At 36.6% G+C, this 72,089-nt stretch overlaps 5 protein-coding genes, 1 long non-coding RNA gene, 1 other non-coding gene and 1 pseudogene across 8 annotated transcripts in view; 6 read left to right on the forward strand and 2 right to left on the reverse strand.

The window, feature by feature from the left end:
* Positions 1-3,281: 3,281 nt before the first annotated feature.
* LOC146886327 (uncharacterized) lies at positions 3,282-5,493 on the reverse strand. Its single transcript, XM_085673396.1, has 6 exons — positions 5,310-5,493; positions 4,887-5,134; positions 4,271-4,375; positions 3,717-4,114; positions 3,485-3,600; positions 3,282-3,421 (listed from the first exon to the last, which is right to left on the reverse strand). Exons 1-6 carry the CDS (start codon positions 5,491-5,493, stop codon positions 3,282-3,284), a joined length of 1,191 nt encoding a protein of 396 aa, XP_085529522.1.
* Positions 5,494-9,495: 4,002 nt separating this feature from the next.
* LOC114186432 (small nucleolar RNA R71) lies at positions 9,496-9,602 on the forward strand. Its single transcript, XR_003605090.1, has one exon. It is a non-coding gene; the product is annotated as a small nucleolar RNA R71 (small nucleolar RNA).
* A 12,254-nt stretch (positions 9,603-21,856) lies between these two features.
* Positions 21,857-22,882, forward strand: LOC114184535 (uncharacterized). The gene is made up of 2 exons (XM_028071844.2): positions 21,857-22,318; positions 22,526-22,882. The coding sequence occupies exons 1-2, from the start codon at positions 21,857-21,859 to the stop codon at positions 22,880-22,882; spliced, it is 819 nt and encodes a 272-aa protein (XP_027927645.2).
* A 70-nt stretch (positions 22,883-22,952) lies between these two features.
* Positions 22,953-23,423, forward strand: LOC114184534 (uncharacterized). The gene has a single exon (XM_028071843.1). It carries the CDS (start codon positions 22,953-22,955, stop codon positions 23,421-23,423), a length of 471 nt encoding a protein of 156 aa, XP_027927644.1.
* Positions 23,424-24,177: 754 nt separating this feature from the next.
* Positions 24,178-24,806, forward strand: LOC146886328 (uncharacterized). Its single transcript, XM_085673397.1, has 3 exons — positions 24,178-24,328; positions 24,439-24,548; positions 24,621-24,806. The coding sequence occupies exons 1-3, from the start codon at positions 24,178-24,180 to the stop codon at positions 24,804-24,806; spliced, it is 447 nt and encodes a 148-aa protein (XP_085529523.1).
* Positions 24,807-25,498: 692 nt separating this feature from the next.
* LOC114184533 (uncharacterized) lies at positions 25,499-26,367 on the forward strand. Its single transcript, XM_028071842.1, has 3 exons — positions 25,499-25,741; positions 25,794-25,983; positions 26,189-26,367. The coding sequence occupies exons 1-3, from the start codon at positions 25,499-25,501 to the stop codon at positions 26,365-26,367; spliced, it is 612 nt and encodes a 203-aa protein (XP_027927643.1).
* Positions 26,368-39,190: 12,823 nt separating this feature from the next.
* Positions 39,191-40,502, reverse strand: LOC114183783 (cyclin-U2-2-like; annotated as a pseudogene). The gene is made up of 2 exons (XR_014995032.1): positions 39,947-40,502; positions 39,191-39,731 (listed from the first exon to the last, which is right to left on the reverse strand). The product of XR_014995032.1 is annotated as a cyclin-U2-2-like (transcript).
* Positions 40,503-67,837: 27,335 nt separating this feature from the next.
* The window catches only part of LOC146886329 (uncharacterized), a 5,371-nt gene continuing 1,119 nt past the window's right edge, over positions 67,838-72,089 (forward strand). Inside the window, exon 1 of the long non-coding RNA XR_014995235.1 lies at positions 67,838-72,089. This exon is cut by the window's right edge and continues 436 nt beyond it. This is a non-coding gene — a long non-coding RNA (uncharacterized LOC146886329).

The raw sequence follows: 72,089 nt of genomic DNA on the forward strand, positions 1-72,089 counted from the left end.
TGGAACAGACTACCGACAAGGTGACAATGGTGAGCGATAGGATGCAAGCCTCTTAGAGTAAGCAAAAGGCTTATGTAGACCGTAGGAGGAGACCCTTGGAATTCACAGTTGGAGATCACGTGTTCTTGAAGGTGACCCGAACCACTGGTATGGGAAGGGCTCTCCGCTCAAGGAAGCTTGCTCCTAAGTTCCTTAGCCCTTATCAGATCTCGAGAAGGATAGGTGATAGAGGTTGTACCCCACCAAATTAAAACACTTAAAATGCAGTATGTGACAGTTGAACCAAGTCATCTCCCAACGACCAATGTTCTTCTTCAAAGCCTTAATTTCCAAATGAATATAACACAATAACACAGGGAGGGTTTGGCAGATTCAGTATGCTAATCAACAGACTAAATTAAATGCTACAAAGATTAAAAACGTATTGACATCCTTGATTCAAACACAATTTCACTTATCATAGGCCACCAAATTAACACAAAATTTGCCTTCTCTCAATCCACTAGATAATAATTCAGTAAGTGAAAATTACAATCAAGCTTCATTATGCAACTAAGCAATGCACACACCCTTAAATTCGTGACAGCCAAGCTATAGACATTAAGCATGAACATATCTTAACCCAAACGTATGCAATTACTCTGTAAATTAAGCATTAAATGATTCACCACATGCATTCCACGAATTCAGAACAAAGACATGGCAGATTTCACAAAACAAGCACAACCTCAAAGCTTCATTGCATTTTTCATCAAGGAGTCAATACACGAATTTAGCTAGACATGGAAATGGAGCAATTAAACACTTCAAATCTGAATTCAATAAAATAGAACATCATAAACCCTAGTTTGCAAATTCTTCAACGAAAACTCAAGAACAAAACAGATTTTGAAAGCCTTAAGTGAACCAAAATCGTTGTTATCATATAAAAACCGAAAATCCCATCAATGGGTGTGGTTCCAAGTCAATAAAATCTACAAAACGAGATGCCTAATCCACCAAATGCATTCAACACGTAAATCCCGCATTGGGTGCCATCAAATGTGTATACAAATGGCAAAAACTAGTGCAAAAACATCAACAACGAGTGGAAAAACTCCATGCACATCCACCAAAGCTTGAGAGCAAAAAAATGGAGGTTTTAGAGAGTGGAAAAGAGAAGAATGCGGCTGTTGCATGAAGGAGAAGACCTAATTTCGTGGTCACATCAAATCTACCACTCATATTTACAAAATTGTCACTCTGCCACTCAAAATTATAAAAATGCCACTCTTGAGCCTCTAATGTTGGCCCATCACTGAGATGACGTGGAAATGATGTGGCGATGATGTGGTGACTCTCTTCAACTGAATATTGATGTCCAAGCTCCCAAATTGCTTCACCCAAATACCTAAAAATAATTAAAAAACAAAAAATTAGGCCAAATAATGTGAAATTAGTCCAAATTTGGAATAGTGGCCCAATAAAGCCCAGTAGATGAAAATACACTAAAGATGAACAATTAAGCACTGAACAACTATCAAATGGGTACACAAAGGCTAGTGGAATGAAGGAAAATAATGACTCATTAAAATCGACCACACTTACCCTTTTGCATTCTTGGGCAAAATTAAAGAGTAAAGCAAAGCAAGGACATCACAAACATAACAAGAGAGAAGAGACACAAGACAAACAGACTCAACACAGACAAATGGAAACACATCCAACACAGAAGGATTAAAAGCTGTTAGGTATCCATGAACATCATCCAAGCAGTTCAAAACATGTCAAGTACTCAATTCAGCTCAAAGAGAGAATTGAAATCAACATAACCTCACAAAATATGCATTGTATCACTCAAATCTCTAGGCTACTGTTTACTCTCAAAGCACCCCTGAAAAACAAACATCAAACAGACTTGGCAAGCCTCTAGAACCAACAACCAAACCAAAACACATGCAGGTTGTAACACCCCCGGATCCTCTTGGGCTTACCAGGCATCCCACCTGCCACCCCCAAACCGGTTGTGTTAGGTCTGCAGCCCAATACACCCCAACCCATTACCCTTCTCCATCCATTCATACTGGGTGGGTTGTTGCCAGTGGGAATCGAACCCCCAACCTGACCTTTAACACCTCTGGCTCACCAGCAAATGCTACTAGTTGCGCTGCAGCACAATTGGTAGCATCTGCTGGTGAGCCAGAGGTGTTAAAGGTCAGGTTGGGGGTTCGATTCCCACTGGCAACAACCCACCCAGTATGAATGGACGGAGAAGGGTGATGGGTTGGGGTGTATTGAGCTGCAGACCTAACACAACCGGTTTGAGGGTGGTAGGTGGGATGCCTGGTAAGCCCAAGAGGATCCGGGGGTGTTACACAGGTCAAGATCAGAAGGGCTTTTCAAGGTTGTAATGGGGTTGAGGACAAGGTGTGGAACATATGGATAAGTAGCTAAGAAAAAAAGGAAATAGAAGAGTTGTGGGGAATAAGTCTCAATCAAGCATGAAAGTACTCCCAAACACCAACACTTCCAAATTTGGTTCTCACACAATGCTCAAATCCAAACTCCTTTTATTTTTATTCTTTGTTTTATTTTCTTTTCTTCTTTTTTTTGTTTTCTCTCTTCTTATTTTTTTTAAACACAAAGAACATGTAGAGAAACAAAAATTTTGAAATCCCACCTAGGTATACAAATGAGCAATTCCAAGAACCAACAACAAGTGCGCGCACAACCACACTTGTTGTGCTCGACCACACTTAATTGAGCACCCATTCCCAAAACAATTCCAAAGCTCTAAAATTTTCTAAGGTAGAAATAATCATGGTTTTTCAGGCTAAGGGCTTGAAATGAGTTGTAGAACAATGAAAGGGTATGTAGGCTCAAAAAGGGGTATCAACGGAAAAAATTCAAGGTAGGCTCATCAGGCTATAGGCTCACAGAACAAAATTGCCTCAATCATATCCCAACATGCATGTGAATCAGAAAAACATTGGAAAGAGTCAAGCCAAGGCCACTGTGCAAGCATTCAAGAGGCATATATCATACAACAAAGAACAGAGAGTGGCTCAAATTCTCACACAGGGTAAAACAATTCCAAATGCAACTTGACATGCAAAGAGAAAGCAAGGATATCAATCCACAGACTAACCAACAACTCATCCTCCAAAGTGAAGTGAGTGTCCCAAACAGAAAATAAAAACATAACACAAATTAACAAAAAGGAAACAAATAAAAGGAAACAACAACAGACAGACTTGTACAAGTGCAATAAAAGTAAAGAAGGGGAAATAAAACTCCCTGAATCATGGTGAAACAAAAGTACGGTCAAGCAGGGAAGTTTCCTCCACAACAGTATCCACCAAGGCAGGGTTACTGAGGAATGGCTTCAAACGATACCCATTCACTTTGAAGCTCTTATCGGTGGACAGGCTTTTGATTTCAACTGCACCATAATGATAAACATTAGTAAAAACAAAAGGGCCAATCCACTTTGACCGTAACTTACCCCCCGTGAGTCCAAGTCTAGAGTTATACAGTAACACTTGCTGACCAACAACGAACTCCTTTCTACCTATGAAGCTATCATGGAATCGCTTGGTCTTCTCTTTGTAGAACAAAGTTCTGATATACCTCCAAACGGATCTCATCTAACTTGTTCAACTGCATCTTCCTTTCCTCACCAGCTTGATCAAGTGAGAAGGTGGCATGGCTTACCAAAGACAACCTGATAAGGAGACATCCCTATAGGTGCCTTGTAAGCAATCCTGTGAGCCCAAATAGCGTCCTCAAGTTTATTGCTCCAATCCTTCCTGTTGGGCTGCACAATCTTCTCCAAGATCCTCTTGATTTCTCTGTTTGAGATCTCGGCTTGCCCATTAGAAAGTTTGTGCACAACCCTATACTTTTGAAGCAAAACCCCCATGGATCTATTGCAAAAATAGGTGCCCTGGTCACTAACGATAGCTCTAGGAACTCCAAACCTGCAAAATATCTGAGACCTAACAAAGTCTACAACAACTCGAGCATGATTAGTTCTAGTGGCTTTGGCTTCCACCCATTTTGCAACATAATCATTAGCAAGCAAGATGTAAGTAAAACCAAAGGAAACAGGAAAAGGGCCCATGAAATCTATACCCTAAACATCAAAGACCTCACAAAACAACATGGGTTGTTGAGGCATCTGTTGTTTCCAAGAAATGGCTCCTCCTTCTCATTGGCATTCCTCACACGTGCTACAAATCCTCCACGCATCCTTGAAGATGGTAGGCCAATAAAATCCACAATCTAGCACCTTGCGAGCTGTCCTTTGTGTGTCATGATGACCACCAGGTGTAGATGAATGACTAAGTTTAAGGACCGAGTCAATCTCATGGTCCGGAATGCATCTCCTGATAACCTGATCAATGCACATTTTCCACAGATAGGGGTCATCCCAGATGTAATACCTAGCATCGCTCTTGAGTTTATCACATTGAGCTTTGGATGCTAGGGGAGGAAAAATAGAAGCAGCAAGATAATTCACGATGTTAGCAAACCAAGGTGAGGGAGAAGTAGAGAGTGTCAACAAACTTTCATCGGGAAAGTCATCCCAGATTGGGGAAGCACCATTAGTAGACCTCTCAATCCTGCTCAGGTGGTCTACAACCAAGTTTTATGCCCCGCTCCTATCACGGATCTCCAAATCGAATTCTTGGAGCCAGAGCATCCATCTTATCATTCGAGGCTTTGATTCTGCCTTCTTCAATAGGTACTTAAGAGCTGCATGGTTAGTAAACACAATAATAGGAGAACCAAGCAGATAAGATCTAAACTTTTCAAGTGCAAAAACTACCATAAGAAGCTCCTTTTTCTATTGTGGTGTAGTTTGCTTGGGCAGCATCTAATGTCCTGGAGGCGTAGTAGATTACCCTCGGTTGTTTGTCAATTCTTTGAGCTAGAACAGCCCCTAATGCATAGTTGGATGCATCACACATCAGCTTGAACGGGACTGTCCAATCGGGCGCCTGAATGATTGGAGTGGTGGTCAGGGCCTTCTTAAGGCAATCAAAAGCCTCTTTGCATCCTTCATTAAAGATGAAGTCAACGTCCTTTTGCAGTAAGTTAGACAATGGAAGGGCCTTTTTACTGAAGTCCTGAATGAAACACCTATAGAACCCTGCATGGCCAAGAAAAGAACGAACCTCTCGCACAAAAGAGGGGTAAGGCAATTGTGAAATAATTGAAATCTTGGCAGGGTCAACTTCAATGCCCTAACTCGAAATTATGTGCCCCAATATTATGCCTTGTTCTACCCTGAAATGGCTTTTCTCAAAATTGAGGAACAGATTTACCTATCAATGCTGACACATTTCTCCCCATGTTGATCTTCTCGTTTCCCTTTAGCCTCTTCTTGTGTGTGCACAACTCCTTCAAGAACTTTGCATATCTGGGAATCTGTTTGATGGCATCCAACAAAGGTATGTTCACCTCCACCTTCCTGAATGTTTCTAGGATCTCCTTGTCAACCTCTTCCATCTTCTTACTTGGAATGGCTCTTGGAGGGAAAGGAAGAGGTATGGAAGGTGTAATAGTAGAGGTGGAAGGCGTAGAAGTCACACCAGATGTGGAAGGACCAGCTGCATGAGCATCATGCTTTCTCTAAAGTGTGGCAAGGTCGACTTCCTTTTGAGGTGTAGGCTCACGAGTGTCAAAGTCTGGATTGAGGCCCTAGTCTCCTGCTAGAATTGCATATTTTGAAGTGTCATCACTCTAACCAACTCTTCTAATGAAGTAGAAGAAGAAGGTACAGGTGCTGCAGTAGGAGCTGGTGTGGGTATAAGTGGAACCGGAGCAGCTTGTGCAGGTGCAGCTCTTTGTTGTGGAGGTGGCTGCACATTTTGAAATTGTTGGTTTTGCTGGTGTTGGTTGCCTTGGCTTCCCCATCTCAAATTAGGATGATTCCTCCATCCTGGGTTGTATCTGTTTGTTAACAAATCATGGTTTTGTTATTGTTGTTGGTGGGGCCTATTGTTGTTGAAAATATTAGCTGCATAGGCGTGAAGAGTATCCACTAGTGTAGAAGAAGTAGCAGCTTGTTGTTGCAATGCTGTGTAAGAGTCTGTAAAATGATCAATAGATGTACAAAGGCCACAAACTCTTGCAACTAGAGCTCCCTAATTGGAAGCAAGGTGATTGACCAGTGTGGTAAGAGCATCAATCTTACTCTCCAACTTCTTGGTATATTTGGTTGCCCTTACATCATGTACTCCTCTAATAGTTATAGCATCACTCCTTGTTCCAAATTGTTGAGAATTGGAAGCCATGTTCTCGATTAGTTGCCTGGCTGCAAGTGGGATCATGTTACCAAGAGCACCAATGTAAAACCCATAGAATTTAATTAATTAATAAATGCAGAAGGGGAAATAATTATGACGTTAAATTATGGTTGGTATGATGTGGAAAAGTACTAGCTCAAATGGTTGAGAGTACTTTGATTGTGTCAGAGGACTTGGGTTTGAGTCCTATGTATGCTAACTTTTGTGCTATTGTTTTATTATTTAAACTATGAAATTATGTTCTGGTATGATATGATGTCTGAATTGGATTTGTTAAGCATGAAACATGAATTAGCATGATGGTGTGATATTGATTTGGTAATTGCATGGTTATGAGTTCAACCCTTAGAGAACTTACATTAAACTTTATTTTTGGCATTTTTGGATTTGATTTGAATATGAAAAGGTGGAAAGGAAAACCCTAGTGGTATGGCAGCTGAGGGGTGGCTGGAAAATGGCCTTAAGGAGGGGGTGAATGACATTAAAATACCACCTAATAATTAATTTTCATTCTAGGGCATTTAGTTAAGTTTTAGGCACACTTTAAAAGGTAAAACTAGGTTAATAGTGAAGGTTTTGCAAGCTGGAAAACATACCCAGGGAGAGAGCACGAAAATCTGAGAGCTTGTGAGATTGAGAGGGATTTTAGGGACTGAATTGTGAGAAGGCTAAGGGAACCATTGGCGTAGGGAGGAATTTTGATCATCAAGCTTAAACGAAGGAAAAACCAGGTTAGGGGAGCTGGACTCTACTGTTTTTGCTTCAACCAATATTATGATGTGATGTATGCTAATTGGGGTGCCTATGAACTGTTGAAATCTTGAAATACTGTGTTTCTGGGAAATTTCAAGAAACCGCCTAGCGGGTGATGAACCACTACTAGGCGACTCATCTGTTCTGCACTGTTTTGGGGTTCTGAGAAGGGAACCGCCTGGTGGCACACTCCCGGCCGCCAGGCGACGCTTAGGATTTATACTAATTTTTGGGTTTGCGGATGAAGCGCCTGGCGGGGCTGGTTGAACCGCCAGGCGACGCGGGGCCATTTCTCCCGTTTTGGGTTTTCTGGGGTTCTAGGCTAAATCTAATCGGGGCAAAAGTCAATGGGGAACCGTAAAAGGGGATAATGTTAACCAACAGTAGGTATGGACACCTAATTAAGGGCTTAATTGAATGGAACAGTGTGTAAGTTTAGGGTTGAAGGTATGTTATCTTGGATTGCTATTTGAATTGAATTACTGTGAACTCGATATAGGAATAAGGATCAGTATAATTAAAATATGGAGTCGTTGTGATTGTACTTGAACTGGATTACGTGTAGTGAAAATTCACAGAGGTGGAGAAATGGTGGGGTTTTGGATGCGAGAAAAATCTGGAAAAAACCCAGATGGCAAGCACCACCTGCGGCACATGGGCTGGCCGCCAGGCGCCCGCGCAGTGGCAGAAATACTCCAGGCTGAGGTGTTGTGCGCTGAGGAGGGATTCTGTTCTGTTGGATTGGGGTCAATAGGTGGAAATTTTCGTGGTATTTGGGAAGGTTGATGAGGGAGTCGTGCATGCGTCTCAAGGGGGAGAATTGCCTTAGGAAGTAGTGATATTAAATAATAGGGGTCTTCCTTTATTGTGAGGTAATACTGATTCTGAATAGTAAAATAGTTGGGTGCGAGGGGGTTTAAAGAATTAACCAATTATCGGGAATGAGAGCTCAAACATGCGTAGTGGACTTGGCAACAACTTAAGTGTAAAGAATCTAGGAGTATTAATGAGTTAAGAAGGGAGGAGTTTAATGTTTTGATTGAATGGGTGCTGCTACCAAGATAAGAAGTTGAGGATTGGACCTCACTAATGATAGTAATCTCGTAAGTATATGATACAGGGGATTGAATAGGTAGAAATGAGGTAAGAAATTGTATAAGACATGGGCAGAAAAACCAGAAAGTGTTGTACTGTCACGGCGCCTGGCGGTGGGATGTGAACCGCCAGGCGGTAGCGAGACAACAGTGGGGTCTCGAGGTGGTGTGCGCCTGGTGGCAGAAATGGTTCCGCCCGGCGGTCGCGATGGCGAGAGGAAAATTAAGGCGTTGTGTGCCTAGCGGTACGCGAGACCCGCCAGGCGGTCTGGGAGCTGGCAGCGCCTGGCGACACGTGTCCCCCGCCAGGCGATTTGTACTGCTGCAGCTTGGAATTTTGATTTCGTATTTGTGGTCTACAAGGCTTCCAGTGGTGCTTTAAAGGTGGGATTGCTGGTGTTCCTTGAGTTGTGGCTCGGAACGTATCCCTGGAGTTGTGGCTTGGGATAAGGGTTAAGCACGTGGTATTCCTTGAGCTGTGGCTCAGAATAGCATCTCTTGAGTTGTGGCTCGGGATGGCGGATGAACATGAGGAACCTTTGAGTTATGGCCCGGGTTGGCAAGTGTTGCCGGTGTGAGTGTGCTGGTTGTGGCCAGTACGGATGGGTCCAGATAGATTGCCATCCTAAGTTGTTGGCTGACGAGTTTGGCAGTCTTGGGACGATACGGACTATGTTCGTATATGGGAACTCTACCTGGCGTTGCGGTGTATGATCCGTAGCATGTTTTCCCGCACGTGCTCTATCGGTTGTGACCGATAGGTATGGCAGCAAGTCACCTTGAAGTAATCCTTAGACATTGTAGAACACGAATACTCTGATTGGGGGTCAGATGGTAGGAATTAAGGAATGAGACAATGTGAGATGTTTATGTTATGTACAGTCACATGAGTTTATATGCTTATATTTTTGTAACTTTATATATGTGGTTTATTTGTTAAGCTCACCCTATCTTCGTGTGTGTGGCGATGATCGTGTACGCGCTACACGGGAGCAGATGTTGTTGATGCAGGTGGCTCAAGTGATGCTTAGACGTGGAGAGGGGTTAGACTTGGGGAATTCTTACGTTTTCTTTATTACTTTTGGAAACTGATGTAAACCCTGATGGGTAATTTTATAACATTATGATTTTGGTACTTATAAACTTTATTCGATCGTTTAATAAAGTTTTAAATTTTCCCGCGTTTTGGGAAAATGAGGTATTATTAAATGCGCTGATAATTTATTTTCTTTATTTTATTTATAAATCCGTAATATCCTGACGGGATGTTACAACCAATACTTGCGGCATCAATCATGTTTCTATCCATGTGGTGCAGGCCTTCATAAAAATACTGCAGAAGGAGATGTTCAGAGATTTGATGTTGAAGGCAACTTGAATAGAGATTCTTGAACCTCTCCCAAAACTCATAAAGGGTCTCCCTAGATTGTTGCTTGATGCCAGAAATTTCCTTCCTTATGGTTGTTGTCCTTGAAGCTACGAAGAACTTGGCAAAGAACAATCTCTTCAGGTCATCCCAACTCGTGATAGACCTGGGTGCAAGGTAGTACAACCAGTCTTTCGCATTACCCTCCAACGAATGAGGAAAAGCCTTCAAGTACACATGGTCCTCCTGAACATCTGCAGACTTCATGGTGGAACACACGACATGAAACTGCTTCAAGTGTTTGCATGGGTCCTCACCTGCAAGGCCATGAAACTTTGGCAACAAGTGTATTAATCTAGTTTTTAACACATATGGAACTTCCTCCTCGGGACATAAACTATCATAGGTGAACTCTGGTGCAGTGAGCTCACTCATGGTCCTTTCATGAGGTGGAGGAGGTTGAGCCATGTTATGAGTATGAAAATCACAATGCTCAGAATAAACAATATGCTTAGAATGCAAAGAATAAGGAGTGTGAGGAGTATGATGAGAATCAGAAGAGTCAAGAAAAGTCACTGAATATTCAGCATGCAAAGATGGATTCCTAAGATGCCTACGTCCTCTATGGAATGTCCTATCAATCTCAGGGTGAAATGGTCATAATTCACTTGTGTTTCCCCTAGTCATACACCAAAATACATTAATTCTAGTGATATTGGCATAACATAAGATATAACTACAAGTATACTCAAACGAACTCCAAATGACTTGAAAATTGGTAGGATTGTCCTTTGAGTGCTCAAACAGAACCACAAAAAAAATCAGATCAAAACCCAAAGTGCAAGTATTTATAAAATTTTTTCAAAAGTGGGAAAAATGAAGAAAAATCACAAAACACATTGCTGAAATATAGAAAATGGCATTTTCTGGAGAATCTGAGTTTGCAAACCGACAAAGCGGGTCCGATAAGGTAGGAATTAAATTCCACCCCAAATGCATATAAAATAATGTTGATTCTGATAACCAAAGCAAAAGTTATGGTCCTTTGAAGTTTCACTAAAAATCAGTCCACAATTTTTTTGAATCTGTCAACTCAGACCATACCAACTGCTCCAGCTATTTTTCCCATCAAGTTCAATGTCTTAGAAGTGGGGGGGGGGGGAATTTTCAAGTCAAAACAAGCATCATAGCTACCAGAACAAAAATCCACAAGTTAAATGCCAGAATCGGACACTATTCATGCACTATTCACTACACTAGAATTGACACTATTCATGCGCCGCGGCACTATTCACTCTACTACAACACAAACAAGGCGCACACTACACAAAACACACTAGAACGGAAACAAGCACTAAACAAAAAAATAACATCACAATGAACATATACCAACTCAACCACACTTGAACTACACACACACTAAAACACCAACACACCAACAAACACACTGAAAATTTTACTTTGAACAAAACGATTGGTCCCCAGCAACAACGCCAAATTTGATAGAGGTCGTACCCCACCAAATTAAAACACTTAAAATGTAGTATGTGATAGTTGAACCAAGTCATCTCCCAACGATCAATGTTCTTGTTCAAAGCCTCAATTTCCAGATGAACACAAAAACAATAACACAAGGGGGGTTTGGCAGATTCAGTATGTTACTCAACAGATTAAATTAAATGCTACAGTGGTTAAAAACGTATTGACATCCTTGATTCAAACACAATTTCACTTATCATAGGCCACCAAATTAACACCAACTCTGCCTTCTCTCAATCCACTAGATAATAATTCACTAAGCGAAAATTACAATCCAGCTTCATTATGCAATTAAGCAATCCACACATCCTTAAATTCATGACAGCCAAGCTACATACATTAAGCATGAACATATCTTAACCCAAACGTATGCAATTACTCTGTAAATTAAGCATTAACAGATTCACCACATGCATTCCACGAATTCAAAACAAAGACATGGCAAATTTCATAAAACAAGCACAACCTCAAAGCTTCATTGCATTTTTGATCAAGGAGTCAATACAAGAATTTAGCAAGACATGGAAATGGAGCAATTAAACACTTCAAATCTGAATTCGATAAAATAGAACATCATAAACCCTAGTTTGCAAATTCTGCAACGAAAACTCAAGAACAAAACAGCTTTTGAAAGCCTTAAATGAACCAAAATCGTTGTTATCATATAAAAACCGAAAATCCCATATGTAAGACTCGTAGAATTTAATTAATTAATTAAATAATTAATTAATAAATGTGGGTGGGAAAATCATTTATGACATTAAATTATGATGAGTATGACATGGAAAAGTACTAGCTCAAGTGGTTGAGAGTACTTGGTTTGTGTGAGAGGACTTGGGTTCAAGTCCTATGTATGTCAATTTGGAGTTATTTTTGTTGTATTTTAATATAGCTTAATCATGCTGTGAAATAATATGATAATTGGATTATGATTGTTAGCATGAAACATGAATTGGCATGATGGTTTGGCATTGATTTTGCATTGCATAGTTGTGGGTTCAACTCTGGGAGAAACCCAAATTAAATATTCTTTTTGCTATTTTTGGCTTTGGCATGAAGGTGAAGGGTTAACGTAAACCCTAGAGAAAATAGCAGCCAAGGGGGGCTGAGAAACGGATCATAAAGGGTCCATGAATGACAATAAACATCACCATTAAGCCTTAGATTCGTTTTTGTGTTATTACCTAGCTTTAAGACACCTTTAAAAGGCCAAAGTGAGGTAAGGAGAAGGGCTTTGGCAAGTTATATGTGCACTTAGAAAATAGAGCACGAGAATTGGAGAGTGGTGAGGCTTGAGTGCAGAATTATGGCTGATTGGAAGAAGAACTAAGAGGACTTTGGGTGAGCGAAGAGGAACTTTAGTGGAATTCTCAAACTTTTAACAAGGAAACCAGGTTAGGGGAGCTGAACCCGCTTCTTTTCATGTATTTATTTATTCTGTATGAAAGCATGAACCATTGGAGGTGTATATCTGTTAAATTTTATGAAATTGTGCGTTTCTGGAAAATTTCCAAAAACTGCCTAGCGGGCTGTTCATAGCCGCCAGGCAACACATGGCAGTTTAGTGTATTTCTTGGTTCCCTGAGGAACCGCTTGGCGGTGAATCCCTGTACCACCAGGTGCCATAAACCTGCAACCCAGTTTCTGGGTTTTGTGATAAACTGCTTGGCCGTGATGAATACCCGCCAGGCGACGTGAGTCAAATTGACTCGGTTTTGGTGTTTCGTGTGTTCTAGAGTGACTCTGATCGGGGAAAAATGTGGTACCACTGAATGGTTGATGATTTAAGTTGTTATATTGTAGAAATCCAGAAGGTCGAGTGCCAATGTGATAAAGTACTATGAAATCCTTTTATGGTTGAATGTTGTGGTATCCTACGGTATGATTTAACACTGAATGTTATGAATTGCAGCAGAAATTGATGATTAATGTGACTAGGTTTTGGGTTACTTTGAATGTGTTTGAATCTGAATGGAGAATGATGGAAATTAGCAAAGAAGGATAAGTGGTAGGGGCACGGGTTTTGGAAAAGAATCTGGAGTTTGGCAGATGGTGTGTACCGCCTAGCAGCACACAGCTTGCCGTCAGGCATCGACGTGAAAGTTACAATGCTGCGTTGATGAGATGAATGTTGAGGGGCTAGGTAGTTGATCTGGAAAGAATTAGTTCATTATGAGTAAATTGGGGTCGTGAATTAAGAGGTCATGAGTTGTTCTACTTCAATTGTGGTCAAGTATGTTGGGTTAGGTTATGTGAATACTAGAACACAAGAATTGTCAATACCTTGGGGAAAAGCTGAAATTTGGTTCAATCAGATGGTATGGTTTTGATGGGGTGAGTTGATTGTCATAGTGAGTATAAGAATTTAATATGATAGGGGCATGGGAGGATGCGTTTGTTTAGCATATATGTAAGCCTTGAAAAGAGAACCTGAGAGCAAGTTATTAATCAGAGAATTGTTAGTGCTTAGAGTGATGAATAAAATACTTTAATTGGTATTAACAACTCTGTTAAGCTTGGGGTTTCAAGTACTGCTCATAATAAGGTTTTAGAATAGGGACTGTTGGAATTGGGAACATAAATGGTTAGAGTACATTCTTGTCGGCTGAATTCTTAAGAAATCATATGGCCTGATCATATGGTAAGTTTTACATTTGGTAGCAGAAACTTATTAGTATTGAGAAAAATCTGAGATAGAGAACATAAACCAGAAGAGATTGTTGTACTGATACAACACCCGGTAGAGAGGAAATCAGAGAGTGCCTGATAGCGCAATGCCTGGCGGTCAGGTCTGTGGCGCCAGGCAATATCTATCCAACAGGGAGTCACCGTTACGTGGGCGCCCGACGATGAGGGTAATACCGCTAGGTGGTACCTGCAGCGAGGAGAATTTTTTAAGCGTTGTGCGCCTGGCGGTATACGACACTCGCCAGGTGGTTTGGGAGCTAGCAGCGCCTAGCGGCACGTGTCCCCCACCAGGCGATTTGTACTGCTGCAGCTTGGAATTTTGATTTCGTATTTGTGGTCTACAAGGCTTCTAGTGGTGCTTTAAAGGTGGGATTGCTGGTGTTCCTTGAGTTGTGGCTCAGAACGTATCCCTGGAGTTGTGGCTCGGGATAAGGGTTAAGCACGTGGTATTCCTTGAGTTGTGGCTCAGAATAGCATCTCTTGAGTTGTGGCTCGGGATGGCGGATGAACACGAGGAACCCTTGAGTTGTGGCTCGGGTTGGCGAGTGTGGCCGATATGAGTGTGCTGGTTGTGGCCAGTACAAATGGGTCCGGATAGATTGCCCTCCTCAGTTGTTGGCTGACGAATTTGCTAGTCTTGGGACGATGCGAACTATGTCCGTATATGGGAACTCTACCTGGCGTTATGGTGTATGATCCATAGCATTGTTTCCCGCACGTGCTCTATCGGTTCTGGCCGATAGGTATGGCAGCAAGTCACCTTGAAGTAATCACTATGAGAGGTAGAACACGAAAGTATGGTGCGATTATAATATTTGGTATTTTAAGGATGTTTGGACATGAGTGAATATAAATGTATTATATATGATGTATTGATTTTACATGTATTATTTGTTAAGCTCGCCCCTATCTTCTTGTAATTGGCGATTTTTGTATTTGTTAAACCTTGATGGGTGCTATTATAACATTTGATTTTGGTTTTGGTGACTGATGGTTATGAACATTGTTTACTTATTTAATAAATTTTAAATTTTCTCGCATTTTGGGAAAATGAGGTATTATTACATGCTGTGTTATTAATTTTATTCTTTATTTTATTAAAAATTAGTAATATCCTGACGGGATGTTACACCATCAATGGGTGTTGTTCCAAGTCAATAAAATCTACAAAACGAGATGCCCAATCCACCAAATGCATTCAAAACGTAAATCCCGCATTGGGTTCTGTCAAATGTGCAGAGAAATGACAAAAACTAGTGCAAAAACATCAAAAATGAGTGGAAAAACTCCATGGACGTCCACCAAAGCTTGAGATCACGAGAATGGAGGTTTTAAGGAGTGGAGAAGAGAAGAATGCGATTGTTGCATGAAGGAGAAGACCTAATTTCGTGGTCACATCAAATATGCCACTCATATTTACAAAATTGACACTCTGCCACTCAGAATTACAAAAATGCCACTCTTGGGCCTCTAATGTTGGCCCTTTCACTCAGATGACATGAAAATGATGTGGCGATGATGTGGCGACTCTCTTCAACTGAATATTAATATCCAAGCTCCAAAATTGCTTCACCCAAATACCTAAAAATAATAAAAAAACAAAAAATTAGGCCAAATAATGTGGAATTAATCCAAACAATTAAGTACTGAACAACTGTCAAATGGGTACACAAAGGCTAATGGAATGAAGGAAAATAATGACTCATCAATAGGGCCAGTGGCTTATGAGACCGCTCTCCCTCCTAGTTGGCTAATCTTCAGCTGGTATTTCATGTCTCGCAATTGAGGAAGTACGTGTTTGACACATCTCATGTATTGGAAGCCGAGGATGTACAAATAATGGAGGATCTTACGATGGAAGTACCACTCGTTGCTTTGGAGGATAGCCAAGTTGAAGAACGTCGGGGAAAATCAGTTAGTCTTGTCAAGGTCATTTGGAACCGGAGAACAAGTGACTCTACTTGGGAGTTAGAGGAGGATATGAGGAAGTCACATTGGCATCTGTTTTCCTGGTAAGTCTTCATTTTTGAGGTCGAAAATTTTTGTTGTTAGGAAGAATGTAAGGCCCACTTATTTTTCTGCCCCAATCTTTAAAGGCTGTCCTAATTGTTGGGCCTAAGGCTGGACCATAGGGGTGCCCAAAACCCCTTAACAACCCTAACACTCTCATTCTGCTCATCTCTAGAAAATAGCTCCTTACCCTCTCTTAGAACAGCATCCACGCTCTACTAGGGTTTGGTCTCAATCCTTGTTAAGCTAGCTCAACCATTTTCTGCTTCACGTAAGTTGTTTTTCAACTCATGCTCCTTCTTTTCCAGTTTGAGTTTCGTGGTTCCAACTAGGGCTAACCGTAGTAACCTATCCTTGCTCCGGTGTTATTGTTTCCAGCTCACAAAATTGTTCTTGGAGTTCTGTGCTTTCTACTTGTGCCTACAGCCCTTCGCAGTATCTTTCGTTGAGGTAAATGAAGCTAGGGTTTTTCACGTTTTTTATGTATGTTGGTTGTTTTGTTTTGGTTTCGTGATTAATATGCTTGGATGATGCTTGGGTTCGTATGAAAATGATCTTAATATTTTTTTTGATTGAGGTGTTGTCATGTATGAGTGAATAGGGGATGAGAACTACTATTTTTGACCAAGCGACCTCGTCTCGCCTAGGTGAGAATAGCAGAAGCTCGCCCAGGGGTTTTGCTTGAGCACTCGCTCAAGTGGAAAATTGAGTTTTGAGCGACAAACCATCTCGCTCAAGCGAGATGGCCTCACCTAAGCGAGAGCTCGCGAAATCTTCCAGGGCCTATGTTCACAGTCTCGCCTAAGCGAGAGCCTACAACTTGAGCAAGACCACTCCTCTCGCCTGAGCGAGGGCTCCTAGCTTGAGCGAGACCTGACGCAAATCGTGTTGTTTTCTCACATAATTGTTGTTGGTAGTATGATTGACTGGTTTACTCTATTTAAATTATGAAGTATGTGAATATGCATGTAATATCTGATTGTATGGGCTGGAGTTGATGAGTTTGGTATGACCTTTGTATGAAACATGAATTGGATAGTTGGATATAAATGTTAGCATGAAATTGGTATGCATGATAACTTCATACGTGGATGGTGAGACATGATTTTGGGTGGTTTAGGACATAATTCCATGAATCTCTAGGTGAGATCTCATGGTGATGCCTTATTGGTCAAGACGTTATTCCACGATGGTTTCGTGGTGGTGCTTCATGGTCAGGATGTAATTCCATGACCCTTGTTAGTGAGAGTTCATGGTGGTGCGTCATGGTTAGGACGTAATTCCACGAAGGTTCGTGGTGATGCCTCATTATATAATTTAGTAAGGATTCACGAAAGGATTGCATCTTGATACTCTAAAGAGTTAGTTAGTCTCACATAGAGCGTATTGACTCAAGTGGTGAGAGTAGCAAAGGCCCTAGTCTTTGGCAGGATAATGGCCTTAGATGTTTGAATTCTAACCTTGTGAGTGGTAGGGTGAACCCCATTGACAATTGGCTCTATAGAGTAGTAGGGGCCACCACAAATGCAAGCATCCAGTGAATCTGACTGATTATATGTATCTAGATAATCGTGTCTTGGGTCTTAGTGTCTTGTTTGCTGGTCATCACATGGTGGGTTGATGTATGTATCTTTGGCTATAAAATTGTATGCAATTGTATGATAAAACATTTTTTCCACTCTAACTTACCCTTCTATTTGGTTGTATGTTCTATGTATGGTTTTTCTCCTTTTGCGATGATCATCAATTTATTGATGTGAGCATATGCGAGAACTCCTCGTCTCATCAGGGTGATGGAGATTTTGCTGCTTAGCTTGTCTTGGGTCGGATCTCTCCTTTCCGAGTTATCTTTTAGGATTGTAGCCCATGTATTGCCTTGCTCTTTGAGCATATATTCTGGTTACTATTAAACTTCTTCTTTTTTTGTATTTTAATGGCATTGTGGTGTGCTTTGGTTTCTTTTCTAGTTTATTCATGGATAACTGTATGGAGTGACTTTAACACTCCATAATAATACCTTTTTATTATTATGTGTGATGTTTCATTTAATTATGTTATTATTTAAATGGGATGTTATAAGACCCAAAAATAAATAAGTAAATAAATAAATTAGGTTTATGAAATAAATAAATAAAAATGATTAAATTATGAAACTATTATCTTTGAGGACTCTTCACATTACAAAAATCACGACGCTTTGAAAACAGAAAACGTTTTCCAAAAACGTTTTCCAAAAACGTTTTCCGAGATACAACACTTGAGTTACGGGTTACAATATTATAAAAATTTAAAATTTTAATTATAAAATTGTCATTTTAATTCACCAGATACGTAAAACTACTCTTTTACGTATATACTTTTAAAATGTGAGTATCAAAATTAATTAATATTGATGTTATATGTTCTACCAAATTAATTAATTTAAAATTAAACAATGAATAATTAATAAAATAATAAATAAAAGTAACTAAAAATAAAAGTAAAACAAATAACAAAATAACAAAACACTTTCCAATATATATCACTCGAATAATGGTTAAAATATTATAAAAAAATTAAAATTAAAATGATGAATGTCATTTTTTAGCACTACAAAGATCAAGAAATTAGACTATCATCCGAACATACTTCAAAGATATGTCAATATCAAAATTAATGAATTATTAGTTCCACCAATCAAAAGTTGACCCACCACTTCGGCATTCATCCAAATGCCAGTTTGACAAAACCGCACATACTTAGGCAAAAAGACATCATCTGTCTGCTATGAAAGTGGTAGAAATGGTTCTATTGTTTTGTACCCAACAACTTCTTGAATAAGGTACTTAAAAATAAATAAGTAAATAAATATAACAAATAGATGAAAGACTTTAAAAACCAAATTTTAGAAAGATTAAACCAAAAATAACAAACTTAAGATTTCAATATTGTAAATGTAAATATGTGATGAGAGAAGTGTACGATTTTGTGAAGCAACACATTGGGACGAAAGACTTAAAAAATCAAACTTTAATCAAAACTAAAGCAAAAATAAGATTAAAAATGAAAAAAAAAATGAAAGCAAAAATAAAGAGTTAAAAGAAAATGAAAAAGAAGAATGAAGACGTAACAAATAAAAGCCAAAATTCAAAACTTCCCATTGTCATTGTAGAACAAAAGACAAGTGTAGATAAGTGCTCACAAAAACATTATTTTTGGATAAAAATCAAACTTGGGCAAGAAGGGTTAAACAAAAGTATGAAAAAGAAGAATGAAAAAAAAAATACAGATAAGAAAGAAAATAATAAGAAAAAGATGAATTGGTGGTGAGATAAGGGAAAAAAATAAGAATTCATTCAGAAAGAGGAAAACAATCTAAACTTGACTAAATACTGAAACTTAGATACCATTGTTATCCAGAAACAATAAAGACAAAATCTTGTTCAAAGTTGTGTTTGAGAGTCTTGCCTCTAGCCTTCAAGAGGTCTTCGATCTTCTCGATGATTTTATTTATCTTTACAAAAGCAAAGTTAATATCAAAACAAACTTTAGTGTGATAAAAGTAAAAAGAAGAACAAGATGAATTTGTTCATTCAGAAATAGGAAAACAACTGAAAGTTGAGCAATGAAACTTTCTTCAGAGAAAAAAATAAAACAACCATGGAAAATTATGTACTATTGTCATTCTAGAATAATGATTATTTTTGGAATCTTAATAACGAGAATGAATAAATGTATCCATTGTGATTATGTTTGCTTACTATATTTATTTGTGTTTAATGTATTTAGAACAAAGTCATTACATTTTTTTATTTTTCTGTATTTTATATTCAGTTTTTGTGAAACCCATTTATTTCCCATTCTTCTCTCCACTGCCCACACATAAGAACCACACTCTCCTAAATACTCACACTTTGCATCCACCTTCTTAATTTTCATTCCTCTCTAACCAGAAAACTGAATTTCCCATTTTGATCCACAATTTCTTCTTGTTGCAGCCAGCAACACTGAAATTGGAGCAGAACTTCTCCCTCAAGCTGTTATTCCTTCCCATTTTCGTATGTCCACTTTAATTCTTTCTCTTTTCTCTACAAATTCGAATGTTGGAGTATCTCCTTCTTTAACACCTAACCGGAGCACTATTCTCACTTTAAGTTCATACATTCCAGCTTCTTAGGTTGTGCATTTGAGGGGTTCCTTTGCTGAAAACATTTTTGCTTTTTAGTGATTTCAAAAAGGTAAGGGAAGCTAGCCAATTTTCTTTAATTTTTGCATAGAAGTCTTTCTAATGGTTTTAAAGTTCATGAATGAGTGTTGTATAAGGGCTTGAATGGTGTGATTGAATGTATGAGTGGATTGTGCAAAATCTCGTGTTGTTGCATGTTGAAATAGATTGGGAACCTGGTATTTTCTGCCAAGCGAGTAGCTCTCGCCTGAGCGAAAACACCAAGAACTCACCCTTGAAACTACACGAGGTCTCGTCTAAGCGATCTGGTTTCGCCTGAGCGAGAGACACTCTCTTCTAAGCGAAACAACTTAGCCTGAGCGAGAATTCGCTCAGTTTTAGAGTTGCCCACTGTTTGAGTCTCACTTACACAAGAGTGACCCGCCTAAGCGAGGATGACTCTGTCGCCCAAGCGAGACCTTCTAGCTTGAGCGAGTTTCTCTGCAGAATTGTTGAGTATCCCTCTGTTTTAATTATTGGAAGCTATAATAAATGATATAATGTGATGTTTGTTTATACTATGCTTAGATTATTGTGACTGGTAGTACATGTGGTAGAATTGTTTGAAATCATATCATCAGAAGGTGTGGTTGCGCTAGAATTTCAAGGGAAATTCTAGAGAATAAGTTAGTGTATGTGTAAGGACATGAGGACTCCTAATTTGGTTGGTATCCTGAAACTCCAATGATCATTCACGCTCAGGTAGAACAGAATGGATTATGTCATGAGGAGTAGCAGAAGGTCCTAGTTTTTGGACTTGATCAAGTCTTAGACGCGAAGGGTACTTACCCTGTGAGCGGTCGGGTGATAACCCCATGTGTCCAAACTCTGTAGAGTTTGGGAACCGTCACGGGTGCAAGCCACCAAGACCTCCAATGTTCCTTACATAATCCGGATATTGAGTCTAGAGTCATGTGTATTATACTGTGTTATGGGAGCTTGATTAATTATGACGGATGTGATAAGTTCTAATTTATACTTATTTTCGAATTGTATGATTTCTCTTAAATAAGATAACTTATCATTCTTGTTTATGTTTGTTTCCTTTGTGTGTTTTTTTCTCTTTTTGCAATGATGGCCTATTTTGGTGTAAGCAGATACAAGTACAGGCGAAGATACTTCCCTCCTCGATAGGAGTTGAACTGTGGTAGTGGATATCTAGTAGTAGTTTCTATTTCATGTTCCGTTTAAACCTTGGGTGTTTTTGTTAACCCTTTCTAGCATCGACTGTAAATATAACTAGTTCGTTTATAGTTATTTGGATGATTGTATGGGTATTATATATATATATATATATATATATATATATATATATATATATATATATATATATCAGTCTCCTTCCTACTATCTGTTTTAGGTTATCATGATATAATATTTTATTTAGTAGTACAAAAACTATTAAATGGGATGGTACATTTTTGGTATCAGAACAGTAGTTCCTCTAGGATCTGTAGGTGTGAGGTTGCTTAGTTTCTGTTGCATGTTCTTCATAATGTCTTTAGTATGGTTGTAGTATCTACTAGTCGGACTGATGGTTCTCTCTTTGTGTGGTCAGAACTATGGCACCTAGGCCTCCTCCTCCTCCCCTTCCAAACCCAGATAATCCTTATTTGGTGGAGCAATTGAAGCGACGATTGCAGCCATGCAGTAGCAGAGTGCTAACATGGTGAATTAGCACAACCTAGCCTTGCAACAGATGGAGTATGCTAGGCTAGCAGCAGAGCCAACTCAATAGAGGCATTTGGAAGCCTTACGCTAGATAGGAGAAAACCGTTCAACAGCCGGTTCTTCCCAAGCTCCACCATCACGTGTGCAAGAGTGGAGTTTGGAGGATTTTCTACAGCATCATCCATCCCCTTTTGATGGCAAGACTAGCCCAGATGGAGCAGATTAGTGGATGCGAGATATGGAACGGATCTATGATGCAAAGATATGTCCTGTAAAGAACACACTAGCCTACACTGAGTACCTTCTTGCTGGGGAGGTCGTGCACTGGTGGTCCATCCTGAAGATGATGTTGGAGGATAGCAGGGAACCAATTACTTGGGATCTATTCAAGAAAAAATTTTATGTTGAGTACTTCCCTAATAGTGTGAGGTATGCAAAGGAGGTTGAGTTCTTGCAACTGATGCAAGGAGGCATGTCAGTATCTGAGTACGCGAAGAAGTTCAAACACTTGGGAAGATTTCACACCCTGAGGATGGTAGAGGATTGGAAATGTAGAAAGTTTGAGAATGGGTTGAGAGGCGATCTTAAACTTATGGTGGCCCCACTCTCTATCACGGTGTTCCCTGCTTTGGTAGAGAAAGCAAGGGTAATGGAGATGTTAAAAGCTGAAGTTGAAGCTCAGCAACGGTCTCAACAGAAGGTGGGAGGACCATTTGGGTCCACGAGCAGATAGGATGATAGGAGGAAACCATACTCTAGACCTCAGCCTCAGGGGTCTAGAAGATTCTCACCCTAGTCTAATCAGCATCAATCTCACAAGCCGTAGTGTTATCATTGTGGAGGGCCCCACATGAAGAGTACTTGCCCTTAGCTTGGTGACAGACAAACATGTCACAAATGTGGCCAGGAGGGCTACTTCTTCAGAGATTGCCCCACTGGTAGGAGCGTAGTGCCAAGGCCTCCAACACAGTCTCAACCACAACAGATAAGGGGAAGTGCAAGACCTCAGGCAGTTGGTCGAGTGTATGCCATGACGGGTGCAGAGGCGACTGGATCAGGTAACCTCATCATCAGGTCTTCTGTGATTGTTGGTAGGAACTTGAATGTCTTATATGATTCTAGAGCGACACACTCCTTTATGTCAGAATCTAAAGTGGTAGAGTTGGGTTTTACGATGAGGGAACTCCAGTATGACCTGGTGGTGTCCATGCCTGCTTCTGGGATGGTCAAAACCTTGACAATGTGTGTTAGGTGTTTGATCTAGGTTTAAAGGACGTAAGTATAAGGTAAACCTTATTTGTTTACCTCTAGAAAGGTTAGATGTAATCTTGGGAATGGATTGGCTATTCACCAATCGTATTCTCATTGATTGCAATGAGAAAAAGGTGTTATTCCCTAACTTGGAAGATGAAGATCAATTGGTGTCCTTACAGCAGGTGGATAAGGCAATCAAGGAAGGGTACCAGTGTTTCTTAATTCTGACTCAACTATCTGTTGAGAAGGGAGGCAGAAATATTGAGACACCTGTAGTAAAAGACTTGCCAGTTGTGTTTCTAGAAGATGTGTCTGGCTTACCCCCTCCTAGGGAAATAGAGTTCTCCAATGATCTTGTTCCGGGAGTAGGGCCAGTATCAATAGCACCTTACAGAATGGCTCTTGCTGAGTTGGTAGAATTGAAGAAACAGATTGAAGAACTACTAGAGAAACAGTTCATCAGACCAAGCATGTCACCCTGGGAAGCGCAGTGTTGTTGGTCAAGAAGAAAGACGGCAGTTCTAGGCTCTATGTGGACTACAGGGAGCTAAACAAGTTAACCATTAAGAACAAATATCCTTTGCCAAGGATAGACGACTTGATGGATCAGTTGCACAGAGTTGTGATGTTTTCTAAAATCGATCTGAGATCAAGATACCATCAGATTCAAGTCAAGTTTGATGATGTGCAGAAGACCGCTTTCAGGTCCAGATACGGGCATTACGAGTACGTAGTGATGCCTTTTGGTGTGACTAACGCCCCCGCCTTATTCATGGACTATATGAACAGAATCTTCAGGCCGTTTCTAGACAAATTTGTGGTGGTTTTCATCGATGATATCTTAATCTACTCTTGAACTCATGAAGAGCACATAGAGCATCTGAGGACAGTTCTGAGCATCTTGAGAGAGAAGCAGTTGTATGTGAAACTGTTAAAGTGCAAGTTTTGGATGATCACAGTCTAATTCTTGGGACATATGATCTCAGCTCAGGCCATATCTGTAGATCCATCCCAGGTGGAACCTGTGTTAAAGTGGGAGCGTCCTAAGTCAGCGATTGAAATTAGGAGCTTTGTGGGGTTGGCAAGCTATTATAGGAGGTTCATTGAGGGATTTTCCAAAATAGTAGCACCCTTGACTCAACTGACTCGCAAAGATCAGCCTTTTGCTTGGATCGACCGGTGCGAAGAGAGCTTTCAAGAGTTGAAGCAGAAGCTGACTAGTGCCCCGTGCTAGTAATCCCTGATACCAGCAAGCCTTTTGAGATTTACTATGATGCCTCCCATTAGGGATTAAGGTTTGTCCTGATGCAAGACAAAAGGGTGGTCGTGTATGCCTCAAGACAGTTGAAGAATCATGAGAAAAACTATCCCATGCACGATTTGAAGCTAGCAGCTGTGGTGTTTGCTCTAAAGATATGGAGGCATTATTTGTATGGTGCACAGTTCCAGGTTTTCAGTGACCACAAAAGCCTGAAATACCTGTTTGACCAGAAGGAGTTAAATATGAGACAAAGGCAATGGATAAAGTTCTTGAAAGACTTTGACTTCGGTTTTTATATCATATAGGGAAGGCAAATGTGGTGGTTGACGCCTTGAGCAGAAAAACAATTCATGCATCTTACATGATGGTTAAGGAGTTGGACTTGGTGGAACAGTTCAGAGATATGCGGTTACAGGTGGTTTTAGGATAGGGTGTCATTAGATGCAACCACCTAGTGGTATCTAATGATTTCCTTGGTATGATAAAGGAAAGGCAATTGTCTGACCCCAAGTTGCAGAAAACGGTAGAGTTGCTTGGCACCGAGAAAGCCAAAGTTTGCATACCTGAAGACATGGAGGTGAAGAGCATGATTCTCGAAGAAGGGCACAAAAGTCATTTTAGCATGCATCCAGGCATGACTAAAATGTATCAGGATTTGAGGAAATCCTTCTAGTGGTCAAGCATGAAATAAGATGTTGCTCGATTTATGTCATCATGCTTGACCTGTTAGAAGGCCAAAACAGAGCATTAGAGACCTGGAGGGATGTTGCAATAGGTGGAGATACCAGAATGGAAGTGGGATAGCATTGCTATGGAATTTGTTACCTACTTGCCACGAACTGTGAGGAACCATGATGACATCTAGGTTATTGTAGATCACCTGACCAATAACGCCCCGTTCCTAGCACTAAATCTGAGGATGTCCATGTCGAAGCTGGCACAGTTGTATATCGATGAAATCATGAAGTTGCATGGAGTGTCGTCGAGTATAGTCTCGGATAGGGATCTAAGATTCATATCCCGTTTTTGGCAAACGTTGCAGAGCGCCTTAAGCAGCAAGTTGCCTATGAGCTCAGCTTATCACCCCCAAACAGATGGTCAGTCCGAGAGGACAATCCTGTCTCTTGAGGATCTCTTGTGGACGTGCGTGCTTGATCATCTGGGTGCCTGGGATGAGGTTTTGCCTCTGGTGGAGTTTACCTACAATGATAGCTTCCATGCAAGTATTGGCATGACACCGTACGAGGCTCTCTATGGCAAGAGGTGCATGACTCCTTTGTGCTGGTACCAAGATGGAAAGTCAGTGGTAGTGGACCAGAGTTGTTGAGGTAGACCACTGAGAAGGTCAAGCTAATACAGGAAAGGATGAAGGCATCTCAAAGTAGGCAGAAATCTTATGCTGATCAGAGGAGAAGACCTTTGGAGTTTGCACCTGGAGACCATGTTTTCTTGAGGATTACCCTGACTACTGGTGTAGGAAGGGCTATTCGTTCAAGGAAGTTGTCTCCTAAGTTCATCGGTCCATATCAGATCTTGAGGAGGATTGGACCAGTGACTTATGAGATCGCCTTGCCTCCTCCATTGGCCAACCTCCACTCAGTGTTTCACGTTTCACAATTAAGGAAGTATGTGGCTGACTGACCCCTCTCATGTGCTTGAGGTGGAAGACTTGCGGATTAGAGGAGATCTTTCAGTGGAGGTTCAGCCTGTTGGTCTTGTTGATACCCAGACAAGACAGCTCAGAGGGAAGTCCATTAGTCTAGTCCAAGTCATTTGGAACAAGAGAACAGGTGATTCTACATGGGAATTAGAAGAAGACGTGAGAAAGTCATATCCGCACCTGTTCTCTTGTAAGTCTCAATTTTCGAGTCAAAAATTTTTGTTGTTGGGGAGAATGTAAAACCCATTTAATTCCCATTCTTCTCTCCACTACCCACACACAAGAACCACACTCTCCTAAATACTCACACTCTGCATCCACCTTCTTAATTTCCACTCCTCTCCATCCAGAAAACTGAATTTCTCATTCTGATCCACCCTATCTTCTTGTTGCAGCTAGCAACACCGAAATTGGAGTAGAACTTCTCCCTCAAGCTGTTCTTCCTTCCCATTCTCATAAGTCCACTTTAATTTTTTCTCTTTTCTCTGCAAATTCGAATGTTGGAGCATCTCCCTCTTTAAAACCTAACTGGAGCCTTATTCTCACTTTAAGTTCATACATTCCAGCTTCTTAGGTTGTGCATTTGAGGGGTTCCTTTAATTTTTGCATAGAAGTCTTTCTAATGGTTTTAAAGTTCATGATTGAGTGTTGTATGAGAGCTTGAACGGTGTGATTGAATGTATGAGTGGATTGTGCGAAATTTTGTGTTGTTGCATGTTGAAACAGATTGGGAACCTAGTATTTTCGCCCAAGTGAGTAGCTCTCGCCTGAGCGCAAACACTAGGAAATCACCCCTGAAATTGCGCAAGGTCTCACCTAGGCGAGCTGGTTTCGCCTGAGCGAGAGACGCTCTCGTCTAAGCGAAACAGCTTAGCCTAAGCGAGAATTCGCTCAGTTTTAGAGTTGCCCACTGTTTGAGTCTCGCTTAGGCGAGAGTGACCCGCCTAAGCAAGGATGACCCTCTCACCCAAACGAGACCTTCTAGCTTGAGCGAGTTTCTCTACATAATTGTTGATTATCCCTCTGTTTTAATTATTCGAAGCTATAATAAATGATATAATGTGATGTTTGTTTATACTATGCTTGGATTATTGCGACTGGTAGTACATGTGGTAGGATTGTATGAAATCAGATCATCAAAAGGTGTGGTTGTGCTAGAAATTCAAGGGAAATTCTAGAGAATAAGTTAGTGTATGTGTAAGGACATGAAGAATCCTAATTTGATAGGTATCCTAAAACTCCAATGATCATTCACGCTCAGGTAGAGCAAAATGGATTATGACGTGAGGAGTAGCAGGAGGTCCTAGTTTTGGGAATTGATCAAGTCTTAGACGAGAAGGGGACTTACCCTATGAGCGGTCGGGTGATAACCTCATGTGTCTAAACTCTGCAGAGTTTGGGAACCGTCACAGGTGCAAGCCACCAAGAGCTCCAATGTTCCTTACATAATCCGGATATTGAGTCTAGAATCATGTGTATTATACTGTGTTATGGGAGCTTGATTAATTATGACGGATGTGATAAGTTCTGATTTATACTTATTATTGAATTGTATGATTTTTCTTAATTAAGATATCTTACCCTTCTTGCCTATGTTTGTGTCCTCTGTGTGTTTTTTTCTCTTTTTGCAATGATCGCCTATTTTGGTGTAAGCAGATACAAGTATAGGTGAAGATACTCCCCTCCTCGATAGGAGTTGAACTGTGGCAGTGGATATATAGTAGTAGTTTCTATTTCATGTTCCGTTTAAACCTTGGGTGTGTTTGTTAACCCTTGGTATAATTAATCGTATATATATATATATATATATATATATATATATATATATATATATATATATATATATATCAGTCTCCTTCCTACTGTGTGTTTTGGGTTATCATGATATAATATTTTATTTAGTAGTACAAAAACTATTAAATGGGATATTACAGTTTTTAATTCAAAATCAATTATTTTTATTATAATATGAAAAATTTACGTCAAATGTTAAATAGTCTAATATAAATTTATATCGGGCTTTATAAACATCCAACATAAATTTATGTTAGCAAAATTGTCAATGTAAATTTATGTCACCTGCATCAAATTATTAACAAACATAGTCAAAATTATTATACATAAAAAAAAAATAGTGAAACACAACGTTAAGTTTATAACAATAGAAATCAAACTTCCAATGAAGTGAAAAAACACAGCAAGCAAAAGTAATGAAAGAGAAAATAGAGAAGAAAGCACCATTGAATAAATCATGAAAAATAAAATAATAAGTTTTCTAGAAATTATAGAAGTACATGTTATAATTATGTGGTGCATAAAGATGGAGCATTACACAAACAAGAACGAGCCTATGTTTGAGCCTTTTTACCATCTGAGCTACGAGTTCTTTCTCATGCCAACCTTTTATTTATTTATTTATCTATTTATTTCATCGTAGGTCACGTCACCGACAACTAATGTCAACGGCAAACTCTACCAGGCTACCGACACTTTTTGTAGTATGAAATATAATTTCTTATCGTGAATAATTTATAAGTCCTGGAATTATGCTTTATTTTTTGTTTTGTATTTTCGATAAAATAGTAGAAGTGTTGGACTGGCATATTTTCCAAGAGTATAAGGGTGTGCTTTATTAAAGATTTTGGAATCTCGAATTTGTTTTCAATGTGAAAAAAAAAATTACTTCCAGCTTTATTTAAATTTCGACCCAAAATCAACTATTTAGTGAACGGCGCACAAAAGTTAAATTTTTACTTATTTCCTATCTTGCTCAAAATGAAACGGAGAATATGAAAAAGGACAATGAGGCGTAGTAAAATTACTATACTTTGATTTAAAATTTTAACTATTTAGTTCAATAATATATATTTGAGATTTGAATTTGTAAGAATGTAAAAAGAAAAAAACGAGGAAAAGTATTTTTGAGTTGTCTTAGAGTAAGATGTGAGTTCAAATCTCATATATTGAGTACACATTACTATAAAAGTAATAAAAAAACAAATAATTTACAAACTTATAATTTTTAAGATTGATTTCAATGTCATGGTATTTATATAGATTTGTTAATAATTTGCTACTATTAAATTTATATGATAAAACCCATCAAGTGGTATTTGGGCATCTTTAAAGACAACAAAAACAAGAAGATGCACTTTAATGGCTTTAAAATGAAAAGCAAATGGAAGCTGTCATCGGTTGGTAATACATCATATCCAAATCAAGTTAGGGAATTATTTTTAATTGAGATTACAATTTACACATAATTGCATCGAGACAGGACTCTCAACCTAACAATAGCTTTAATAAGAAAAATTAATGAAAGCTTTATTTGGGCATTACTTTGGTTTTTAAATTATTTTATTTTATTTCGGCTACTAATACAATATTTTACTACTATAAAGCCTTCTATCCCTCTAAATCGTCTAAAATTCGTTTTTGTTTTTAATTTTATCCATTTTTACCTCGTTAATTTTTTGAAATCTACCACTTTTGATGACGTTTTGTTAAAAGAAAAAAAAAATAATCAGATCATGTTTGACAAATTAAATGTAGTATGTTTTACTAGCTTAAAACAAAATACTCGATGTAGACAAAAAAAATATATTTCACCATAATTGTAAGGTCCACTAATTTCCTTATTATTATTATACCCTAAATTCAAGGGGATGCCCCAACTCAATTGGGTCTAGGGCTGGCCCATAAGGAGCCAAAGACCCTAATCCGCCCTAACGCTTTCATTCCACTCACTTTGCAGAAACAGATGTCCTATCCCCTCTTAGAGCAGCCCCAACCCTTTGCTAGGGTTTGATCTCCAGCCTCCGTCAAGTCTACTCAAGCTTATTCGTGCCTCGCGTAAGTTACTCTCCGACTCATACCACTTTTCCCTTTGTATATTTTCGTGTTTTCCCAGTTAGGGTTCTGTAGCAAGCTCATCTTGTGATCTGTTCTGTTGTTTTTCTAGCCTTCTAAGCCTATTCCTAGAGTTGTTATGTCCGTGGTTGGTGTCGAGCTGTTGTTCTGCTGTTGTTTTACGAGTCTATGGTTGGTGTGATGTTGTGAATGCATGGAATGTTTTAGTATGTTGGTTTTGATTGGTATGTGTGGCTGTTGCAAGGAAACAGTGGCGAGATCTGATAATCTCGCTCAAGCGAGCTTGCCTCGCCTAGGCAAGATGCGTAGAGACTCGCCCAGACCTTTCCATGCGAGTGGTCGCTCAGGCGACCAGCTCAATTTTGAGCGAGAATGCGCAGAGGCCACTGTTTCTATGTGTCGAGCTCTCACCTAGGCGAAGGGAGCTCGCCTAAGCGAGAGACCCTTCAGCCTGAGCGAAAAGTTGGGCGAGAGTGCATTCTGGTTTGGTGTTTTCCCTGTTCTTAGGTGTTTGGCATGTATTTGATTGGATTATTATATAATGGCACGAGGGGAATGAATATGCATGAGTGGAAGGGTGTATGAGTTGTGAATGACGAAGTTGGATAATTCTTGGCATGTAATGAACATGAAATGGTTGGTTATGAAAGTGGCATGGTAATGAGATGAGTTAAAATTCTATATTCATGGATAGAGTATGAGGAGTTGGTATGGGTTTGACCTGGAATATAAAAGAGGTTGGCTATAAAGGTTAACATAAGATGTATATGCATGATAAATATATTACTTGGTTGTTTGAATATGACTGGTATATGGTCAGTACATAATTCCTTGAGATCTCTAGGTGAGATCTCACGGTCGTGCTTCAGTGGTCGAGACGTAATTCCATGACCCCTGTTAGTAGAAGTCCATGGTGGTGCCTCATCTATATAATTTGGTAAGGATTCAAGGTAAGGTTGCATCCTGACACTCTAAGGACTCAGTTAGTCTCACTTAGAGTGGATTGACTCTTGTGGTGAGAGTAGCAGGAGACCTGAAACTCATTAAGGGCTAACCTTGTGTGTGGGAGATTGAAACATTGTAACACTTGTAACACTTAGCTCGGGGGTGAGCAGCTCGGGGGTGAGTAGAGATATCCACCACAAGTGCAAGCATCCGCTGAATCTGACTAAATTATACGTATCCGGATGAGTCGAGTCTTAGTGTATTGATTTGAAGGTCATAACATGCTTGGATGATGTATGTATATTTGACTGTGAAAGTATATATGATTGCATGATAAAATCACTTTTGGCTTTAACTTACCCTTCTATTTGTTTGTTGTATGTTTTATATATGTGGTTCTCTCTTTTGCGATGATCATCAACTTGTTGATGTGAGCAGATGCGAGGAACACCCGTGGTCAATAGGGAGGTGATGGTTCCGCTGCTTAGCCATCTGGGCTGGATTTCACTGCTTTGGGTTTTCTTTTTGGGGCTATGGCCCATGTACTAGTCTATCTTTTTATTTCCTATTTTGATTACTAATGAACGTTGGATCTGGTTTAGTTTTGGCATCGTGATGTGCCCTGGATAATTGTAAGGAGTTAAATTTAAACTCCAAGACTGCGCTTAGAGATGGCAAATAAACTTGTCCCCGTGGGTATTGCCCGAACCCGTCCCCGTTTTGACGAGGAATCCCCGCATTGACTGGGTATGGGTATGGGTATGGGGAATCCCCGATTTTTTCGATTGGGTATGGGGATGGGGATGGGGATGAATATATCCCCGCCATAATACCTGTCCCCGCCATATCTCCATCATCTTTTAAATTATTAAAATATTCACAATTAATTCAGTAACCATATATATATATATATATATATATATATATATATATATATATATATATATATATATATATATATATATATATATATATATATATATATATATATATATTCTTTCTATTTTTTATTTCTTCTAAATATTTGGTTTGTCATGAAACACATTCGCATCTCCAATATATTTTTTATATTATCATAACCTTTATGTAATTATGTTAAAATGATGTATGTCAATTAAAAAAAAGTTATATCTAACATTTGAATATTTCTATTATTTTTTAATATTTTTATTTATTGTATATTTTCCTTTCACATGAGAATGTGTAATACTCTCAATTTAAGTGTTTAATAGGATAAACAATTCATTTACTAGGTAATATAAAAAAAATTATTTATTTATTATTATTAATTTTTGTTTCATTTGAACTCTTTTATTTCGCTAAAAAAATTTTGTTATTTCTCAACTATTGAGTATATATGTTGATATTTGAAAAGTTTTCTTAGATCTCTAAGATATTTTTCGTCTTATCATTCCCTTAATTATACATTTATTTTTCTTTGTGCAATTTCTTTCAATAGTCTCCAAATTGTTTATAAGACACACATTCGTTAATTTTTTAATATTTTTATTTTTGTGTATTTTCATCATGTAGAATATTATTTCGATAAATTTTATCTAATTATTTTTTATTTTCTAACTCACTACAATCATACTTTAATTTTTTTTCACTATAATTGTATAAATAATTTTTATTTACTACAATATAAAAATTTAATGTAATTGTCATGAATATTTTTTTATCACCATTCAACATATATTGGAGTTTAAAATATACAAGATCTATGATAAAATTTTATTATGTTTATTATTTATTTTTTACGTCATTTTTTTTATCAACCATTGAGTATATATGTTGATATTTGAAAAGTTTTCTTAGATCTCTAAGATATTTTTCATCTTATCATACCATTAATTATATATTTGTTTTCCTTTGTGTGATTCCTTCCAATAGTCTCCAAATTGTTTATAAGACACACATTTGTTAATTTTTTAATATTTTTATTTTTTGTTTATTTTCATCATGTAGAATACTATTTCGATAAATTTTATCTAATTATTTTTTATTTTCTAACTCATTACATTCATACTTTAATTTTTTCACTATAGTTGTATAAATAATTTTTATTTACTACAATATAAAAATTTAATGTAATTGCCATGAATATTTTTTTACCACCATCCAACATATATTGTGGTTCAAAAGATACAAGATCTATGCTAAAATTTTATTATTATGTTTATTATTTGTTCTTTGCGTCATTTTGATCAAGTAATGTATTATAACTTTTATTAGTGTGTAAAAAATAGATTCATTATAATTTAAAAAATTGAAGTAAACAAACATTTAAAATATATTTTAATTTAAATATTTTTTTCTTTTATATTTTTTAAAAAATATTCTTAAAATTTATCAACTAGGTTTCATTAATGTTTGCAAATTTAATAAATATTTTGGTTCTCATCAAATTTTATTTGATATTATAATCATCAAATCAGATTATTTAATTTTAAAGCAAATCATAAACCTAAAAAAAATGCAATTGGCATGTTTATTATTAAATAGACATATCAGGATTTAGAAATGAAATGGACCATTATACGCAAATTAAAAACATGTTCAAATTACGAATATCCCACATAAAACATTCAATTTCTATAATAACTAAGTGAATCCTACACTATTTGGGTTCCATCATGTCATGTAATCATTTAGTTGATTCTCTAAATCAGCTTCATATTAAAAAAGTTGGTGTAATCCAACTCTTAATATCTTTTTCATGTCACTTGGATATATATCCCAGTAATATTATTTATTATTCATTCATTCAGATCTTGCAATTATGCATAGCAATTATTTCATGACCACGCAAATCTCATAGCCATTTGGTGCAATATTTGAATGAATGCAGTATGATTGTACTTACTTCAGTGGACCACAGCTTACATAATTGATCACTAAAAAATATTAACAAATCGACACCTTTGATTTTTTTTCATTAATCAGAATTTTTATTTCACTATGATCTTCTATTTACAAGCTAAATAAGTATATTTGGTAAAAATAAATAAATAGTTTTTCAAATGAATAGCTTTATCTTCAAAATAAACAGAACATAATATTAAAGTTTCGTATCATTGGCAGCGATAAATTTTAAATTTTTTAACCCACACACTCTTTAAAAGAAATTGAAATTTCATAATATTAAAGTTTCGTATCATTGGCAGCAATAAATTTTAAATTTTTTAACCCACACACTCTTTAAAAGAAATTGAAATTTTAACTCAAGGTGAAGATGGACTTTTAATTGCTGTCCTCCCAAAATTTAGTAATTAATAAAATCGATTTTTAATACAAAACAAAAATTGGCAAGTCCCTTTTGCATTTATTTTACTTTAAAATCAACTACCACCAAATACAATCAACTGACAAATTATTCCACTATAACTAATAGTTTAAAAGTGAGTTCTAGTCAAACGGTGAAAGAATATATTTAAAAATACGTACATTTCTTTCATCTCATTTATTTTGGAATTGTTTGTCTGGTTATCATTAATAATCAATCTTGTCATATCATATATTTTAATGAAAAATATGTTTTAAATAATATTTCAATGTGAAATATTAAGTTTTAATAAATATTCCAATGTAAAATATTAAGTTTTAAATAATATTATAGAGATAATTGACGCACCTAAGTTCACTGAGATAATTGATGCACCTAGGTTCACCGAAGATAAGTGTACAAATTCTATTTTAATTTTATTTTATAAGTTAGTTTTATGAAATTCAATTATTTTTAAATTTTACATTTTCAAGATGATATTTATAACATCCCTAGCGCCACCCCCGGCCAGCGGCATGTCAGGTCTGCAGCCCAATACACCCCAACCCAAGATGCTACCAGTTGCGCTGCACAGCTGGTGACATCTCTCCAGTTGGGAGGGTGTTAAAGGTCAGGTTGGGAGTTCGATACCCACTAACAACAATCTGCCTTGCGAAGTGGGGGACACTTGGAGCGAGGAGTTGGGGTGTATTGGGCTGCAAACCTGACATGCCGCTGGGCCGGGGTGGTGCCAGGGATGTTATAATATTAGAGTTCTTAATATCATGGTGGTTCTATAAACCTTTATTTTGAATGATTTTTTTTTTCAAACTTCTTATCTATATTCACTCTTTAATGTTTCTCCTCTTGTTAGTTTTTTTTTTCTCTTCTTTTACCTTTCTAAAAAGAAATATCATATTCATGTCGAACAATATTTAAAGAATTTATCAACTAGTATGTAACACACCAATCCATTGATAACATTGTTTTGGTAGCACACTAGTAATTTATCTACTTGTCTCACTTATCTCTAGATTAATACTATAGTGGAAATAATTACATATATATAATAATAATAATTTTCTCTTTCTATACTAAATTTGTTAATTTGTATTTTATAACTGTCACTATAGTTCAATAACACAAGTTTGTGCCCTTGGTACTACCTAATCCTTTCTATCATGTACTATTGAATCTGAGTTTTATGTTTCTAATTTGTCCTTCTTTGAATTACCTTTTTTGTTCTTTTTGTTTCCATAAATGTTAAGTTGCTCATCTACTTTTTTAAGTCTCAATATAGTCTCGATTTTTTAAAAATTGATGTACTTTGATATGTTTTGAAGCGCAATAAAGATTTTTCATCAAAATTGACATTAGGATTATGTCAATTACACTAACAAATCAAATCATCCTTATTCACAACTTTAATTTTGATGAAAAATTCGATTCAAGAAATTTAACCAAAATGACAAATTTGCATCATGTTTTAATTTATCGAGACCAAATTGAAATAAAAAAAACTGGAGGACCAACTTGATATTTTTAAACGAAAATAGAAACAAAAAAGTAATCTCAAAATTTTTTCATAAATTAGTAAAAATATTGTATTTTACTTTTTTATGATAATAAAAATAATAAAATAATAATAATAATAATAATAATTATTATTATTAATTATAAAACTAAATATAAATAATTTTTATTATTTTACTATAATTAATAAATGATTGAGTTTAAAAAAAAGAATCAAATAAAAAATAGTTAAATTACACAAATAATCATTTAAAAGATAATATTAATAAAATAATTATTTTTATTTAAAAAATATTTAAAATAAGAAATTGAACAACCCATAAAAAGCCTTTTCCTTATATATAAATATAGATGTATAAAAATTTATTAAAATATCAAATATATAAATTGGGGGCCATGGCCCCTTGTCCCTATGAAGGTCCGCCACTAGCTTTTACTATCTTTATTCATCATAGTCACTATGTTCATCAACAATTTTCGATGATGATTCAAGGGGCATCCAAGATTAAATTATAGAAGATAGTGTGGAGTTTAAAACATTTATTACTTTGGATCGTAAGTTATCAATTAGGAGAATATGTTATTGTTCTGACCGGAATTTGGACCTTGGACCTTCATACAAGTGGTAAGATTCAAGTGGTGGCTTGAATGATCTTAATGATTGGAACATAGGAAAGACCCATTGGAAAATCCTGATGTATGCTATTAAGGGCTGGAACATAGGGGAAGGTCCACCTGCAAAAGACTCTCCAACGCTCAAGTTAGTAAGAGAGTTTTTGATCCTTAAGAGTAAAAGAAAATGAGTATAAGAGAGTGTGTATTCCATGGAGAATACCAAAAGTTTTTATAAGGCCTTTTAGGTCTTGGACCCATGTGATAAAACATGTAATGAGATATTAACCAATATCAATAAAATAACAACTTACTTTAAATAAATAATAACAACAACAATAATAATAATAATAATAATAATAATGTGGCACCTTATCTGATATAACAAATATTCTGTAAATATATGGTATTAAGGAATATAATGACGTAATCAAACTACCGAGATTTAGTCACATATAATGTTAATATATAGATATTTGCACCAACAAATGTATCTCAGAATATCTTTCAATCACTTTAGGTCAGTAACACTAAATGGGTCTTATTGGGCCGTATTACTTAGCATATATATATATATATATATATATACACACACACACACACACACATAGCAATTGACACTAAACTCAATTTTTCAGATACATGCTCTTGACATCAGACTCATTGGAGGTGTGCACCTATGGTGGTTCTCCAACTTTGCAGAGCTTGACCTCAAGGGTTAATCACCCAACCACACATAAGGTAATTCTCCTTCACGCCTATGACAAAAAAAGTCCAATGACTAGGATCTCTTGCAACTCTAACCACATAACATATTCTACTCTACTTGGGTGCGAATAGTTATCACCACACAATCTTTCCCTGAAATTACTTAACCACCATCCTCATACATACTCATAACAACATCTTCACCTCTAATCTACAATAATGAAAGCAATTAAATATGCTTAGCATCAATCACAAGATGTTCAAAAATAGCTAAATCGGAGAAATAAGAAAAAAAGGATATCTGACGCTTAGCATCAGCGCTCAACGTCGATGCTCAATGTCGGCGCTTAGTGGCATCATGTCACCGCTCAACGCCAAACCAGTTGAAAAATCTAGAGCTTAATGGTGGAGTCTAGTGCTCAGCACCCTAGAGCCAAAATCCATCTAGACTTGTAGTGCATAATGGTGCCCAATGCCATTCTGATACCGTTTGACACTAGTTTAGATGACAACAACAAAAATTATGATTTTGGGGAGAAACTTAGACCTATTTACTTGCTCAAATTGGTACTTCTCCTTAGTGAATTGATTCAAAAACAATTTTAAAACATTAAAGCTTGTACCAATTGGACCACTTGTACCAATTTTATCAAACCAACTCAAATTCAAACAACAAAACTGAAACATGAAATCAATCATCCAAATCAAGCATATCATATCAACAATTTGCACCAGGTCAGTTTTCATTAAAAAAAGTCAATATCAATCAAATTTCAACATAGCAAGGACATGCAAAACATAGAAAAATATAAGAATAACCTAAATCAAATAGTCTAGCTTCATTTACCTTGATAAAGCTGCAACAACCCTAAAAGCTAAAACTCCTCCTAACTCGTAGGGTACCCCTTTCTACACATAGAGACAACATCAAAATGACTCGACCATACCAACAAAGACACTAATCAACAGGGATTTCGAGAAAACCCCACAAGAACACATGGAAGTAGAAAACCCCACATGCAAAGCAGATTGAATGGAGGAGATGAGAAAAGGACAAAAAACTAATTTACACCAAAGAAAAAATTGATTGGTTGATATTGATGAACTCACCGCAAGAAGCAATCCTACTGTCTCCGATCTTCGACAAAATGAACAAGGAGTAAGAAAGTTTAGAGAAAAGAAAAAGAACTCTTAAAGAAGGCTTTTTAGAGAGATAAAATGATTTTACGTAATAAGTCTTATTTAAGAATTTTTTATATATATTTAAGTATTTTATTATTAAAATAATAGAATGTCATTATTTCAAAATACTGTGATTCTAAAAGTTCACTTTTCTTCTCACAAACATAATGAACTACACCTAGGTGGACTAGTGATACTGCTCACACTTCTCATCCTTTGCCGCTACACCTCCACCTATAAAGGTCGGGGGACTGGTGTACTGCACCTAGGCGGACTAGTGTACTACACCTAGGCGGACTGGTATATTGCTCCTAGGCGGACTAATAAAACTGCACGGCTAAACCCGCCTACGTATAGCCCCGCGAGCAGTTATCAAATGAATAACCGGACAAGCGTAGGCGGCCTAGGCCGCCTACTTTAGAGGACCATACGACATCCATTGACCAAACTTAGATTATTACAGACAAGACCCCTAATACCAACAATCATCAACTAAGGGCTTGGGCCAAGCCCAGACCCATCTACGACCCAAGCGATGGCCCAGCCCATGACAAGGCCAAACATAATTAATAACTCTATAAATGCGTGTGGACCCCAGGAATTAAAGGTATGCATTCATTAATCCCTTAATCAAGAGATTTGACTTTCTGAGAATATTTTGGCTGACTTGATCGTTGGAATCCTCTCCACAGGTAACCCCTCATGGGTCCAAACCGTGATACCAGCAGATGACATATGCAAGCCAAGGAGGAGCCAGCTCAAGAGATTGCAAATTGAAGTAAGGTAATATTTGTGTCTGACTTCTCTTATTTGTTTCCGCAAGAACACATAATATGTTCCATTAGATGTGATTTTCAATATCGGGGCATATTATAAAGGGAGGAAGATTAATAATAAAGTTATTTGACGACCAATTAAAACTGAAAAGTACATCATTTAAATTTAAGATTTGTGGCTAAATTAATTTAATCATACATCTTAACTATTTTAATATATTAAATATAAATCTGTTGATGCTAATTTTACTCTAGATTATAAAATAACGGATCTACATGGAAGTAACCTAAGTAGTTGATTAAATACTAGTAAGACTATTTCATCCGTCAATCATGTGCTCATTGTCGGTCCACATATGCATATGTGCCGCGTGGTCATTTTGATAATTAGTTACACTATTATTTTCTTTTTACACATAAATATTTGATACTTATTTCTGTGAATTTTCTGCACCTTGGGCACCCAAATCTCAGTTACCATATGTCAAAATAAGAACACAATCAAGTGATACAATTCAAGGATTAAACCGTGTAGATAAGTACCAATACAAGCAAACTACCCACAGAAAAAAAAAATTCTTGGGGATAGAAAATTCAGTGTTTACACTGTGAAGAAACCAAATTGTACACTTCTGAAGCTTTAGCATTCCTCTCTCGTTGTCCTAACCTCAATTGCCACAACAAACATTTAGATTTGTATTATACCGATTTGTACACATAAACTGCTTTTCTTTATTTGCAGGCCAAAAGAAACCTTCCACACAAAACCAAAACTCTCTAACATTACGACATTACACGAGCAATGTGTGTGAAACCCTTCTCTTCTCTATGCCTTGCTTGATTTCTTCTGCACACCTCAGGGTCCTCTCGATGTGGTACCCTCCTCCAATGCTGACTTCCCTTTCTAAATGGCAGCAATAGCTCTCAAAAACACTCACATTTACATGCAATTTGAAATCCATCAAGAAAAGGAATTCCAGTTCCAGCTTGTTCAGCTCTTCAGTTGTTAACCCACCAACTTTTCCAAAGTAGGAATTTCTATAATTCCTGCCAAACAAAAAATAAGTAAACCGTTTTTGTCAACACATCATGCCCTGAATTTCAATCCAAGCTAATTCAATGGTTTAGAAATTGATGCATTATCAGACACCAGCAAGACAGACCAAATCAAAAGTCTTAAAAAAGTTGTCCCTTTCCTCAGTTGTTGGCAAGTGATGAGATTGACACAAACAAGTATTGAAACAAATGCGAAGAAAACTTACATGTCCTCGACATACTTGGAGGCCAACATGATTGTTGTAATGAGAAGCCTATGAACATTCCTAGGATTGATTCTGAATCCTGGGTTGTTGTGGCAAAACCTGTCAATGTAGACATAGGCCACAACATACACCGACGGTATTGCACGAGTGTACCTGAAAATTCTCTCTAGATAGGATTGGATCGTCATGTCTGGGATATCCCTGCAGTAAAAGATGTTTGTGCTAATGGCCTTGGATAAAGAACAAGAACCATTCTTCACGATCCTCTCTGTTCTGGCCATGCTCCTCTCAATCAGCGAAGCCAGAACATTTATCACTAGTGGGGTGCTAGAATCCTCCTGGTAGGAGTAGGAATACAAATCTGAACGAAGCTTTCTTGGGGAGATTGTCAGATAGGAAGAAGAAGAAGAAGAAGCCATGAGTGAATTTTGTTGTGGGAAGGTGGGGTTTTGATAGTGTAAGTAGGCTTTATATATAAATTGAGAGTAATTGAGTGTAATAGAAAGAGTGAAGAAGTGGGGTGGACTTGGGTTGGAGAGAGTGAATAAAGAAAGAGTGAAATGAGTCACTTGGAAGGTGAGTGGAAGCTTGAACTAAAAGATAATAAAATGAAAGGCATGAAGATATTATTAGATATGAGTGTTCTTGGTCTTTTTAAGGGCAAAGTACAAACAAAACCAGCTAAGCGTTTGCACTGTAAAACATTTGTGAGTGTGACTGTGTCCTAGAAATTGAGGTATCACAACAGTGTTGTGAAGGGAAAAGAATGGGAGTCGAGTGGAGAATAGGATGGTAGGTTATTTGGACCCACAAATTTAGGGTGGGCATTTAAGCATTGACCCTTGCCTTCGAGATTTGTGCAGTTTGAGAGTCCCAACTAAGAGCATTATAGTGAGATCTCTAGATACTACCACACATGCATAGGGCTTGACTCATCTTAGATCGTACAATCTTGGTTTTGCAACTTGCACCCGTACCACGTGTACCTTATGCATTCTACTTTGTTGTTTCCTCTATTGCTTCTTTTATATATATTTTGTTATATTCACTCTCATTAATATCACAACCTATAGGTCACACGCATATAATGTATTAAGAGAAGAAAATAGTTCATTATTTTTGATTTTGTAATAATATATGACGTTCATTTATGAATAAAACAAAAAATAATTAGAAAAAGAAACATTTTCTTATTAGAAAATTTAAATTCAAAGATAATTAAGTTTTTTTGTTATGCAGAGAGTAATCAATGACAAAACTTGGACAAAAATTTGAGGAGAATCAAGTTATATTTTTTATTTATAAATTATTTTTTCTAATTAAAAAAAAATTTCCTCTAATCAATTTTTCTACTCAAAATAAAACACATGATAACAGAATCCAACAAAATATGACAATAATATATATGAAAGTGAAACAAAGTTTATCATCAACAATAATATATTAAAAAAAGAAAAAATTACCTTTAGTCATCGTGCTGCTCTACGCTATTTCAATGACTTAAAATCTTCAATAATTGAATCAGAATTAAAGTTTGTTGCAATATCCCTTTCAATATATATTATCATACTACCTGTTAAGTCTCTATCTTATTTCTCAACATGTTTTTGATTATTATTTTCATTACAAAAACATATTTTTCAGTTGTAGCTATTCTAACTGGAAGAGTCATGATATGGACCCCATTTTATATAAGCCATTCGTACCTCGTCAATTTGATTTGGTGAATATTACCAAATTTGAAGACGCTTCCCCGAATCACGAATCACATTTTGAAGAATTTTAAAATTCATTATATGTAACTCTAAGAACTTTAAAGAGTTTTTTTTTTTCTTCAATTATTGGATTCTCATGAAGTTTCTCAAGTTTAGTTGGCGTAGATACATTTTTTTTTATCTTCATCACAAGTTTTCCTCTTGAAGAATACATATTTTTTTTACTCTTTATCATAATTTTTGTAATATGAACTTGTCACCTCTCACCTATTTAGTAGAAGAAAAAATTATGAATACCCCAACCTAAATCTCAAAACTAAAACTCAATATTTTAAGATAATTAACGACTTCTAAAATATTAGCTTCCCTTACCTTAAATAGATTCCTAATACTAAGCTTCCTTTACACAAGATCTTCCCTTACACAATTTCAAATCTTAAAATAACTCCATCTACATAAAGAAGAGTTCGATCAATAATTAGATCATGATTTTATTATCTGTAACAAATAGAGATATGCCTATAGTGAAAGAAAGCCACATATTACTTCGAACAAAAAAGGTAAAAAATAACCTACTCAAAAGAAGAAATTGTTTAGTCCAAAATGTTCCTTAGCTCTTTAATTTTGCCTTGTACAATTTGATTTTGAAAATGATGAAAGATTAAGGGTAAACATTGAGATAGAAAGAAGATGTAAGAAAGAGAGATACTGAGAAGAGAGAAAAAAACAAGAAATAAAAGAAGAGGAAAAAAAATGTAGTTTTCAAATTTTGAAAAAGCTTTTTAAAACTAAATTAATGTAAATAATAAAATAATATATAAATATAATTTAAAAATATATATAAATTTTAAGAAAACATTGGGGGAGTTGTGTGGCTCCCCTCGGTCCCTTAAAAGGACCGCCCCTGAGAGTAACTAAGAAAAAAATTAGAAAAAAATAGTTAAATTTATATTGTTCCAAGGCTCTAACAATTTAGCAAACCAACATTTAAGAGATTGTTTTAAATCATATAAAGACTTTTGAAGATACACACTTGATTTGAAAAATGAGACCAAAGTCTCATAACACTTCATGTATATATTCTTCAAGATCACCATGCAAGAAAGCATTACAAAAATTCATTTGGTAAAGTTCAAGTTTTGGTCACAACAACGATAAGAAAGGTATGAATAATAACCATTTTAGAAATAGGAGTGAAAATTTCATGGTAATTGATTACTGCAACTTGATTATTTATTACGATCATAAGTTGTCTCTCAATAAACATGGAATTAATTTTTAATAGAATAGTTCTTATAAATCTATACCGAAACGGTTAGGCAAATAAAATAAAAATAGTAAATGAAGTCAGGTAAATAAAATAAATAAAAGATTAAATAGCAAAAGCATAAACTAAAGAAAGAAATAAATTTGAAAAAAGATTGGTGTATATAGAGAAACACTAGGTATATGGTTAATTTTCCTTGTGTCTAAACTATAGATAGGGTAATATATTTATAATGAAGAATATTATAAGTATATATGGCAATAAAACATAAATATGGTAAATAGAAGATATTATTACAAACAATATCAACAATTTGTTCCAATATAAAACAATATCAAATGTCTATGTTTCCCTAATTACCAATAAAGGCTATGCTTCCTTAATTAACATAAAAAGCAATATATCTATCATTCTCCCTCAAGCTAGTGCATATAAATCGTATGTACGAAACTTGTTACAAATATAATCAATTCTCGGTCTCCTTAAAGACTTTGTGAAATTATCTACTAACTGATCATTTGAGTTAACGAACTCAGTCTGGATGTCTCTAGATGTAATCTTCTCTCGAATGAAATGATAATCAATCTCAATGTGTTTGATTCTCTCTTGAAAGACAAATTAGAACTAATATGAAGAGACACATGATTGTCACATATTAGTATCATTTGAGTGACATCTCCAAATTGTAACTCTATAAGCAATTGCTTAAGCCAAACAAGTTTACAAGTGTTTGAGGCCATAACTCTATAGTCTGCTTATGCATTAGATCTTGCCAAAAACATTTTATTTCTTGCTTTTTCAAGAGATGAAGTTATCACCAATGAAGACACAATACTCGGAGGTAGATTTTTCTATCAAAATGAGATCATCCCCAATCAACATCTTAGTAGAAAACAACTTTTGTATGGTTATTGGAACCATATAACAAACATTTTCTAAGAGATCCTTTAATGTAATTTAATATATGAATTACTACATTCCAAATGGGGAATTGAAAAATTGGCTCACCACACAAATTGCAAAGGAAATGTTAGGATGAGTAAATATAAGGTAATTTAATTTTTCCAACCAATCTTCTATATTGCTCAGAATCTGAAATAGGGTCCCCCTAATTTGGTAGGAGTTAGGTATTAGGATCCATGGGTGTGTCAACAGATTTTGAATTTATCATCCTAGTTTCCTCTAAAATATCCAACATATACTTCCTTTGAGATATAACAGTACCATCATTGAATTATGCTACCTCAATATCCAAGAAATATTTGAGTTTGCCAAGATATTTGAGTTTGCCAAGATCTGGGAGATACCATGGTGGTCACTACCAATAAGAACAATGTAATCAACATATACTATCAAATAGACACATTTAACACTTGAGCAACAGTAAAAGACTGAATAATCTCCCTCACTTTGAGTCATACCAAATTGTTGAAAAATATTGCTAAATTTGCCAAACTAGGCCCTGAGAGAATGTTTTAGGCCATGTAAAGATTTGCAAAAATGACATACCAATCTAGAAGAATCCCTTGAGCAAAAAATATGGGAGGTTGCTCTCCATATAAATTCCTTCCTGCAAATCTCCATTGAGGAAAGTGTTTTTTACATCCAGTTGATAAAGAGACTATTGTTGAAGAGCAGTCATGGCTAGAAATAAACGAATAAAAGCCATCTTTGCCATTGGAGAAAAAGTATCACCATAACCCAATCAAAAATTTATTTGTTGCCTTTGGTTACAAGGTAGGACCTTACAGTGTCGTTGGAAACATTTGGTAGTTTACCCAAAATCTTCTGAGAAATTGTTAGCCTATGTCATGTATGCCTTGACGTGAGCTTCTGGATCTTACAAGCCATTATATTTTTCTACACTGGGCCATTTCCTCTTGTCGAGGAGCTGAGTTGACATGACCTTAGTTGTGAAAGGGTGAAAACTTGTCAGTTGGCTTTCATTCTTTCATTTAACTCAGGGGATGACCTGCCTTGAAAGACTGGTGCTGATAGAAAGCTTAGGATTCGTGTTGTAACGTAGTGTGCCCTCTAGGATTGGTGTAGGACTATCCATGAGGCTAATAACACAATGTGCGTGTGTATAGTTGTCAAAATGGGTTGAAACTCGCAAACCAACCTGGCTCACCATAGGTTCGGACCAGGTTGGGTTGAAATTTTTTTACAAATTTCAATAAGGATTGACTTTTGACCCAGCTAACCCGTGGTGAGTCAGGTTGGCTCACCAACCCGCAAATAAAGGGTCACACAAATGTTTTCTATTAAGTTGGGCTTTGCATTTAGGTCATGCTAAGTTGTTTTTTTAGCCAACACATAGATAATTTATATTTTTGTGATTTTGGTTTGTATTTGGATTGCATTAAGGTTTATTTAGATTCTAATTGGAATTATAATTTAGTTTTGATTGAAAAAACAAAAAAGATGTATTATTTTTAATTAAGTGAACCCGTGAGCCAACCCGTTTAACCCACCAACCCGTGGCGGGCCGACCAAGTTCGAATTGTTTTGGCTCGCTAATAAGTGAGCTGGGTTGGGTTGGCTCACTAAGTGATCAACCCGTGGTGGGTCGAGTCGGGTCAGACCGGATTTCCCCTTTTGATAGCTCTATGCGTCTGTCACCCTCTTTCTCCAAGTGTTTGGACCTCGAACGAGACTTGACAACAAGCTCGTTGTGGGAAGGATTTTGTCTTACCTGTTAAGAACAAAGAATGGCTCAATCTTGATGAATTTCTGCTAGTTGCTCCTAAAGCGCCCATAAATGCTTTTGATGTTACGTCATATTCCCCTAGTGTTGGACCTTTAGTGCCTCGATCTCTTTATCAAATTTTCCCTCTAAGACAGCTAACGCCTTCTGGATATTTTCCTCGTTCTTTTATAGAATGACTTCGAGGTGTACAATTAGAGCTTCACTTGACACGTCCATATCAAGTGTAATTAAGGAAGATGCAAACATTTCGCTTTCAGTTAATACCATAAGAACAATGATCCGAGATGAATTTTACCCGTCTACACGGTGGGCGACAAACGTTCTTACCAAAAATGTCAACAAGCGGCCAATCGCCTGAACGGTGCTGAACGAACATTGGATATGTGTAAGACAACGTTGTGGGTCAACAACGCCAAACGATTATTACTAATAGACAAGTCAACTTATAGTTAAGGATAAACAGGTGTAGAAAACTATAAATAGAGGTCAAATGTAAGGTTGTTGAGACTTTTCTCTCACATTTATTACAACATTAATTGCTATTGCCGATCGAATCATTGCTGACTTAAACGTCGAAGCCTCTTTCGTAGGTACACCAATTGGTAGGAGAACCAAGCGAATAATAGGAGTACCAAAGAGACATCTGGAGTGAAAACTCAAAGACTGGACAAATTATTGAAGTAGACGTTAGGCCCTACGCCTGAAACAATTTCATTTATTTAGTCTAAATTAAAAGGGAGAGTTAAAGAAAAGAATTAAGATTTTCTAAGAGCGGAACTTAAAGTCTTAAAGAATAATGTTGGAAACAATATTTTCTTTTAACTTTCTAAAAGTTAACATTCTATATATAAGTAAACTTCTTTATCAACTCGTCATTGAGGTACTTGAACAAGTTGATACACCTAAATCTTTGAGGTACTTGAACAAGTTGATACACCTAAATCTTCGATAAAAAGAAGTTAAATATGTGCATACATATAATCATCCATTAACAACCATTAAAAAGAAGATTTGTGTATCTTTCTCAAAATTTTCAACACACATTATAATAAGTTTATAAGTAGAATAAGTTAAGGAAATGATTAATATTTTAGGTTGATTTTTACTGTATCTTTACAGTTCATTAATTTTTTAACTGATATTTATCAATTCTTAGATCAATATTGCCAGTTTAACACCAATTTTATTTTTATTTTATGCATAATCAATTTTATATTTGAACCAACACGTATGAAGAACTCTTTCCTGATTGGTCTAGCCGGTCTATTTGATCTTGAGAACCAATTCTAGATTTTGAGAGATTTTGTAAATCTCTCAAAATATAGAAATTCATTTCAAATGTCACATTTTTCAACATGTATTTTCTTTTATTACATGCGAATTTAAAGATTGAATTCCAGTACACATAAATGCTTTCCTCTCACCTTTTTATTCAGCGAAGTACTTTGATAGAATTGATTGTTTCTTCAGTTATTAAGTTTTTATTCTTTTGGTGGCGAAGAGGAAAGCTAATTGAACCTTTTGACTCAAAAAGTTTGAAGGGTGAATAAACTCCATTGTACTATAACCGAAATCTGACACTTGTAAAATTGAGGTAAAGGTACTTATAAAACACCACACATTAATGATGGAGATTTCTTTGTCTCCTGCAATATCTATTCGTATAATTAACCACACACATTAGGAACCGACACCCATAATCTATAGAAGCCATTAATTCAAGAAAAGAACAAATCAGAAGAAATTGGCCATTTTGATATTTCAGTAGGAGATTATGGTCAGAGGATATATAAGATGACCCATGCCGACATAATCTGGGTCTAACCTTTCAAAACTATAGAATCGGAAGATCTTCTATGGTCAAGGTTGAATTGCATTTACTCATTTCTATTTACATTAGAATGTAGGCACCATGCACCGAAAGATATTTTTAGAAGAGAGAAAATAGTTTATTTAACACTTGTGTTATAAAATAGTTTATATTCAATTTAAAATTATTTTTAATATGGATTGTAAGGCCCACTTTAATTCTGCTCTAATATTTAAGGGCCTACCCTAATCAGTTAGGCCTAAGGCGGATTCATAGGGTGTCCAAAATCCCTAAACCAGTCCTAACCATCTCATTCTACACACTTTCAGAAAATTATTCCTCTCTTCCCTCTCACAATTGAAACGTAGTGCTCTGCTATGGCACAATCGGGGCAACCACTATTTCACTCTAAAGTCTCCTCCGGGTAAGTTGAGCTTGGACTTTACCCTTTCCTTTCCATTCCAGTGTCTTGGTTTTATCTTGGGGCGAATTTGAAACCTTATGTTAGGTATTGTGCGTCTACTTTTCCAGTTTCCCGCACTGGTTGGAGTTACAATACCCCCCTCTTCTCCTTGGACCGTTGTGTTTACATTTTCAGCTCCACTTAAGGTAAGGGAAGCTATGGTCTTTCATATTTTCCGTAAATCTGCCTATTTTCAGCTTTGTTTCGTATTTTGTATGGTTTGTATGCTACTGTGGATGTATGGAATGCCTTTATATGCTATTTGGTATGAAAGGTCTCTTGATGCATGTTTGAACAATGGCAAGATCTGATGTTTTTGCCCAAGCGAACTCGTCTCGCCTAGGCGAGAATAGAAGAACCTTACCATGGTTCCTGCTTGAGCTCTCACTCAGGCAAAGAGTTTTCATTTTGAGCGAGTTACTATCTTGCTCAGGCTAGAGGGGCTCGCCTAAGCGAGATCTCGTGGGAGCCTGATGCGTTTTGCTGCAGTTATAGCTCAAGCGAGGAACCTCACCTTTGGGCGAGGGATGGTCTCGCTCAGGCGAGGAGGGCTCGCCCAAGCGAGAGCTCGCAAAATGCAAAGCTCTCTGTTGGTAGTCTCACCTAAGTAAGGGTCTGTAGCTTGAGTGAAAGACCCATTTCGCCAAAGCGAGGGTCCATGGCTTGAGCGAGACTGGTGCAGGGATTTGCTCTGTAACAGTTCTTTCCTTTTGGTTTTGGTTGATGGTCATATGTATGATTGAGTTACTTTGTTAAAGCATCAATTGGATGAATATGCATGTGTTAAATGGTTCATGGGCTTGAATTTATGAGTTTGGTATGACTATGTGTATGGAACCTGATTGTATGGTTGGATGTATATTGGCATGAGATTGGTATGCATGATAATCCTATGTTGGTTGGTGAGACATGATTATGGTATTTTTTAGGACGTAATTCCATGAATCTCTTGGTGAGATCTCATGGTGGTGCCTTATGGTTTAGGACGTAATTCCACGAAGGTTCATGGTGGTGCCTCATTATATGATTTATTAAGGATTCAAGTAAGGATTGTGTCTTGAAACTCTAAAGAGTCAATTAGTCTCATGTAGAGCGTACTGACTCAAGTGGTGAAAGTAGTAGGAGACCCTAGTCTTTGGCAGGATAATGGCCTTAAATGTTTGAAGGCTAACCTTGTGCGTGGTAGGGTGAAACCCATTGGCAATGGCTCTGCAAAGCAGTAGAGGCCACCATAAGTGCAAGCATCCAGTGAATCCGACTGATTATATGTATCCGGATAATTGAGTCTAAAAGTGTTAAATTGTCTGTTATCACATGTTTGGTTGAGTTATGTATCTTTGGATTTTAAATTGTATGCTCAATTGTATGATAAACCTTTTTCACTCTAGCCTACCCTTTCTGTTTTCTTGTGTGTTTGTGTGTGGTTTTCTCCTTTTACGATGATCATCAATTTATTGATGTGAGCAGATGTGGGAACCTCTCGTGGTCATCAGGGTGATGGAGATTCCGTTACGTAGCTTATCTTGAGATTGAATCCCCTTACTTCGAGTTTTCTTTAGGGTTGTGACCCATGTATTATCTTGCTCCTTGAGGATATGTTTTGGATACTATTAAACTTTTATTCTGTTTTGTTAATGGCATCCTAGTAACCCTTGGATAACTATAAAGAGTGACATTTCTACTCCATGACAATGCCCTTTTCTTTATTCAATGTGATGTTTCATTTAATTCAGTTTATTTATTAAATGGGACGTTACATGGATTATGCTGGAGAAACATTATTTATAGTAGATATTGATAATTTAATTTACGTAATTATTTCCCGTTTAACATTAAGATTTAATATTTCAAGAAGTTAGTTGCGACAATTTTAAAATAATATTTTTTGACTAATTTAACCCACTAAATATATTTTATTTTTCTCGTATAACTTTTAACATTTCAAGACCATTTTAATAATAATTTTAAACAATTGTGATTAATATGTTTGAGTTTAATTACTTGATATCAATTGATACCTCCTTGAACAGATAATTAGTTTGTATAAAGCCTCCTAGAAGCCTTTGACGTGCTTAACAATCATTGGTGATAAAAACGTGATATCTTGACCTTGACCTCCTTCATAATTGCATCCTTCTACACAAGGTCGTCATTGGCCTTCTTGAGCTTCTTCTGATAATCCGCAGATCAAACCTTCAAGTCCTTCAACTTCTTGGAAGGATCATCCTCCGACCTCTTCTTGTCTTTCTCACACTCCGTCTTCTCTGCCTTCTCCTCCTCAACCCTTTTCTAGACAACATCAAACTCTTTGATGGCCTTCTTTCCCTTCTCCTTGTTAGCAAAGTAGTCACCCTCCAGCTCATGACCATCACTTACACCTGGGATTCAATCAAGGCCTTCATAGAGACATGAGGCTCCACAACATCTACATCTCCAGCTCTTCCTCTATGAAATTGAGGTCCATGCTCTTTCTCAAGGATCCCCCGTGCCGCCAAGTTCAGAGATACTAGTAGAAGAGCTCGGGGTACCACTTTTTGCCATCCTTTGAGTTGGCTCCTATCCTTCCCTTTCCCCCTCTGCTTAGAAGGGGTCGGTCTCTTCACGACAGCCTGTGAGTTTCCACCACAACCTTGGAAAAATTGGGAACTTTAAATTGAGCCTCCTTTTGAGTAGCATCGGTCATATACTTCCTTAACTTAGCAAAAATGTGCTCCTCAGCACCCACTTTAGCAGTGTGCTGAATCATACAATCTACAAAAACAAATTTTCTTCAAATTAGATAAATCTCACAAAGAACAACAAAAGGTGAACTCCCCACATATGTTATTTGCTGACAAAAAGTAACAACACACTATTTTTCGGGTCGAGATCTTCCTTGACAACTTCTCCAACACCTCCACTATCCAGATACTTTTCGCCTATAGCGAACCCTTGGACATTTTATCTTTGCATCTATATAGGTCAGACGTACAGTAAAAAGGGAATTTAGGTCGACCATTGTCACTATAAAAGTATGACCTCACAGTCGGTGCCATCGCGACTTTGAAGAGCATGTCCTTAAACTTATTGAAAGACTAGTAGTACCTGTCATAAAGGCACAAGTTGGACCTCCGTATCAAATACAACCACTTCACTAAGCCTTTGGGTCGAGTAACATAGAAATAAAGGAAACTTTCTAAAAGTGAGATACAAGTATAGGGCTTGACAAACAAGTCAAAATGCTTGTAGACCACCCAACTATTTGGATGAAGTTACATAGGGGCAACATTCAGAAGACGAAGCACACCCATGGTGAACTCGTCAAAGGGTAGACAGACATGCAACGATGGAAAAGAGCCATATACATGTAGAAGAAGTTGTCCTCATCACCCTTACAGTAATGGTAAACTCTGTCCACACCGTTGACTCTCTTGAGAGACAAATAAGTCATGACTCACTTCCCAATCAAATATATATATATATATATATATATCAAGCTTCTGATATGTTGCATGTGGAGTTATTGATGAAGATTTCAAAGCTAGAAGATTGTATTGTATTCGTAGACTATATGACAAAGGATAGATGTCTTTTGCCTTGTGTTTGAACTTTTCAATCTGTTAAAAAGGTTTTAAAAGTTAAAAGGCTTGCTACATATAGTTTCGATATGAATGTAGTCAATCAATTGATTTCACTTAAGTCAAGTTTGAATATACTGTAGGGACAAATCAACTTTTTGAATTCACTTATGACAAAGCTATATTAGTTGGTTTTCAGATAGTGGAGTAACACTTGAGATTTTTTAGCGTGAAAATAGTGATACGAATTTGGAAAAACTCTCTGGATTACATAGTGTGCAAGTGGTGTTTGAAGATCTTTTGAATCTTGGAGCATTTTTTTTCTTGTGTTGAAGCTAGAAGAACACGGTTTTGGTTGGCTAGGGAGAGCCACCATTTAGGTTTGGTTGGCTAGGGAGAGCCACCACTTAGGTTTGGTTGTTCTTGTGCTTCAGTGTGGTTCTTGGTGTTATTCCGAGTTTGTAAGTGGGATCTTACAGTTTAGGGGATAAGATTCTTGTGGGATTTAAAAATGTTGTTGTTTTACTTTATTCAGAAGTGTAATCTTCAGGAGATTTTGTAATTATTTTGATATAGGGCATGATCAAGCTCAGGTTGTCTTGATAAATTGGATGTAGCTCAATTTTGAATGGACTAGTATAAACATTTGTGTGCTTGTGTTTGTATCTTTCTTTCTCTCATTGGTTCTTTATATAAAGTTTCAAGAAATTTGTGTTTAATAGTCTTTTAATGGTTTTTGAGTGATTTGACATTATCTAAGACTGTATCTCTATTAATTTTGTTGATTGAAATCAATCTTGATAAGTTTTAAAGACTTGTTTTTAGTTCATCCTTAAATTCTTAATTATGTAGAATTCCCAACATTTCGATCAACCATTTCTTTATTTTAATCTGTTAAATTATATTACATGAACAAATTAATCTGCTATTTCTATTTTTAGTTGATTGAAAGTGTACAATTCAACAATACTTGCATTCTAATTTCATGGTTGGTCTGATTCAATCAAAAGGTGTTTTAAGAAATTAAAAGTAATAAAAGTTTACAAAAAGGCAATTCAACCCTCCTTCTTGGCTAATTATCCATTTCATTACTCAATTGGTATCTAGAGCAAGGTTCTTGAAAATGATTCAAGTTAATCCTAAAATTGTTTTAAAATGGCTAAAAACAAGCTTCCGTTTGCAAAAGGTGCCTTTACACATAGACTGCCTATGTTTAGTGGTGTTAACTACCAATTTTGGAAAATTTGCACGAAATTTTTCATTGATTCAATTGACCAAGGCATTTGGGATGCAATTATGAATGGACCATGCACCCCTAAACATGTTATTGATAATAAGCAAGTTAACAAACCATGGAATCAATGGACATGGGAGGAAAGAAAGTGTGCACAATGTGATTGTTCAACCAAGAATATTATAACCTCTTTCATTGAACATGGACGAGTTCTTTAGAGTCTCTCAAAAGTGCAAAAGACATATGAGAGGTGCTTGAAGTCACTCATGAGGGAACAAATGATGTGAAAAGAGCAAGGAAGCATGCTTTGATACAACAATATGAGTTGTTCAAGATGCAACAAGGAGAATCAATTGCCGAAGTGCAAAAGAGATTCACACATATTGTCAACCTCCTAATAGGCTCGGGAAAAGAGTCTTATAAGGAAGAGCTAAACATCAAATTGCTAAAATGTCTTGATAAAAGTTGGTAACCTAAGGTAACTACCACATAAAAATCAAGGGATCTATCCATTATGATCATAATTGTATTGTTTGGTAAGCTAAGAGGCACAAAATTGAGATGTATACGCTAAATGATCAAGAATCAAGGGAGAAAAAGGTGAAAATCATAGCCTCGAAAACTAGCATTAAAAAGAGTGGTGAACTCGAGGAAGATGTGGTTGAATCAAGTGACAATGAGAACTTGAATCTACTGGTTAAAAGGTTTGGAAGGTATCACAAGAGGAAAGGTAATAAAGGTAATTAAAAGAGGTACAACTCTAAACGTAATGATTCAAATAACATTCCTAGTTTCTCTTGTTATAATTGTGGCAAACAAGGACATATAAAAATTGAATATCCAAACATTAACAAAGAAAAGGAGAAAGGGTGTTGATTGTAACATCTCGACTAGATATTACGAATTTTTAATAAAATAAAATAGAAACGATATTAATACCTCACTTAATTAAGTTCATTTCCCAAAAAAAAATGCGGAAAAATTTAAAACTTTATTTCATCGTGAAATAACTTAAATCCATAAGTATAAAACTCAATTGTAATATCAAAGTCTAATAACAAGAGTTTACAAAATTATTCCAAAACTATAAAACATCAGAACTCTAAGAAAAATTTCTCCCAATCTAGCCCCGCTCCGGCGCTATGCCTCACCAGATCTACCTACAACATCCTTTGCTTTCGTGTACCGCGTACACGATCGTCGCCAAACATAAGAAGATAGGGTGAGCTTACAGTTACATAAACATATATATATATATATATATATATATATATATATATATATATATATATATATATATATATATATATACATCATATAAACCATACAAGTACACCAAAGGAGTTTCCATCCTTTGAATTCCACACCACATGGCCACCACCATGTTACCCGTGTTCTATGTCTTCTGATGAATACCTCGAGATGTCTTGCTGCCACACCTACCAGCCACAACTAGTAGAGAACGTGCGGGAAACCATGCTATGGACAACACTCTGTAACGCTAGGTGGAGTTCCCAATTTGAATGTCATTCGTAACGTCCCAAGACTACGAAACTCGTTGCTCTCATATCAAGGATGGCAATCTATCTAGACCCATCGTACGAGCCACAACTCGCACACTCACACCAGTAACACTCACCAACCCGAGCCACAACTCAAGAGTTCCTCGCGTTCATTCGCCATCCTGAGCCACAACTCAAGAGATCCCATTTTGAGCCACAACTCAAGGAATGCCACGTACTTAACCCCTATCCTGAGCCATAATAACTCAAAGGATGCGTTCCGAGCCATAACTCAAGGAACACCAGTAAGCCAACCTTCAAGGTATCATCCAAGCTTTGTAGATCACGCCCATCCAAAGCAAGCAAAGCAAATTTTCTGCCTCTACAATATCGCCTAGCGCTACACCAGAGCCGCTAGGCGAAACACGCTTCTAGACCACCTGGCACTGGGCACATGCCGCCAGGCGCCAAGGGCCTCTGTTGACATTGCCTGCAGTTATCGCCTGGCGAAACGACCCTCATTGCTAAGCGCCATACGCTCTAGAGCTCCACTGATTTGGTAGCTTTCGCCTGGCGGGTCAATCACCACCGCTAGGCACTACACCAGTACTTGCGTAGTACTAGTTTTTATTAGGCACTACATACCCCTGTTTCACACATTTCCCAATCATTGAAAACATAGTTACTCTCTAAATTAGATGATTCCATCATACTATGTGACTTATGTGCCATAGTTTCATCATTTTGCACTTAATCAATAGATACACCTTATCTTTGTATTTATGAAATCTCTAAGTCAAGTATTTCATTACACCATAGGATCCATATTCACCACCACCATATTTCTCTAATTTAGATCGGAGTCACAAATATACCTGGAACCTATCATGTATCCCACTGTTACATCAATCTCAACTCAATTACATGTAACATACCCATTATACCTTATCTTAGAATTTTAACACCTCTTTATCTTAGGCAACTCCACCTCACATTTCAACTCTTAAATTAGATTATGGCTCATCATTCAGCAAAATTCTGGTTTACATTGACCTCTATTACACTATCATTATATTCAGACTTTTACATAACTCAGCATTTAGAATACTTCCTAATCTCATTCCACAAATTACCCATTCCTCCTAATGCCATAACCAGCCTATTTCCCCTCTACATTCAAATAAATAAAAACTAACCTCAAACGATCTTTCTAGACCCAAGCCTGCACCCCCACAGCCACGTAGAGTCATCATTTTTGCGTTGGCGCTTGGCGGCAAACCCCATGCCGCTAGGTGGTGCATACATCCTAGAAAATTTCCAGAATTTCCCAACACCCACGAAACCCCATCATTTCACAGTTTTCATTTCTTTGTAGTTTTCTAGCAATTTCACTCAAAATCATAAGAATTCACAACCTAAGAACATTTATTAACATTTTCCAGTGCAATTCAGCCACCCATTATTCTCGTGACATCACAACCCCAATGTTCTAACCCTAAAAGAGAGTTCATATCCATTTCATCGAATTAACTCCAATGGGTAGCCAAATTTTCAATTTTATAGCATCCAATAATCAAGGAAAGATTAAGGCTCCCTTCCTTCCCGTTCAGAATCCACCCAGAACACACAAAACTGAAAAATCGAGTCAATTTGACTCGCGTCGCCTAGCGGTAGTTCATCATCGCCAGACCATTCACCTCGTAGGAACCTAGAAAGGCACAAAAAACAACATGAGTCGCCTAATGGTCATTCAATGGTTGTTTCATGATCATTTTTGTAGTCCTCCTAGCTGCGACTAGGGTTCTATGACCTTTCCCATCCATGCCAAAAAGAAAAATTAGCAAAAGGAGAGTTTAATTTGGGTCTACCAAGGTTCAAACCCATAACCATGCCAATGTCAACTCAATGCACAACCATTCAACCAATTCATGTTTCATGATATTTCTTAAAATTGTAGGATTATATTATCACTCATCACGATCAAGCATATTATTAAAAATAATAATCAGTAAAAAACCCATAAATGACATACATAAGACTTGAACCCAAGTCCTTTCACACAACTAAGTACTCTAAACCATTTGAGCTAGTACTTTTCCACATCACATTAATCAACATTAAATGTCATAAAGGTTCCCACTACCCGCATTTATTATTTATTTATTTATTTAATTAATTAAATTTCGTGGGTCTTACATTGATAGTAATAAAGAAGAATAAGCCCAAGGAAAGACGTGCCTATATAACTTGGGAAGATAATGATGACTTAACAAGTAGCTCATCACAAGGTGAAAGTGAAGAAGAAAAGTTGTGTCTCATGGTTGGATATGAGTCATCTTCATCAAGCCAAGTAAGTTCTTTGTCATCAAAAGACAAGAATGACTATAATAAATTGTTGCATGACTTTGAAGAATTGCATAGTGAAGATAACAAAATTGTCGTCATAAATAATTGATTGAAAGGATTAAACAATTTGCTAGAAAACAAAGTTAATAAGCTAGAATCAGAATTAACCGATTTAAAATTTGATTTTGGAAACCTAGACATGATTTACAGTAATTCAACCTATTATTGTGAAAATCAGTTGGCTGCAAAACCTTGTGAAAACTGCACTATTTTGAAAAATCAAGTTAAATACCTTTTAAAAACCTATGCAAATTCATAAGAGGGAAAACAAACCTATAAGTTGTTCTTGGCTCTCAAAATTGTGTTTTTGGAAAGGCTAGACTAGGTTACAACCTTGTTTTGGAAAAGAAACTAAAGAAAGCCAAGAAGTTTGCTATTTTCTTTTCCAAAAGTGAGCCAAATTATGTCATTCATCTCTTACAATTATTGTATGAAGAAAGGTCATTTTTATAAGAATTATAATGTAAGGAATATGATGTTCCTAAAAGGGTTTATGAAATGGATCCCAAAAGGATCAAGAGAGGTTTAACCATGTTGGACCCAACCTATCAAAGGGTACCATATAATATTAACTTATTTTACAAGTCATAAAATGTGAAAAGAATGACTTGTGGTACCTTGATAATGGCTATTATAGGCACATGACAAGTGACAAATCCAAATTTGCAAAGTTGAACTTGAAGAATGAATGTTTCATGACTTATGGAGATAACAACAAAGGGAAAAATACTTGGAGATGGAACCATAAGTAATGGATCCTCACTAAACATAAAAAATGTACTTCTAGTTGAAGGGTTTAAGAATAACTTGATAATTATAAGCCAACTTTGTGATAGAGGATTTAAAATTGTTTTTGAACCTAGTCAATAATATTTACTTGCTTGATTTGCATCACGCATCAAATATCATAGAGTATTTTCTTTCAAAAGAGGATGATACATGGCTATGTGATGAGTGCGTATTTTTGCCATTATTTAATGTTTAATTTTGGGTATTTAATTGAATTTGTGTGCTTAAAGATTGATTTAATTGGGATTTCCTATTATTGGGTTTATTGAGCATGAGATACAAAAACATGTTAAAAGTAGCTTTTTAGTTGCATAAATGTTCTTTGGATATTTTGAGGTGTGTTAGTGTAGCTGTAGCTAAGTTGAGCTCATGGAGGTGTGGAAATAAATTGATTAAAGCTTCATGACACCTTAAAGATAAATCCAAGAATAAGAAATTATCAAAAGCACAAAAATCCAAGCCAAGCATTCCATGAAGACGACAAGAAAAGCTTGAAAAAAGTGAAGAAGTTTGGCTAAACCAAGAAGAGAGGAAAGAAAAATTGGACCTTACGGTTTTCTTTATCTTTATGATAGAAGATAATTTGGGAAAATATATCTTTAGATATTTTATTTGATATTTTTAAATAATTATCTTATTTAATTATATCATAAAATATTAAAAGATAATAACTACCAAATCTTTTTAAATATGACAAGATCTTCTTGAATCTTTTTAGTTCCACAACAAACAAATATATCTTGAAGATATTGGATTATTTAGAAGATAATTTAAGGAGATTGCAAAGGGTTGATTTGGAAAATTAATACAAATACTAATTGGTGATAATTTATCATATATCTTTAATTAATTAATTAATTTAATTATATTAGATATTGATATTATCAACTAATTATATTTGTCAAATAGTCTATATCTCTCCAAATATTTTTAAATATTTATCTTTATCTTTATTTTAAAAGATATTTGAGAGATTTTAGCAACAGAAAAACCCAGTTCAATTCCTATATAAAGAGATCACCAAGGGAGAAGCAGAAAAAACAAGCTCGGGACTTTGGAGTTCAGGAACCCTTAGGGGGGCCTAATTTCGTTTCCTTTCTCTCTTTTCTTCTCTCTATTCTTCTTTTGTATTCCATGGATTGCTAAACTTCTTGGGTTGATTCCATTGTAATTTCATTTGGATTTTGAGGTTAGAATGAATTAATTTCTTTGTTCTTTTTATTATTGTTGAGGTTTTAATTCATCTATGTCTTTTATCTTTGAATCTCGTAAAAAGTAATGATTTTAAATCTATATGCATGTTGATCATATGAGTTCAAGGGTTTTTAAATTTAATTGAGACTTTACTTTGATTTTATTTAGAAACTTTCATGTGATTAAATGAGTTTTTACCAATAATTGAGACTTTACTTTGGTTAAAGGTATTTACTCTAATGAAAATTAATTGAGACTTTACTTTGATTAATTAAGCTTTTTATTTGGTGAGGAGATAAAAGAATATACATGATTAGGCATAGTAAAATTTGATTGAGAATGTACTTTGATTGAATTTACTATGGATAATCTAAAAGTTCTCACTTTTAATTGAGACTGTACTTTGGTTAAAAGTGAGAACGCCAACAAATTAATTGAGACTTTACATTGATTAATTTGAAAATCTACAACAATAATTAATTGAGCAATAATCTTTATATAACCGATGATGAATCTATTTTGAAAAAGCAATGGAATCAATCTATTTTCTTTACTATTATTTTTATTTCTTTTTATCTTTTAAATTTTATTTCTATCTTTGTTTATCTTAATCCCCTATATTTTTTATTTTATTTGACTAACCGCTTTGTATAGTTTTATAAGAACTAATTTGTTAAAAATCAATTCCGTGTTCGTTGGGAGACGACTTTGAGTTACTTTACCCTTTCTATTTTGTTGTCTACTTTCTTAACAATACTGAAGTTGTTATAGATAAGTAGTATTAATTTGATCGCGTCAACGACAGTGTTATCACTAAGGCATAAAAGGCTTTGTAACATATATATGCAGCATCAGAATCGACTGAATAGAAAATAGTTGGTTGAAGGTTTACTAAAAGTCAAGTTTGAAAAGGATAAAGTGTGTCAAGCATGCCAAAAGGGAAAACAAACCAAGGCTTCTTTCAAACCCAAAAAATGTGTTTCAACTGAAAGGCCTTTGGAATTCCTTCACATGGATCTGTTTGGACCTTCACGAACCATGAGTCTTGGTGGAAACTTCTATGCATTAGTAATAGTAGATGCTTATTCTAGATTCACATGGACATTATTTTTAGCTACCAAGAATAATACATTTGATGCTTTTAAGAGGCTTGCCAAGGTTTTGGAAAAATGAAAAGAATTCTAAAATTGTTTCCTTAAGAAGTGACAATGGTGAAAACCATGACATTAAACACAACTTTTTATCTTCTAGAACTCCACAACAAAATGGAGTAGTTGAAAGAAAGAATAGATCACTTGAGCAACTTGCACAACTAAAAATTCCCATATTACATGGAAACTTTCTTGCAAATTTGTTAAAAATATTTGCAAGAAAAAACTTTTTCCTGCTATTTTTTCTAAGGATATAAATTGGCAGGTAATTCCTTTGTGGGTAATTATTTCATAACAAAATTTATAAGTATTTCCTACAAAAAAAATTCAAAACAAAATTGATAGGAAATATGAGTTTTTTAGTAGTGTTGCTAGGACCATGATAAATGAAACTTCATTGACAAAATACTTTTGGGCTAATGCAGTCAACACAACTAGCTATGTTTTAAATCATGTGTTGATTAGGCCTATTTTAAAAAAAAAACCTTTATGAGCTTTTCGAAGGTAAATTGTCTGTTTTGACTCACCTAAAAGTGTTTGGCTGTAAATGCTTCATTTTAAATTATGGGAACAAACAACTTGGAAAGTTTGATGCTAAAGCGGATGAAGGTATATTTCTTGGTTATACTATAAATAATCATCCATATAGAGTTTATAATAAAAGGTCAGTGACTGTTGAAGAGTCTATGCATGTGGTATTTGATGAAACTAACCCTAAACTACGAGATCAAGTGTTAAAGAATGCAAATGATGAAGACATACTCTTGGAGAAGTAATTTGGTATAGTAGATGAATTAGCTGAAAAAGGAAAACAGTCGACTGAAACAACAATTCCCATCAAATTAACCAAGGAGTGGATTGAACCTAAATGGCTATTAAAGGACAACATTATTGGTGATATTAATCACGGAGTATCCACTAGACGCAAACTTACTTATGGTGAACATGTTGTATTTTGTATCACAAAATGATCCTAAGAATGTGAATGATGCTTTAAATGATAGTAATTGGGTTATTGCTATGCAAGATGAATTAAATCAATTCACTAGAAATGAAGTATGGTCTCTTGTTCCTAGAAGTGATACCATGAATATAATTAGTACTAAATGAGTGTTTAGAAATAAAATGGATGAAGATGAAAATATAGTTAGAAATAAAGCTAAGCTAGTGGCTAAAGGGTATAATCAAGAGGAAGGCACTGATATTGATGAAACATATACACCTATGGCTAGGTTAGAAGTTGTGAGATTACTATTAGCTTATGCTTACATGAGTAATTTTAAACTTTCTCAAATGGATGTGAAAAGTTCATTCTTGAATGATTTCTTAAATGAAGAAGTGAGAAATGTATGTATCACAACCTCTTGGCTTTAAAGATCACCTATATCCTAATCATGTTTTAAAATTGAAAAGGCCTTGTATGGTTTGAAACAAGTACCACAATAATGGTATGAAAGGCTGAGCAATTTTCTTTTGTTAAAAAGATATGCTAGAGGTGTTGTTGATAAAACTCTCTTCATTAGAAAACATGAAATGATGTCATACTTGTTCAAGTATATGTTCATGATATTATCTTTGGTTCAAATAATAACTCTATATGTAAAGGGTTTGTTGCATCTATGCAGGGTGAATTTGAAATGTATATGATGGGTGAGATAACCTACTTTCTAGGGTCGCAAGTCAAATAACTCAAGCAAGGAGCAATTTTAAGCTAGTCAAAATACTATTTTGATCTGTTGAAAAAGTTTGAAATAGAGAATTGCAAAGAAGCTGCCAATTGCTACAAATGATCTTATAATACATAACATATTTTCGGTTTTGAACAGCCCAATTTTGACACTCTGAACACTAAGCTAATTAGGAAGGTGTTATCTCACAAAGCCACCAACTGATGGAAGGACTTCAATGTAAGGCTCAAATGTCTATATGTGTACGGAGGTAGACAACATGACACTCCTTGTAACAAGTACAACTCCAAGGAGGAATGGATGTAATTTCGTGCATGTAGAGAGTTCGGGGATTGGCAGGTTTGTTTGTGAAATTTGTTTATAGTGACACTAGTCATACATTTGTGGATTAGAGTTATTAAATAATGTTATATGTGACAAAAAAAGGATAAAAACCTAGGAAAGACAAAGGTTACAACGCATTTACTCTCTCGAGGTGGCTATGCATTATTGGAGAAAAAATTAAAAAAGTCTCGTGCATAGTCTTTAGGACTTGAGTCCCCTGACCTAATACCTACAATTCCTAGGTACGAGATGTGGAAGGCTGCTCAAAATATGTCGATTGGGCACATGACATCATAATCAGCTCAAATCATATATGAAAAAAAATAGTAAGAACAAACTCTATTCGACACCCATAGCTCATATTCTTCCCCTTTTATATTAAATTGGCTTACATTACAAAAAATTAAAGTAAATATGGCGGTTTTAATATGACGATTCTAAAAAACTACCATAATTTGCTTTATAATACAAAAGTTTTACAATTGCCACATATTGTATGCAAAGTATGACATTTACAAATGTTGTTATATGACTTTTTTCTAACCCCCACCAATCTTTCCCTCGCACTCATCTTTCCCACCATATCTGTAAAACCCACTTTTTCTACTCCTTATATTTTAGGGGCTTGTCCTAATTAGTTGGGCCTAAGGCTGATCCATAGGGTGCCCAAAACACCTAAACCAGCCCTAACCCCCCTCATTCAACTCTTTTCAGAAAAATAGTTTCCCATCCCCCCTCCCTTTTGCTGCGACATGAGCTCTGCTAAGGTTTTGCTCCCACTCTTCATTAAGCTAGAAGAAGCCCATTTTATTCCACGTAAGTTGCATCTCAACCCGTACCCTTTCTTTTCTAGGCTCTATTTCATGATTTCCAATAAAGGTGAACGTTGATAACCTCATTTTTAATTTGTACCGCTGTTCCCAGCTCTCGAATCTGCTCTTGAAGTTGTTATGCTCGTTGGCTTAGGTGTCGGTGTTTTTGGCTAGCATTTTCCAGGTAAGGGAAGCTAGGGTTTACATTTTCCTTAGTATTTTGCTTATTTCTGGACTATTCTTGTGTCTTTGGTGCTTGAATGATGTTGCTGGTTGTATGAAGATGTTTGGTGCGTGTGTATGTTTTGTTGAACGAGGAGTTGCAGGTGCTAAAAGGTGAGAACCTGCTTCTCTCGCCTAAGCGAGAGTAGCAGGAACTCACCCTTGGTTACAGCACAAGTTGTCGCATGAGTTCAAATTTTTGCCCTCATTTAATATTTAAATTTGGGGATTTAATTGAATTTTCTGTGCTTAAAGATTGATTTAATTAGGATTTGTGATTATTGGATTTATTGAGTAAGTTTGGTAAAAGTGGCGTAAAAATTGATTTTAGTTGCATAAAATATTATTGGATATTCTAACGTTTGTTAATGTAGCTGGAATTTATTTTTGGTCAATTAATAGTGTGATTTTGAAGTATTCAAAGTTACAAAATAAGTCCAAAATCAAGAAATTCTGGAAAAGAATAAATCAGGAACTAAATGCACCCCTAGATTTTATTTGCACACTCCTGCAAAGTGGACCACCAAAAACCTGTTCTGCACCCCCAGTTTTCACTAAGTTGCACCCCTCCTACCACTTAAACTCCACTCAACCAGATCATGCCATGTGGCAGTCCCCACCTTTTAAAATTAGCCAACCATAAGTTGCCACGTGTCATAATCCTCCACTCACCAAATTGACCACTCAGATTCTGCCACGTCATCATCTCCTCCATCTCACTCATGAAACCCTAACCCTAATTTTCTTCTCTCCTTCCACCACTATGGCAGCCGCCGCCGCACCTCCTCACCTCGCCGGCCACCACTGCAACTCGCCGGAAACTTCAACCTCCATCTCCACCGCACCTTCACGTCTTCCGGCCACCACGAACAGCAACGTCATCTTCTTCTCACGTCCAACAGCTCTGTCATGCATCCAACCTCCACCATCTCTGCACCTTGCGCCACCATCTGCCTCACCATTCTGACCACCGTCTGCAACGCATCACGAACACACGCCGGAAAACGCTGCTGGAGCGAACGGCCACCGCGAGTTCTTCTTCCTCAAGCAGCAGCCATGGAAACTGGCACGCCTCCATTGCAGATCTGCGAACAGCAAACACGTCTCGTCGGCCACCACCACGCATCTTCTTCCTTCACACACCTGCAGCGTTTCAGCCACGCCGGCCACCGCGAAGCGCCATCATCTTCACCTGCACGCACCATGGCAGCACCTCTTCCGGCCACCACCATGCACCACCAAAGGAGAAGAGAAGCTGCAGCAGTGCCGCCACGCTCACCGGAGCAGCCACCACGTCGAAGCACCGTGCCGTCACGAGGGAGGGAGAAGAGTGTGAGAGTGAAACCCTAATTTCTGGAGAGAGAATCTGCACTGCCACGTGTCAACATCTGAACGGACAGTCAAACTGGTCAACTGGTCAAAGTCAGTAGTCAACTCTGGTCAAAACTGCAAATATGGTTAAATGAGATGGGCAAAATTGGAAATTGGACAGGAATTAAGTTGCTAATTAATTAAATAAAAGTAAAAGATTTTAGCAACTGACAGATAAAGCCCAAAGTCTAGTGGAAGCCTATAAAAAGAGGCTTAAGGGAGCAGAAGGGGGGAACTTACAATTTACAACTTACAGCTTAGACACTTAGAACTCTCTGGTTTTGGCAGATACCGTCTCCACCACATCTCTCATTCTTTCTTTTATTTTCTTTCTTTCATTTCATCGTGTATTCCATCAAAGCCATGGAGGGCTAAGCTTTTAGGGTTGATTCCACTGTAATTTCTTAACTGGATTCTGAGGTTAGATGAATTTATATGTTTTGTTATTTTGATTATTGTTGTGGTTTTTGTTTATCTATGTCCTTTGCTTCTTAATCGAATAGAAAATAATGATTTTAAATCTACATACATGCTAATCATATGAGTTAAAAGGTTTTTAAATTAAATTGAGACTTTACTTTGATTTTGTTTAGAAACTTTCATTTGATTAAATAAGTTTTTGCCAATAATTGAGACTTTAATTTGATTAGAGATAATTACTTTAACTAAAATTAGTCAAGACTTTACTTTGATTAATTAAGTTTTCTATTTGGTAAAGAAACAAAGGAATAGACATGATTAGGCATAGTAAAATTAATTGAGACTGTACTTTGATTGAATTTACTATGGATAATCTAACAATTCTCACTTTTAATTGAGACTGTACTTTGATTAAAAGTGAGGATGCCAACAAATGAATTGAGTCTTTACATTGATTGATTTGTAAATCAACAACAATAATTAATTTAACAATAATCTCTAGATAACCAATGAAGAATCTTATTTAGAAAAAGCAGTGGAATTGACCTATTTACTATTATTGTGTTTACAATCTTCCGTGTCATTTTCTTTGCATATCAAAACCCCCCAATTTTTATAATTGCTAGTTTTAATTGCATTTTTAAGAATCAAATATTTGAGATCAATTCCGTATTCGTTGTGAGACGACTCAGGGTTATCTTAACCCTAACTATTTTGTTCACTACTAACTGGAAATACTGAAGTTGCTAAAGTAGTGGTAATTTGATCGCCTAACGACAGCGATATCAGTCGCCTAGGCGACTAAGGGCATTTTGAGCGAGAAATGGTCTCGCTTAGGCGAGACGCTTTCGCCTGAGCGAGAACTCGCTGGAACCTTGTAGTACCATTATCGAGCTCTCGCCTAGGCGAGAAGGGCTCGCTTATGCGAAAAGCCCCTTTTCTCTTGGGCGAGAACCCTCTAGCTTGGGTGAGACTCGGGCGGGAAATGTTGTGTTGGCTACTATTTGTTCACTAGTTGTTTTGTCTACTGTTCCTTGCTCAATATATGTGATCATGCTTGTTATTTATGTTTGGATAGGACTGGAATGGATGTTTTGTTATGTAATGAGCCAGGACTTGGTTGGATTGATATGTTAAAGCATAAGATGAGTGAATATACATGAGTAAAATTGGTTTTTGGGTTGTGAATGATGAGTTTGACATGATCTTAGTATTGAATACTATTGAATGGTTGGTTATCAATGCTAACATGGAATTGGCATGAACAATAATGTATGATGGATGGAGGAACATGATGTTGTTGTGGTCAGGGTGAAATTCCATGATAGTTTCATGGTGGTGCCTTATTTGTTCAGGGCGTAATTCTATGAATGTCTAGGTGAGATCTCATTGTGGTGCCTCATTGGTCAGGACGTAATTCCATGTTGCTTGCGTGGTGGTGCCTCATTGGTTAGGATGTAATTTCATGACCCTTGTTAGTGGGAGTTTCATGGTAGTGCCTCATTATATAATTTAGTAAGGATTCAAGGTAAGGATTGCATCCTAACACTCTAAAGAATCAGTTAGTCTCACGTAGAGCGTACTGACTCAAGTGGTGAGAGTAACAGGAGGCCTGGAACACTTTAAGGCTAACCTTATGCGTGGGGGGAATGAAACACTGTAAAAATTAGCTCGGTAGAGAAGTAAAGGCCATCATAAGTGGAAGCATTGCTGAATCTGACTAATTATATATATCTAGATAAGTCGTGTCTTGAGTCTTAGTGTATTGTTTGCGAGTCTTCACATGTTTGGATGATGCATGAATCTTTGGCTATCAAATTGTGTGTAATGGTATGATAAATCATTTTCTACTCTAGCTTACCCTTTTTGCTTGTTTGTATGTGTCATGTGTGGTTTTCTCTTTTTGCGATGATCATCAATTTATTGATGTGAGCAGATGTGGGAACCACTAGTGTTCATCAGGATGATGGAGATTCCGCTGTGTAGCCCGGCTTGTGGTTGGATCTCATTCCTTCAAGTACCGCTTGTGGGCATTGTTGCCTAGGTGTCTAGTCAATATTCAGACCTTTACTTCTATTTTATATTTGGCATCGTGGCATGCCTTAGTTTTCTTTCTATTATGTTCGGATGGTTGTAAGATCCTCATAATTTAAGTCTCGTGTCCTTTTGATATTTTAATTTTGTGTAATATTTTATTTTAATAGATTTGTCTGTTAAGATGGGATGTTACAATATCTTTTTTTATTAAACAAAATTTCTTCTCATTTATTTACTTATCTTTTTATTACAACAAAAACCAAAATTGAACCCCTAAAATGTTAACCCTAGACGAATTAATTCCTGATAGTTTGAATCAGCCTTCTCAAACCACCCCACTGCAACATCCCATCACCTAAAACCACCACAGGATCGCTTCGTCACCAAAACCACTATGGCTACTGGAGCAGTACACACTAGAATCACACCTCTTCATTGCTTTAGCTCTCGAAATCATAATAACCATGTGCTGCCCACGTCAATCAACTTCCTCGTGACATAGTGTGGTGCTCCACCATTCAACCCTGAAACTTCCTCGCAGTGTAGTCGGCACTCCATCGCTACAAGTCGTGCACAACATAGATTAGGATAACCACCGCGTGCAACCCACACAACACGACGACTCCGACGACGTTCACACGAACCAAATCGTTCACTCTCACCATCTTCCCCATCCTAAACCCTCATGATGAAGGCTTGATCCCTACCAATGATGATGGCCCATGGCACTTGCTTAGAAGAAAGGGAGTTCCTTGATCCCTTCCTTTGCTTTTATTTTCTTTAGTTTAAAATTCCATTAAGTTGGCTTGATTAACTATTTTTAAGTTGACTTGTTGACCTTGACTTTGGGTTGACTTGTTGACTCAAAACATTAGCTTAACCTTAAAACAACATGCTAATAAATTCCTTAATTTGCTTTTGTAGGAATAAGAAATGAGGAGGACCACATAGGAGACACTTGATGTCCTAAGGAAGAGAGAGAAGGAAGAAAACTTTCTAAAACCATCTAGAAATGAGAGGCCCATATACCTTGGACACCAAGTGATGTGACCCCAATAAGACTTATAGCATTGGGCCAACGACTAGGCCCATTCCTTTTAATTCCTTTTATTTTCTTTTATTTTAATTAAATAAAAGTTGTTCTAATTGGATTTATTTTGTTAAATGCAACCTATTTTTTCGAAGTTGTCCAATCTTTATGTATTGGCAATGGCTGCGACCCAATTCCAAAGGACACTTGCATGGCACTATCACGCATGAAGGCTTTATTGGGGTTTCAGATTGAATCTTGGGAAGTGGCCCAATCATTCACGTGGATACCAACCTAATGTGTTGCAGCCCAATATTATTCTCGCGTAGGAAGCCCAAGCTACGTTCTTTCAATCTGCACCCTTCACGCTTCTGCAGAGTGAACCCAACACCCACTTCTATTTTTCTTATCTTGGAGTGCCGCGAGGGTTCAGACCATGAGCTTCTTCACGTGTAGCTCGAACACCCTCATCTCTATCACGTTTTCCACCTTTGATTCCATGACGTTGGAAGCATACCGCTAGGGTTTCTGTACGCGTGCCATCACCTCTTCACAGCACCTGCTATTTCATAGCGTTAGTTTAGGATCTCGCCGTTAAGATTGTTAGAACGACGTTCTCTTCTCCTTTTTCTATTCAATCTCTCGTAGTGGTCTTCTTCTCACTATAAAAGGCCAGCCAACTATTGTAATCCCAGCTTAGATGAATGTTAAATTGATTGGTTGAGATCACTCCCACATTCGTCAGCTCATCCTAAACCCTAGATTAAGTTTTAACCTTGTTAGGGTTTACCAAACCAGTGAGAAACCAGAGTGAATCCAATGATAATCTCCATAATCGAGCATTTCTGTTGCGTTTCCCTCACCTTCCGCGAGTTTCAATCAGTGAAACGCCGATTAGAGAGGCTTTCCGGCGAATACCGCGACGGAGGAGCCTCATCAAGTGGTATTCAGAGCCACTCGTGCTTGGACCGTGCTGAGATAAGTATTCTTCGTTCATCTCTATTGTTCTTGTTAGCTCTTGATTTCGTCTTTTCATATTTTGTTTGTGTCTGATTTTCTGTTCTGAATCTATGTGCTGAAATTTTGGTGCTGAAATTGATTCAAAAATATTATTCAGTTTGCCTTGAATCAATGCTGTGATGAACTGTTTAGATCTCTCAATCTGTCGCTCAATGCATGTTAATTAGGTTTAATTTCGTTTTCTTACTTAGCTTTCAAATTTTCGGATCTCATGTTTTGTCTTAGGTTTTTGTCTAGTTGTTTTATATGTCATTAATTCCATAGATGTGTGCCTACAATGTGTTTTGTCACTGTTTCACATCTCATTCAGTTCTTGTTTTGTGTTTGAATCATTAGTTTATGTTATTGTATGTGTTTTGTATGTTTGAGAGTTGCTCTTAGATTTTTAGCAACTATCTGCAGTGCATATTTTAACAGTTTCTTGTTTAATTCGTGTTGAGTTCTTGCATTGTTTGTCCAATTACTTTCCAGTTTTGTTTGGTTCCTGTGTTGTTTATACAATTCCATTTTTGGCCAAGGATTGTGTTGACAAACTGTAGTGTTCCACTGAACTAATCCTATATCTGACTTTGCTGTGATTGTTCAAATGAACATTCAATATTGATTAAATCAGTGTATAGGCAGTGCTAGTCTTTCGTTAATTTAGTGTCAGTTGCCTTCAAAGTTGTTCTGCGAATTTGAGTTTCAATGATTGATTCAGACGAAAGCCCTTGCTGCACAATCCATTCCAGTGTACTCTGATTCATATCAAAATTTATATATGGAAATGCAAGTGTGGTCATATGAATGCATAGGCTATGTTCGCACCTTGTTCTTGAGTAGTTTTTTTTCCTGAAATAAGTCATATCTTGTGCAGTAAACTGATTCTACTTTCTAATCTCAATTGTGCTAAATTTGTGAGTTCAGTATGCGCTAAATCCTGTTGGATTGTGTTGCTACCATTGTGTACTTTGTTTATGGATAATCAATCAATTTGTGGTGCTATTGCTGGTCATGTCTTTATGCTTGAGCTACCAAAACTTGTTTTGACAAGATCTGGTTTTTAATGTGTCTGGCCCAAGCAGCTGACATTTGCTGCAATATTTCTTTTGGTTTTGCTGATTCACATTTGCTCCTTATTGCTGTGTCATAAATTCAGTTCTGCCATATCAATTTTGTATTGCAGTTTCTGTTTTGGCAAGCTTCTGTTATCAATTTTAACTGCACTTTAGGGCTTTGTTTCATTGTTTTCGAATTGTTTTTCTTGCTTCCGTCTGCATTGGCCATGCATATTCTTGTTGCCTATTGTTGTGCATTGTTTCTTTGTTTCCTTTTTGTTTCTTTCAAATTGTTTTTGAGTTGAATCATTTGATTCTGTCATATGCGTTTGATTACTGATTGGGAAGTAGCCTTTTGAAATTGTTGTGAGCTGTTGATTAAGATCTTTGAGAGTTAAAAGAAAAAGAAAGAAGTCCAGTGATATTGCTCTATGATGAAAAATACATGAAAAATACTTCTGGTCTGCAAGGTGCATGTTTTGAACCACTAATTTGAGTAAAACAGCGTGCACGAAAGTCACAGATTTACTATTGTCCTCTTAAATTTCAAATGCACATGCTCTTGATTCAACTTATTTTGAGTCTTGTTTGATTTTAGTTTTGTTCATCTTATTCTAGACCTACTCTTTAGGTTCCTTTTGTGTGCCTTCTTTATTTGTTAGCTTGTTTTCTTGCTTGTCTTTATTGGCGCTCCATTGAGTTTGTCATTAAATCCATCACTTGATGTTGTCCTTGCCTTAAATTTGAACTTTTATTATTTTCTGCTTTTTACTCTCAAAAGTGGCTGACTGCTCATTTGCTCTTGGTTCATTTGGCTTGAAACTCACTATTTTTGGTAGCCTTGTAGGTGATAACCTTTCTGCAAGGTGCAACTGTGGTGAGGAAAAACAAATTGAGTGGCCACTGAGAGGAAAAAGGAGTGAGTTGGGACCTTCAAGGTGGAGTGCAAACACTTGAGGGTGACACACTTTGGAGGATGGCCGAGAGAGACATAAATTAGCCTAGTTCTTTTATTTTTGTGATTATTTCTGATTTGTATCACAGATTTTGGGTGTATTTTTCATTTGTTGTTTCTTTTATTTCATTTGGCTTAGGTGGGAAAATGCTTTAGAGCAATCGCATTCTTAGCAAGGCTTGTAATAGTTTTAACGTGCTTAGTGTGAGGTTCAAGGGGTTCCAAAGGGCACTTGTATCTTCACTTAGGTTTTTCATCTAGTTTATGTTTTCAGTCTTTATGTTTTATGTTTTTATGCTTTCAATGTCCAAGTTTTGTGTGCTTTGTGTGTTTGCCATTTATGTTTTAGGTCACCGTGATATTTAGGTGCTATGTGTTTAACACCTAGTTGACCTTCTTTTGGTCTTTAGGTTTTATTTTGTCCATACACTTTGGAAATTGTTTTTCACACAATCTGTTTTCTCTAGAATTTTATTGAGAATTTTTGTGAAAGTTGTTTAGAAATCTCTAGCTAGGAAAGGCTTGGTTTCTAAGCTTGTACAAGAGACTCACCTCCCTTTCCTGGGAGTATTTCTAGACTATTTTCACTCCACTTTCTCTTTAAAAATTCTTAAAATCTCTTTTGTGAATATTTTTTTGGTAAAAGTGGTTTCCAAAATTATTTGAAAATGAGTTTTTCTTCTTATAGTCGTGTGCATGTAGATAGGCATAGTAATGTGCATTTAGGTAGGCATAGTAGTCATAAGTTGCATCATACCATTCATAGTGACATTCCATTCTTTGGGGAAGATATAAGACCAATATCATTTAGAGATTGGATATGGGATACTAAGAAATTGGTGCAACCATTGTTTAGTAAATATAGTCAAATAGAAATTCTTAGGCATGTTATTTCTAGGTTTGTAGGACGTGCATTTGATTGGTGGCAAGAGAGGCAATTTATGTGAAAAAGGGGAGAGAAACATGCATAAAAACATTTTATGAATTGAAAACATGCATGTGGAAACATTTCATTCCCCCTTCATTTAGGATCACTAGAGAGCAACAAGCTAGGATAGAAGACTTCATTGACATAGGGGATGCATTCATCCAAAACATTGCTATGTTTTCTAGACTAGAAAAAGATTTTAAGCACAATTTGGACTTGCTCTTGAGTGAACAAACAAAGAGAGAAAAACATAAGAAAGAAAGAGCAAGCCAAACATAAAAAGCTTCGAGAGTATGAAAAGAAAAGCTTGAGAAGCTTTGTGCTAAAAGAGAACAAGGGGAAAAAGAGATAAAAGAGAAGAAGAAAAGAGAGGAAGAAGAAAAGGCAAAAGAGGAGAGTCTAAGAGAAGCAAAAGAAGAGCATGAGAGAAAATAATTAGAGGATAGAGAGAAAATAAGACAAGCGAGTGAGTTTGAAATACAATTCCAAGTGGTAGAGTTA

This window comes from Vigna unguiculata, chromosome 5, assembly GCF_037176805.1.
Source record: "Vigna unguiculata cultivar grain cowpea cultivar isolate G323 ecotype 2 chromosome 5, ASM3717680v1, whole genome shotgun sequence".
NCBI classification, from domain to species: Eukaryota; Viridiplantae; Streptophyta; class Magnoliopsida; order Fabales; family Fabaceae; genus Vigna; species Vigna unguiculata.

What these genes read in the sequence shown, in the direction of transcription:
- LOC114184534 (XM_028071843.1), top strand. Translation starts at nt 22,953, where the DNA reads ATGGATTGGCTATTCACCAATCGTATTCTCATTGATTGCAATGAGAAA.
- LOC114184533 (XM_028071842.1), top strand. Translation starts at nt 25,499, where the DNA reads ATGAAGGCATCTCAAAGTAGGCAGAAATCTTATGCTGATCAGAGGAGA. An exon ending in ACCTCCACTCAGTGTTTCAC is followed by an intron (nt 25,742 to 25,793) that starts GTTTCACAATTA and finishes CATGTGCTTGAG; the next exon opens with GTGGAAGACTTGCGGATTAG. An exon ending in ATATCCGCACCTGTTCTCTT is followed by an intron (nt 25,984 to 26,188) that starts GTAAGTCTCAAT and finishes TTCTTGTTGCAG; the next exon opens with CTAGCAACACCGAAATTGGA.
- LOC146886328 (XM_085673397.1), top strand. Translation starts at nt 24,178, where the DNA reads ATGCAAGACAAAAGGGTGGTCGTGTATGCCTCAAGACAGTTGAAGAAT. An exon ending in TGCACAGTTCCAGGTTTTCA is followed by an intron (nt 24,329 to 24,438) that starts GTGACCACAAAA and finishes TATATCATATAG; the next exon opens with GGAAGGCAAATGTGGTGGTT. An exon ending in TCAGAGATATGCGGTTACAG is followed by an intron (nt 24,549 to 24,620) that starts GTGGTTTTAGGA and finishes GGTATGATAAAG; the next exon opens with GAAAGGCAATTGTCTGACCC.
- LOC146886327 (XM_085673396.1), bottom strand. Translation starts at nt 5,493, where the DNA reads ATGGAAGAGGTTGACAAGGAGATCCTAGAAACATTCAGGAAGGTGGAG. An exon ending in GAATTGACAAACAACCGAGG is followed by an intron (nt 4,376 to 4,886) that starts GTAATCTACTAC and finishes TGCATTGATCAG; the next exon opens with GTTATCAGGAGATGCATTCC. An exon ending in CACAAAGGACAGCTCGCAAG is followed by an intron (nt 4,115 to 4,270) that starts GTGCTAGATTGT and finishes TTTGATGTTTAG; the next exon opens with GGTATAGATTTCATGGGCCC.
- LOC114184535 (XM_028071844.2), top strand. Translation starts at nt 21,857, where the DNA reads ATGGAACGGATCTATGATGCAAAGATATGTCCTGTAAAGAACACACTA. An exon ending in AGCAACGGTCTCAACAGAAG is followed by an intron (nt 22,319 to 22,525) that starts GTGGGAGGACCA and finishes AAATGTGGCCAG; the next exon opens with GAGGGCTACTTCTTCAGAGA.